The 72,089-nt window shown below is 37.3% G+C and overlaps 2 pseudogenes; one reads left to right on the top strand and one right to left on the bottom strand.

Moving 5' to 3' along the window:
• Positions 1 to 28,269: 28,269 nt before the first annotated feature.
• Positions 28,270 to 30,399, bottom strand: LOC129236245 (probable ATP-dependent RNA helicase DDX43; annotated as a pseudogene).
• A 28,641-nt stretch (positions 30,400 to 59,040) lies between these two features.
• LOC129236235 (probable ATP-dependent RNA helicase DDX43) lies at positions 59,041 to 61,227 on the top strand (annotated as a pseudogene).
• The last annotated feature ends 10,862 nt before the right edge of the window (positions 61,228 to 72,089 follow it).

Genomic DNA, 72,089 nt, shown 5'->3' with positions numbered 1-72,089 from the left:
AGATATTTAGATATGCCGAGATATATATTTTAGATCGGGCGCTCTAAGAGAATGGTAATGTCTACACTCAATTTGGTTCTGAAACCCGTTACATAGTTGGGAACCTTTCGTGAAGGAAACTTTAAACAAATTTCCTGTATTTATTTTCAAAACATAGAATTTTGCTTTTCTATTTCGATCCGAAGCATAGTATGATACTTCTTAAATACTGGGTCAAAATATCAACCAAATCAAAGAGAAACTTACGGAAATGTACGAATTAAACCAAAGTAGACTAGTTAGGAAAATTCCTCAGAGAAAATTTGAAAAGAATTTTACTTCCTAAATCCTGTCAAAATTTCAAGCAAATCAGAGGAAAATTGAGCGAGTTATAGGCATTTTACTGAAAGAATTTAGCATGGGCAAATAAGTAATATATAATAATAAGTATAAGTTAGGATCATTTTACCGATTTTTTTTAAAACCAAGGTGCGTGTTTTTTACATATTTAAAAAGGTTTACGCTTCTGCAGGTTAGGTTAGGTTAGCCTGGTTGGCATTAAGCCACGCATAGCGATACCTGATGGAGACCGACCTCTATGAATTCTGAAAGTAGACTTCATGTAGAATGTCAACGCTTTTGCCTCAAACAATAGGCAATGGAGCTCCCAGGCGTTGTAAACGCGTTTTTAATAATGCCGGACAAACGCACAGAAGGTGTTCTAAAGTTTCCTCAACATTCCCTCTGCATTTCATGCATTTGCCCGTGTTAGCAATCCCTATCTTGTACGTATGTATGTGCAGCCGATAGATTATGACCTGTTAGCATACCTATAATAGTTCTGCAGTCCTTTCGCGAGAGCGTAAGTACGTATTGAGTCAGTTTTTCGTCGTTAGTTCTACACATAACTTTTGCTGTTTTGCATGTGGTCAACCTAGCTTCCACTTGCCTTTTCATATGGTCGTCCATTTCGTTGTATATTGTGTTTAGCGGTTTTGGTATGTCGTTCTCTTGTTCAAATGGTAGTCTAACAGCACTTTTTGCTATCTTATCTACTATTTCGTTCCCCATAATGCCTTTGTGACCAAGTACCTAGTAGATATGCAGCCTACTGTTTGCGGCTAGCCTTTCTATGGCCTCCCTGCCCCGTCGAACATTTTTGGACTTAATACAATATGAGCTTATTGCTTTTATTGCTGCTTGACTATCCACGTATACAGTAGGTTCTGTTTTTATGCGGTAGATACGTTCCGCAAGAAACAGCATAAAAAAAACAGCATAAAAAAAGCTACTAGTTCTATAGTAAAACTATAGATACGTTTCAAAAGTGCTAAATTCGCATAAATCTGAAATAATGTAATAAAATCGCATAAAAAAGGGCACTAGTCCCATATTATAACTATAGATACGTTCCATAGACCGCATGAATCTGAAATAATTAAATAAAATCGCACAAACAAAATATTGTATTTTTGAAAATTATATCTTTATTTAGGAAACGTCAGAATCGAAAAATAAATTTACGTCAGAAATAGAATCAGACAATACCCGCATGTTGCGCATTCGTTTAGGATTTGGCGTAAAACCATTTCCGTCACTTGAGGAAATGTACACGTCTGATCTGGATGGTGAGGCAGGCGGTTCCATACTTGTAGGGTTAGCATTTTTGATATAATCTGTGATGAGTTTTTGCTTAGCTGGTTTAGAATCTTGTTTATATGTACAATTCCCGATAGGTCGACATGCATTTTGTAATTTAAAAAAAAAACCGCACTATTTCAAAACCGCATAAAAAAAAGCCGCATAAAAACAGAACCTACTGTATATTAATTGTTGAGTTCTTTCTTGTTCTAGTGTAGGCTAGCTCCGCGGCCTTCCCCACAGCAAAAACTTCCGCTTGGAAAATACTGCTGTGGTCTGGCAGCTTGATAGGCCTCCTTATCCCTAGTTTTGAGCAGTAAATGCCGGCTCCCACTCCGTCTAAAGTTTAGAGCTGTCTGTGTAGATGTGAAAAATCCTATGGCCAGGCTTCATGTCTTTGTGCCATCCCTCTTCTTCAATTGTAGTACGAAACCTTCTCTCCCAATTAAAGTACCGAGTCATGTAGTCTGCGTCCGAAGGTTCTGCAGCACTACTCCAGCAGCCACTAACCTCCTCGCGGATTTCGCTGCCAGATTTTCCGCCATAAGGTCAATAGGTGGTATGCTGAGTATCATTTCCAGCGCCTCCGTTGAAATGGTTTTCATCGCCCCTGTTATGCACGCTTCTGTAACTTCGTGTGAAAACCTGAAATAAGTCAGAGGAAAACTGAGAGACTATAAAACTTTCCCTAAAAGAATTTAGCCAGGGCAAATATGTTACATACTGGGGATACAACAGGCTTATTTGACCGATTTGTGAGGTTTTTACACATTTCGAAAGGCTAACGCCTCCGCAATTTTGTGTCAAAATTTGAAGCAAGTTAGACGAAAACTGAGGGAGTTGTTGAACTTTGACTGAAATAATTTAGCCATGGAAACTAAGTACTAGGGAAGCTTTAGGCTAATTTGTTTTCAACCCGATTGTTGTGTTTCTTACATATTTAAAATGGCTGACGCTTCCATAAATTTGCGTCGGAATTTGAAGCAAATCAGACGAAAACTGAAGGAGTTGTAGAACTTTGACCGAAGAATTTAGCTAGAGTAACTAGGTACAGGCTTAAGGCTCATTTGACCGATTTTTTTTTTAAATCTGAGTTTTGTGGTTTTTGTGTGTAGATTTGTGTATTTCAAGTTATTCAGAAGAAAACTGACGGAGTTATAGAACTTTGACTGAAAGCATTTAGCCAGGGCAACTAAGTTCCTCATATATATTACTGATGCTATATACTCATTTAACCAATTTTTTTTTGTTTAAACCGATTGTGGTTGTTTTACATATTTAAAAAGGTTGACGCTGACATATTACCTGTGAGTACAAGTACCTACCTCAATTTTGCCCTGATTGGCCTGAAATTTTGACAAGTAAATGCAAGAGCGTCAGTCCTTCGAACAATGCAAAAATCATAAAAATCTTTATTTTGACCTTTTCGCGCTCCGTTGCTTGTCTGTTTGTATACTGCAGCTGTCGAAACTTGACCGCATTTTAAAGCTTTATAAGAAAAAATTCTCTTAATTGAATCAAAGTCTGATGGCAGTGACTGCAATTTTATGAGTAAGAGAAGTGTCAAAGTACATAATTATTAATAAATAAACGTGTGTAAGTTACAATTCAATTTAGCAGCATTTAACGAGAGAATAAGCCGTCACAAAGGAATTGAATAAAACGATGAAGACAACGAAAATTTCGCTGCTTAAAATGTTGTTTACATGGTTAAACACATACAAATATTATATGTGGAGAACAGAAGAATAATGGTTTAAGTCTATTTGATGGAATTTTGAGAAAACTGAATTTGAAAATAAAAGTCGTGCCGTTATTACTGTTACTCATTGAGTGCTTCCAAACAAATGTTATTTTTGGCAGCTCCTTTCAGTGTGACTAGAAAGCATAGTTGGGGAGAGAGCACTAAATTGCATGTGGTCTTATTCTATGTGCTTTCTATGTGCCCATTACTCATTAAGTAATTGTGAAATTTGTACTACCACTAAAGGTGCTGGCCCGATGCAGGCTGGCTTTGTACGCTGTACTTGTTTTGCTTGGCTTTGAAAACTTGTATGGCCAAATGGGAGCTTTGAATGCTGTCATAACAGTCAAATGATTCGTTAAAGGAAACAAAACACATTTTTTAATATAGATGTTAACTAGAAGCTGTGAAAACATATTATGAATTTATCACAGTGGTTTTCAACCCTTTACCATATTTTATATACTTAGTCCTGCCATAAGTTCTGTTACAAATTAAGTCTGTTGGATATATGAAATACTTTTTTAATTAAGTTGGTTTTATTTAATTATGTAAATATTAAAAAAAAAACAATTTTTAATTTTCATTCGAAATTGCCACCATTTGCTTTTACACACATCTTCAAACGAGTATGCCATTCAGCTATTGCAGCACGCACGGTTTCCATGGATATTGACGTTGCTGCTCGAACCACAGATTGTTTGAGACTCCAAATTTCTGTGAGGTTTTCGACAGGCCACAAGCTGAAGTCCAATGGATTCAGATCTGGACTTCCAAACGGACAATCGTCTGCGACTATGAAACCGGGAATATTGTTTTTTAGTCACTGCTGGTGGTTTTTGCTTTATGGGCTGGAGCGGAATCTTGCTGGAAGATGCACCGCTCTTCATTGAAGAGAGTACTGTTCAACTTCTTCCCACGCCTTCTAAGACACCCTCCTGGTACGTTTTGGTCCCGTCCTTAACCCCATTTTCGCAGAAATTCGCAACGCCTTTACAAGGCACTCTCCCCCAAACCCTTACGTAGGCTGAATGGTGGCCACGTTAAGCCCTTGGAACAACATTTCTTATGTCTTTAGAAGTTTAAGCATAAATTTGACAGATTTCTTATTAAAAACTTCTTCGACAGTGAAAATGTTCTCATCTGTGGAAAGAATGTTTCCATGGCCGTGGACCGCATGCCACCGAAGAAGCTGGTTGAATCTGTCAAGTTTAATTTTCTTCAAGCGCGTTGTCAAAAGATGACCAGAGCGACGGAAGGATTTCTTAGGAAGATCATCTCTAATTAGTCTTAACATGGATCTGGTCGATACATTAATTTCTCTGGACACGAGTTTCCGCTTTCTAGGGGATTTCTGCGAATTCTTTCTCGTCCCCAGGACGACCACTTCTATTTCTATCTGTCACTTTCGACATCTGGAAAAAACGATTGATTGTGCGGTGAACAAACATTCTCGGAATATTAAATTTTTTTCAGCAATTCGTAAATCTCACTTGCATTTTTACCACACTTAATGCGATTTTCCTGAGCTGCCCACTCTATTGTTAACAAGCGAAATTTGCCCCGAAATTGAGCATTATTAGGTTTTTCCAATATCCAATAGAGGGCATTTACATTTTTTTTTGACTACTGATCTGAGGTACTAGTTTTTCGTGTTTGGTTTCGCCTCCACTCTGTTTGCAACATAAAATTCTCAAGTGAAGCTAAACCAAATCAAATTAAATGCAAGGTAGGGCTGTTCAATTCCTAATGTCAAAAGCGTTGCAAATATAATATTAATGCCCATTTACACAGGGAAACATCTGGAAGGGAAGCATTTTATTCGGTGGAGAAGGACGGACGCGGAAGAGAGAAGGGAATTTGTCTCCCCTACTGACGACATGCTTTGCGCTTCTTATTCGTATTTCCAAATTTAAAGCAATTTTTGACAGTTGCTTCATTTGTTTTCTTCTTTTGTGGGAGAAAGCTCTGAGTTTTGTGTTGGTTTTCAATCAAGCGGAAGAAATCACCTATGACAAACATCACAGAGCTGTTTGGGGAATGCAGGATTATTTTTGCTAGTAAAGTTGGTATAATTTGAAAAACTTATGAGGCATGTTTATGTTGAATTCTCATTTTTCCCCCCATAAGTTAATTATTTATGTATGGAGATTTTTTTTTATTCAAGTAGAAAAGTAAATAATATATATAATATAATATGTAGTAGTTTGCATTCTTCCAAGAAATATTAAAGACACTGTTGTCGAACGTTCTCCGCTTTACATGTTTGCGGTTGTAAATAGAATATATCCGAACCAGAAATGCTAAAGCAGTAAACGCCAAAATGTTGCCGAAAACAATTTTGCCCGTGTGACCGCGATCCCACTAGGGATTCTGCTAGGCTCAGCCGTGTTCTTTCCAAAGACCACTCAATGGCTTCTTGGGTCAAGAAACCTGATGGAACTTGGACTGCTACAACAGAAGAATCGCTAGAGCTTCTGCTAAACACGCATTTTCCGGGATGCAACGCTTACGAAAGTGAGAGGGGAAACATTAGGCGGAGCCAATATAATTCACAGCATCTTGCAAATGAACTGGTACGACGAGGAATGTCATGCTGCCGCGGAAAGAAAAGATGCCGCCTATAGAGCCACGCTGCGATCGGGCGCAACGCGAGTCATGTGGGATCGCTACAGAGAGCTAAAAAAGGAAGAGAGACGTATTATCCGACAGAAGAAACGAGAGGCCGAAATACGTGAGTGCGAGGAGCTTGAGATGCTGGCCAATAGGAACAACGCCCGAAAATTTTACCAGAAAGTTCGGCGGCTTACAGAAGGTTTTAAGACCGGGGCGTTGTCCTGTAAGAACAAAGACGGCGATCTGGTGACTGACGTACAGAGCAATCTTAAATTATGGAGGGAACACTTCTCGAACCTGTTAAACGGTGACAGCTGCGCATGTCATAGAGAATGTGAAGATCCCGATACCCCAATCGTTGACGACGGAATTGTCGTTCCGTTACCCGACCATGACGAGGTGAGAATAGCAATATCACGGCTAAAGAACAACAAAGCCGCGGGCGCCGACGGACTGCCGGCTGAGCTATTCAAACATGGCGGCGAGGAGCTGGTAAGGTGCATGCATCAGCTCCTATGCAGAATATGGTCGGATGAAAGCATGCCTGCCGATTGGAATTTAAGTGTGCTCTGCCCAATCCATAAGAAGGGCGATCCTGCAATTTGTGCCAATTACCGCGGGATTAGTCTTCTAAATATCGCCTATAAGGTTCTAGCGAGCGTATTGTGTGAAAGGCTGAAGCCCACCGTCAACCAACTGATTGGACCTTATCAGTGTGGCTTCAGACCTGGAAAGTCTACCATCGACCAAATATTCACAATACGCCAAATCTTGGAAAAGACCCATGAAAGGAGAATCGACACACACCATCTTTTCGTCGACTTCAAAGCTGCATTCGACAGTACGGAAAGGAGTTACCTGTATGCCGCTATGTCTGAATTTGGTATCCCCGCAAAACTAATACGGCTATGTAAGATGACGTTGCTCAACACCAGCAGCGCCGTCAGAATTGGTAAGGACCTCTCCGAGCCGTTTGATACCAAACGAGGTTTCAGACAGGGTGACTCGCTGTCGTGTGACTTCTTTAACCTGATGTTGGAGAGCATCGTACGAGCCGCAGAACTTAATCGCTCAGGCACAATTTTTTATAAGAGCGTACAAATGCTGGCGTATGCCGATGATATTGACATCATCGGCCTTAACAACCGCGCTGTTAGTTCTGCCTTCTCCAAACTGGATAAAGAGGCAAAGCGAATGGGTTTGGTGGTGAACGAGGACAAAACGAAGTACCTCCTGTCTTCAAACAAACAGTCGGCGCACTCGCGTATCGGCACCCACGTCACTGTTGACAGTTATAATTTTGAGGTTGTAAAAGACTTCGTGTATTTAGGAACCAGCATTAACACCGATAACAATGTCAGCCTTGAAATCCAACGTAGAATCTCTCTTGCCAACAAGTGCTACTTTGGACTAAGTAGGCAATTGAGCAGTAAAGTCCTCTCTCGACGAACAAAAGTAAGACTCTACAAGACTCTCATCATGCCCGTCCTAACGTATGGCGCAGAAGCTTGGACGATGACAACATCCGATGAAACGACGCTTGGAGTGTTCGAGAGAAAGATTCTGCGTAAGATTTTTGGACCTTTGCACGTTGGCAACGGCGAATATCGCAGACGATGGAACGATGAGCTGTATGAGCTTTACGACGACATAGGCATAGCGCAGCGAATAAAGATCCAGCGGCTTCGTTGGCTGGGTCATGTCGTCCGAATGGATACAAACGCTCCGGCTTTGAAAGTATTCGATGCGGACCTCGAGGTGGTGGTAGCAGAGGAAGAGGAAGGCCTCCTCTGCGTTGGAAAGATCAGGTGGATAAGGACTTGGCTTCACTTGGTGTGTCCAATTGGCGCCGGTTAGCACGAGAAAGAAACGACTGGCGCGCTTTGTTAATCTCGGCCAAAATCGCGTAAGCGGTTATCGCGCCAATTAAGAAGAAGATCTTGCAAATGAAATTATTACCAAGAAAAAGTTGCATGGGCAATCAAATCTTTCTCACCCTTTAAATCTCCGGGGCCAGATGGGATCATTCCAAAGATGTTACAGGAAACCTTGGACTGTATCCTACCATGGCTAGAGGAAATTTTTAAAGCGTGTTTAAACTTAGGCCATATTCCAGATAGCTGGAAACTAGTCAAGGTCATCTTCATACCAAAAGTAGGTAGAAGAGGACATGAATCAGCGAAAGACTTCAGGCCAATCAGTCTTTCGTCTTTCCTGTTAAAAACTTTTGAAAGACTTTTGGATACGCACCTCAGAAGCTCTTTGGAGAGCTCTGGTATATCAACTGCACAACACGCATACCTTAAAGGCAAATCTACGGAGACAGCGCTTCACGAGGTAATCGGAACAATAGAGGGCTCTCTAGAGAGCAAACATTATACCATGGTGGCATTCTTGGATATAGAAGGCGCCTTTAACAATGTTAGCACAGATGCCATCCAACGGGCGTTGATAGACCTCGAGGTGGACAGTTGCATTAGTAACTGGGACGTCTCCATGCTAGAAACCAAGATCATCAAAGCTAATATGGGTAATATCAACATAACCAAGAAGGTCCACGGGGGCTCTCCACAAGGGGGAGTATTATCTCCACTTCTTTGCCTATGTGTGATCAGCAAAATCTTAATAAAACTTGACGGAGGGGTAAAAGTGGTGGCGTACGCTGATGATGTGGTGTTAATGGTGTCAGGACTGTGTCCAAATACGATCAGTGGGATCATCCAAAGGGCGTTAGACGAGCTTAACTCTTGGGCCACAGGATGTAGGCTAAGTTTAAACCCGCGCAAAACAGAACTTATGCTTTTTACCACCAGATACAAAGTACCAATTTTTACCCTACCAAATATCAACGGAAAAACTCTGTCTTTATCAACCAGTGCAAAGTACTTAGGGGTAATTTTGGACTCCAAACTTAGCTGGAAGTTAAACGTCGAAGAACGGGTAAGGAAAGCAGAAATTGCTTTATATGCCTGCAAACGTATGCTTGAAAGAAGGTGGAGTCTTCAACCTAAGCATACATTATGGCTGTATAAGGCGGTTATACGACCCATTCTATAGTATGGTTCGGTAGTTTGGTGGAAAGCTCTAGGGAGAGAGTACAATATCAAATTACTCGGCAAAATACAAAGATCAGCCTGTGCAATAACGGTCGGTGCAATCAGATCATGTCCTAGAGAGGCTCTCAATGCACTGACACACGTTATTCCAATAGACCTACATATAAAGAAGACGGCAACCATGAGTGCACTTAGGTTAAATGAAGCGGGTCGCTGGAAAAGAAAAACTTATGGTCACGCTAGTTTATTATTGCGACAAACTCAGTTAACCTCGGTGAGGATTGACTACATCGTCCCGATGGTAACGTTCAATAGGAATTTTGCCACACTCTTTCCATCTAAAAAAGAATGGAATAAAGGATTCCCTCTAAACAACTTTGATTCCACAGTCTATACAGATGGCAGATGGGATTGTGGTGTTGGAGCTGGTATATATTCTCATAGACTTGGAATTAAAAAATCTGTGCGTCTCTCTAATACCAGCAGCGTCTTCCAAGCGGAAGTACTAGCAATTGGGGAAGCCTGTAGGTTACTAATCGCAGATTTCTCTTTAGGGGAGAATATCGCTATTCTTTCGGATAGCCAAGCCGCAATCCAGGCGCTGGACGCCACTATAACAACCTCTAAAGTGGTGGAGCCTCACCAACTTGAGTGAAAACCTTAGAGTAACCTTAATTTGGGTCCCGGGACACCGCAACATAGAAGGTAACGAAAAAGCTGATGAACAGGCAAGAGGGGGGCCTGCCATGAATAGCGCTCTTGCAGTACCAGTATTCACTCCACTAGGTGCGGTCAAGAATGCAATTTCCCTAAAATACCTTCGAATTGCAGATTGTAGATGGAGAGACCAGACAAAATGCAAAATCAGCAGAACGTTATGGCACACCTACAACCTCAAGCAATCGTTGACATTAATAAACATGAAACGACGGGACAACTGTAGACTTACGGCAGTCATAACTAGCTTCTGGTCTATCGGAGAACAAGCAGCCAAAATGGGCATCCCTCACAACACATACTGTAATAGTTGTAAACAGCCGGAGAAAAAAGAAACAATCTTCCATTTCCTCTGTGAATGCCCTGCCCTATGTAAGGACAGAATGTCAACCCTGGGCAAACCGCTGTTCGACAGTCTCGAGCAACTGTCTGGCTTAGACGTCAACAACCTAATAAGGTTCCTAAAACGCACAGACTGGATATAGTCCTGCTGCAAATAACTGTTAAACAATTTGGTAACGAGGATGTGGCAACAAAATGGTGCGGAAGCGCTAGTTGGATTCTGGATGAATCACCACTCTAACCAACCAACCAACCAACCAACCGCGAATGAAACATGAAAAGATAATTTCCAGTGTCTCCGTTCCAGATGTCTCCGTGTGTAAATTCATTACTTTATTATTTGCTTTACTTTCCTGAAATCTTTTACCTTCTTGAGCGATTCGCTAAACGATTAGTGGTAATGTAACTTGCGTATCCGGTTATAGTGAAATTTTGAGTGCATTATAACAAAAAGCTTAGCTGTAGTGAAAATTTTGATTTAAGCACTATGTCCAATCTCGCTAGAAATTAATATCATTCTTCTACCCGCTCATGTTGACAGTGTAGTTCCAAGGAAATTGCGACTTAAACCATTCTTCCCTCTGCTTCATATTCATTTAACGTGGTGACATATACGTACGTTGTTGCTTATTTCATGCCTCAGCGCAAATTTGCGGCCACCCAAATTACAGTGCTTAAATGCAATTAAATTTTTCTCTCTTGACACTCCGCCTTCGCAGCATTTTATTGCCATCTACACGCATTTAATGAATGCTGTTATTAAATTGCAACGATGGGCGTGTACACTGTACTTGTACAACAACATCATGCGTATGAAAAATGCGTCAACAATATGACATTCATTGAAAGTGGAAGGTTGCAACAAGTTTGCCCATGGAGTTGGTGACAATCCCACAGGCGGAAAAGCCTTTTAGCCGGCAAGCAACTGTGGTGGCTGTGGTGAATGGAGCTTTGCAGCCGTCGACGGCAGCTGTAAGTGGAGAAGGATCTGAGCGTGCGGTTGATACACCGCTGCTAATGCCGTTATGTCCGGCGGATGAGGTAAAATTGATTGGCAATTTGTGTGAATTTTATTTAATTGCTACTTAAAATTACTTTAGTTGAACAGTTTGGAGTTCATCTGCGTTTTCTTGTTGACCTCTTTCTGTCATTTCTATAGTTGCGCTCTTCGTTTCCGGTTGCATGGTTCCGATGCAAAATACATTTTTTTTCTTGTCAGTTCATCGATTTGTTTTCTATTAAGAGTAAACTGATTACTTATTTTTTTATCGCATTTAATGTCACTTTTATTTAATAACCTTTTGCTTTTCAGCTTCCGACGCGTGATGGAAAATGCGCCGAGGTTGGTAAATTTTGCCGCTTGGCCGAAGAATGTTGCACGAAGCGATACCTCACTTTCGATAAAAGATGTCTAACTTAAATTTAAAGGATAATATGTAAAAATGATAAATACATGATATTTTGACCAGTTTTGAATATTTATCCTTTGTTTTCATTCAGGGTTAGGCTAAGGTAAATGCTGGTGTAGTAAATAAGTGAGAGTCAAGTTGTTTGACACTTATCCCGGCGAGAGCATAATATCCGAGGAGAATGTGCTATGATGATTCTATTGCTGAAAGACTTGAAGAAATTCCAAGTTTATCCCCACGGATACTTAACGGACAATGCCCAGTAAGATTGCGCACGAAATTCGAGAGCTGCGGCTCTATTAGCCCGTGGCCGGAAGGATCTCGGGACTTTGAAAGTTTGCGCACTAACCCAACACTCGATTAGTTGGTGCAAAGCCCATATTTCCACGAGCAGACCACTGACTCACAAAGGAATCATAATCGTCTCATTTCGCGTTGAAACCTCCTCAAGGACCAGCGGTTTCCCGTTATGCCTCTGTGATCGGGAACCCTAATTAGCTTAAAAACGAAGAACTCTTTTACTAATTTCGAATACACCAGCAACGAGCTCAGGGCACTAATTGCCGCTTCACTTTCGAAGTAAATTTAATAATAATTACAGACGTAAGCAACCAACCCACTGCGGCTACTTCTGCTTGAAAAACACTACAGTGGCCCGGTGGCCTAAATTTGAACTCCTCGCAGAATAATCCTCCACCAACCCTTACATCAAACCTCGAGCCATCCGTAAACATGTTAGCCATGCCAAATGTTGCACTCCTTTTTTGAGGGAATATGAGTGGAGAAGTACCGCTCGGACCCAGCGAGCACCATGTGGATGAACTCAAAGTCTCTAGAGTGTGCGTAGCTTAAGACTTGCTTGATTTATTTTTGTTTGATTTTAATTGATTTTTTAGATAAAAGTTATGTGAATTAATAACAATCACTTTAATCTTTAACCTGGGTATATTATACGTCGCCAGGCCTACAAGCAGATTTCAAAATTATTTTCCCTAGTCAAGTTACACAGTCAAGATGTCCCCAAGGGGGTGTTCTTTCTCCGCTGCTGTGGTGCTTCGTCATAGACTCTCTACTAGCAGGTGCAGGAACTCGGTTTTCATGTCCAAGCGTATGCGGACGAAGTCTGTGCGCTAACATCGGATAAATCCTTAGGGAGGCTTTGCACGAAAGTGCAGAGGATTCTTGACAAAATCAATGACCGGTGCGAGAGACAAAGTCTCTCCGTTAATCCGAACAAAACGACCATAGTCTTGTTTACGAGAAAACGGAAATTGGATGGACTCAGTCTTCCAACACTGAAAGGTGTGACACTTGGACTTTCCGATGAAGTTAAATATCTAGGAGTAATCTTGGATAAGAAGCTGACTTGGGAGACACACGTTTCATTGAAAGTGAATCGTGCATTGAGGATTTTTCAGCAATGCTGTAGAGCCTTTGGTAAAACCTGGGGCCTGAAACCTGCTGTGGTCCTATGGATATACACGGCACTTATCAGACCAATCATCAGTTACGCTTCTGTGGTATGGTGGCGACGTAGCATGGTTAAGTCCACAATCCGGGAACTATACAGGCTACAAAGAAGTGCATGTATATGCATCACGGGTGCCATGAGTACAACCTCTGGTGATGCCCTAAATGCTATGCTTGATTTGCTCCCCCTGGATCTTAAGATACAACACGAAGCAATAAAAGCAATGTATAGCCTCCATAAATATGGTTTCTGGCACGAAGACGGAACTTCGGGACACAAATAAATCTTTAGGTTGCTATCTGAGCAGTATCCTCTGTTTTTGGCACCTAAAGACGACCTGATACCCACAGTTTCATTTGGAAGGAAATTTGATGTCAGATTTCCATTGCGCGAACAATGGAGCAATCCAGAATGCATGCAGGGAGGTTCGACGGATATTTTCTTTACCGATGGGTCCAAGAATGAAATAGGGTCTGGAGCCGGATGTTACTTAAACGATAGTAATAAGTATCACTATGCTATGGGGGAAATGGCAACTGTTTTCCAAACAGAAATTTTTGCCATCCTGAAAGTACCCGAATGGATAATCGAGAGGACATAGAGAATAGAGAAGAAGAGCGGGAAACAGATTGGAGTTTTCAGTGACAGTCAGGTTGCACTGAAGGCCCTGGAGAACGCAAAGCAAACCTCAAAGATTGTTTAAGAATGTAAGAAGAAGCTCAATTCTGTCGCAAGACGAAACAGGCTTGTACATATATGGGTTCCGGAACACTCCGGTGTTCAAGGAAACGAAATCGCCCCCACAGGGGCCAGAGCCAATAATCGGAATCAGTTCCGCAGGAATCATGAACTGGATCAGTGATTATGTAGGCAATCTGCATAAAGAGCGATGGTCCGGTCTAGAACGGTGCAGAACTGCAAAGTGTTTTGTGACAAATCCGAACAGAAAACTGTCAAACTTTCTACTAAAACTTAGAACGAAAGACATTCGGTTGATGGTCGGCATCATTACAGGACACAACCCATGGGGTCAGCATATGACCACCATTGGAATTATTGAGGACCGGGTGTGCCTGTCATGCTTGGAGAAGGCGGATATCACTGAGCACTTTCTCTGTGAGTGCCCTGCCTTTGCTAGAGCACGGCTACGAGTTTTGGGTTCCGATGTCATGAGAATGAGTAATATTCGTTCTGTAAAACTGGAGGATATTTACAGATTTGCCAAAGAATCTGGAAAATTCTCACTGGACTAACTGATACTTTTCTCCTTCCCTCCTTGACTATCAACCCCCTTTCCAGAGTTTTAAATACAATGGGCTTTTCAGCCTGAGTGTTTTAGCAGCCACCAAATCTCCTGGTGCTCCTTGGCTCGACCTTTTCAAATTTCAATGCGTTTATGTGTCACATTTATTTCCGTTCTTCAAGCGTATTTTTCAAAAACTACAAAAAATATAAACAAACTTCGACGCATTCGTACACAGAAAACACAAACATAAAAACTTAGCAAAATACATGGCAAAAAAGAACTTCGACATTTATATAAAGTAGAGTTATGCAAATAATATTTAAGAAAAAACAATATAATTAATTTTTAGTCGGCAAGCCTTTATTTTTTTCACAACATTCAGTCATCTTGGCATGGATTCGACAAGCTTCTTGCATGTTAAAGGATCTACTTTTTCTCTTTTTTCTTTAATACCATCTTCTAGATCTTTCTTGATCCAAAAAGCATGCTTTTTCAGTTGGGTTTCCAAATGAGCCCACAGATGTTCAATTGCATTGATGTCTGGAGATTGTGGAGGTGTTTCAAGTAATTTAGGGCAGTTGTACATAAGCCATAGATGAACATCAAGGGCCTTATTCTTGGCAACGTTGTCTTGATAGTACTGGAAGTTTTCCTTAATTCCAACTTTTCAGCACTTTGGACCAAATTTTCTTTCGTAATTATTAGGTATTGTTTGTGGTCCATATAGCCGTTAATGAAGCCCAAATTTACGGTACTAGCAACGGACATACAATCCGATATCATTACCAACCCATCCCCATGTTTAACTGTCGGACCTAAATTTTTCTCCAGCAACTCTTCTTTAGGTCTTCTCCATATGTATGGTTGTCCATCTGAGCTAAATGTGTTAAACCTGCTTTCATCTGCAAATAAAACGTGATTCCAGAACTCGAAATCCGTATCCCCATGACTCTTTGCGAATTTTACTCTCTTTCGTCGGTTAACCTCTTTGATGAAAGGTTTTTTTCGTGCAACTCTTCATTATATTATTAAAGTATTGGGCGGCGTCTATTGCGAGCTTAGGTGTGCTCAAATTTGGATTTTTCGTAATTTGTTGCACTATCGAAAGCAGTTTTGGTCGCCCCGATTTCTTCTTACTTTCTACGGATTTTGTTGATTTGAAACTTTTTATCACGTCGTATAGTCGAATGGCGGCCGCCGTAGCCAAATGGTTTGGTGCGTGATTACCATTCGGAATTCACAGAGAGAACGTTGGTTCGAATATCGATGAAACCAAAATTAATAAAATCATTTTTCTAATAGCGGTCGTCCCTCGGCAGGCAATGGCAAACCTCCGAGTGTATTTCTGCCATGAAAAAGTTCCTCATAAAAATATTTGCCGGTCGGAGTCGGCTTGTAACAGTAGGTCCCTCCATTTGTGGAACAACATCAAGAACACCACGAATAGAAGGAGGAGCTCGGCCAAACACCCAAAAAGGGTGTATGCGCCAATTATATGTATATATTGTATATAGTCGAATGGCGTCTATCCACTATTTCTGTGATTTCCCGAACGGTTTTACCTTTTTTTTGAACAATTGAGCTTTGAGCACGCTGACTACCTATACTTATAATTTGGAATTTTATTCAACAAAACGCGACTGAAATTTTATTTTATTTTATTACGTTTGCTTCTTTCTTTGTACTGTTCTACCGAGAGCAAATTAATTGTGTGATTCCCCGTTTTAAAGTGGCAAACAATTGCCACTGACCAAATGCCAGATGACCGACTTCTTTTTTGACATCAATTTTGCGAATGCTGCATCATACATTTTTTATAAAAAGGAGGTAATGGATTTGTAATGTATTATTACTATTTTGAGAACGCTATTTGAATACCCAATAGAAAACTATAAAAATGAAAATATTTAACTTGCATTTCTTACAAAAATTTTTATTTTGAAGTTGTATGCTATGTATGTCCGAGTTCTTTACAGAGCCACTGTACAGATAAATAAATGCTTTTTGACAGATCACGTGTGACTACTCTCAAACTAAATATATAATTTTGTTCGGTGCTCATTTCATCATGGAAAGACTTACGTCTCAACAACGTTTACAAATAGTACAGTTGTATTACGAAAATCGACGCTCTGTGAAAAGTGTTCATCGCTCGCTCAGGCCAAGCTTATGGTATACATAACCGTCCTACCTTCTTGGCTTAATGGCTACGTCAATCAGCAAAATTGCCGTATTTGGACTGAACAGCAATCTGAAGCCATTCAGGAACAGCCATTACATCCATTAAAAAACCGTTTGGTGGGGCCTATGGGCTGAAGGAATCATCGGTCCATATTTCTTCAAAGACGAGGCGGGCGCCAATGTAGCAATGAATGGCGAACGCTGTCGCGCCATGATAAATTACTTTTTGATGCCGGAAAATGAAGCCCCTAATCTCCACAACATTTGGTTCCAACAAGACGGCGCTACTTGCAATACAGCCTGTGAAACAATGGATTTACTACGTAGTCGTTCCGGTGAGCAATTTACCTCTCGTCTCGGACCAGTGAATTGGCCATCAAGATCGTGTGATTTTACAGCTTCGGACTTTTATTTGTTTGGGTATGTAAGGTCTAAGTGCTTTCTGGATAAACCAGCTTCGATTGAGGCATTGGAACCTAACATTACTAAAGTTATTCTCGAGTTACCGACCGAAGTCCTCTAGGCAGTCATTCAAAATTGGTGTTTACTCATAACCGAATTATGGCTCAGTTGCGGCCAACATGTGAAAGGAATTATCTTTAAAAAATAAATGTCATGAATGGTTCTATACAAAAATAGTTCAAATTTCCCAATAAATTTTAATTTTCGTTGTTTCAGTTCAATTTAAAATCCAATACCTCTAAATTGATCACCCTTTATGTGTAACAATGATTCATAGGCAGCTTTTATTAGGACTCAAATGACTAAATTTACTAAAAGTTCTAGTTAATACTTTCAATAATTCAAATTTTCTAATATCAAAATTCCTTACACGCTTGACATCAACAAATAAATTATGAGAAAACAGACAGCACATCGAACTCAAACTTATTTGAACAGAAACGCGGCCACACAAAACGGAAGTAATTAATTTTAGATAAATTTTGAAGTGTGACTTGCAAGAAGTAGATGGCAGATTTCATAGTAACGGAAGAGATTAACCAATAAAGGTTTCCCTACGGCCATTAAGCAACTTGACATATTACTTGCATTGAATTGGTGCTGACGTAAGCGCAAAAAGTATTACGAGTATATCCGAGTGAATAATAAAATTGAGTTCCTTTATTTGCACTGCACAATTGATTTGGCAGTTTAAGGCTCTTAGAATATAAAAGAGGATTTGCAGTGGTTTTTTCATGTTATTATTATCTTGTTTTTCGGTTACTTTTCAGGATTGCTAAATATAATATTGTTTTTTTTTTATTTTTAGATAAAAAGCGGCCGCTGTGCCATGTCGCGTGTTCAAAAATAGTTAAAGTTTTTAGGTATCACAAAATGTTTCAAACACTATTTTGTCTTTTATTAAATAAAATATACAAAAGTACTACTCCACATGCCAAATACTATACCTTACAATACAAAAAAGAAAAATAATAATAATAAACTTCCCGCATAGAGGGCAAAGTCATCGTACAACGTTTTTAACGTTTACGCCTAAGGCTTTTGGGGAATTGTCCAAGTTTACTCTTGTTAAGATGAAATTGCGTGCAAAATCACAAAATCCTTTCCTCTGACTTATAAAATAATGGGTGAGCAGATAAGAAAGATAAGAATATAAATTTAAATAAAATAAAAAAAAAACGGGGTGAAATACCTAATTGATTCTAGCTTTATTTTGAGGTCAATTGAAATGTGCCCACCGGTCGGTCCAAAATCACAAAATCCTTTCCTCTGACTTATAAAATAATGGGTGAGCAGATAAGAAATATAAGAATAGAAATTTAAATAAAATAAAAAAAACTGAGTGAAATACCTAATTGATTCTAGTTTTATTTTGAGGCCAATTGAAATGTGCCCACCGGTCGGTCCAATATATATATACAGATAATTGACGCATACACCCTTTCTATGTGTTTGGCCGAGCTCCTCCTCCTAATTGTGGTGTGCGTCTTGATATTGCTCCGCAAATGAAGGGATCTACAGTTTCTAGCCGACTCCGAGCTCCAGATATTTTTTATGAGGAGCTTTTTCATGGCAGAAATACACTCGGAGGTTTTTCATTACCTGCCGAGGGGCGACCGCTATTAGTAAACAATTTTTCTTAATTTTGGTGTTTCGCCGAGATTCAAGCCTACGTTCTCTCTCTCACGCAGAAACCCATTCAGCTTTGGCGCCTGCCCGCCTTGAATTCGTCCAAAACGGTTGACTTCATACCATAGACTAAAGATTTGGTGTAGGTCCAGAAAAAGTATTTGACAAAATAGTTAAATTGTTGTGTTATATTTATAGTTGAATAATGTGAAGAGAGATATAATTCCTCATTATTATTCCAGATTACAGTCGCTTTGAACCACCACCTCTAGTTCCGTTTTATAATTTATTAGCTGCGCAACTAAGTTCTCGCTGTTTTTTGATGAAAATACAACTTTATTCTGAAAAAATGGTTACAAGTTACTACTACTTTTTCCCATCTTTCTGGTGGGTCTCGTATACCGTTGCGGTAAAACTGTTCATCTTTTGAGGCTATCCACGGATCAGGCTATTTTTCATGTCTTCATATGAATGGAACTGCTGGTCAGCTAGACCATGTGCCATCGATCGGAACAGGTGATAATCGGACGGCGCAATATCTGGGGAATATGGTGGGTGAGGTAGAATATCCCATTTCAGTGTTTCAAGGTAGGTTTTAACGGGTTTGGCAACGTGAGGCCGAGCGTTGTCATGCGGTAGAATCATTTTTTCATGCCTCTCTCGCGCAGTGCTCGGCTCAATCGCATCAACCGATCCCCAGTGATGGTTTCGCTTGGTTTTAACAGTTCATAATTAATAACACCAACTTGGTAGCACCAAATACGTAGCATAACTAGACCGGGCAGTCCCCATGACGTTTTTTCTTTGGATTACTGTAATGAATCCATTTTTCATCACCCGTCAGGATGCGATGAAGAAAACCTTTCCTTTTTGCCACTGGAGGAGTTGTTCACAGCCGAAAAAAACGGCGTTCAACATCCCTTGGCTTTAACTTATAAGGAACCCAAGTTTTCTGTTTCTGAATCATTTGCAAAGCATGCAATCGCTGGGAAATGGATTGGCGGGTAACTCCTAATACTGAAGAAAGCTCTTCTTGCATTTGACAGGGATCCTCATTGAGCAATGCCTCCAATTCAGCATCTCCGAAGGTTTTGGCCTCCACTTTGGCCACGCGGACGCTCTTCAACGATGAAATCACCGTCCTTGAAGCGACGGAACCAATCTTGGCACGTTGTTTCACTTAAAACAGCATCTCCATAAACGTTTTGTAGCTCTCGATGCGCTTCAGCCGCCATTTTTTTTTCAAATGAAAGAGGAAAATCAACACTTCCCACAAATGACGATCATTCGGCACAAAATCAGACATTTTCACAAAACCAAAAGTATATGATACAAATACAAAATCACTAATGTGTCGAGGCAGTTTGTTTACCATATTTCTAAGCTTGGTTTATGTCGTTTAGGTTATGTTAGAATCGACTAGTACACACTGCTGGCGGTATCTATTGAACTTAGTAGCGCACCTAATATCTTAAGCTTTGATTTTATTAACTATTAAGTTATTAGCGTGTTTCTAGCGATTAAAGCGAGAATTTGGACACTTTTCCAAATAAGGGCCACCCTAATGCACACGTATTTAACTCTCGTTTGGATACCTTTTTTAAAACCTTCGGTTGATCTCCCTGGTCTGGTCAGACCCCTATATATGTACATGAATGGTTTTGGCATGCATCCTTTTTTCGTCTTGTTCGAGCATCCGGTTTAAGAGGTTATATCCATAAATCGATAGAAAATTAAATTTCAGGAATCTTCTTGAAAGCTCAAGCCGTTAGCTATGATATAATAGAAATCTGTTAAATTCACGTCCAAAGGTTTGGTCAGAAATGGGTGCCTAACGAAGGGTTCACAAAAATTACATAAGAAAGAAATATTAAAAAAAAAAATATTTTATTCAATCAACCACACTGATTTATGTGGAGTGCTGGAATGTTTTTTTTTTCACTTCCTATTATAAGTTTTTATTCTGGCTATAATATGTACGTATTTTTAGGTATGTCAACTCAAAAAGCAATCATTGCCAAAGTTTCTGGTGTGAAATTGCATAATAATATGTGCATGCATTTGTGTATAGCAATAACTTTAGAAACTTTCGTAATTGAATTCCATTCATTTCACAGTTCACAAAAAAAATGAATTTGTTTTTGCTCTACAATTGATTGCTTTCTATCGTAGCGTACAATGGTGCTGTCCGTCATTTATCCCTTACAAATCCTTGAAGGCTTTTCCCCAACTTGTTTGCTTTTCGAACAGCTGTTGCTGCGGCCAATTTATTGATTGTTTTGTTGCGTTTGTAATCTGCAATCGGTGGTGTTTGTATTGTTAGTATTGATGGAGGACCTGCAATGGTGTTGTAGTTTTTCTTGTAATTGCTGCTGGTGCTAATTGCCGCTTGAGAATATTAATTGCTTTGCAAATTGCTAATCCCTGTGCCTTATTTTACAAACACATTAACACTTATTTGTTTATGCATGCATTTGAATTCGTATATACGAGGGAAGGCAATGTATGTAAATATATCTGACGCATCAGCATCAATTTTTCGATAGCAAGTGCACTCTTCTACACCCTAAGAACTTGCGTGCGATTAGCTTAGGAAGCTTAACTTTCAAATATAGAAAGACGGAATTCACAGCAGCTCATGGACTGCTTAGCTAAAGGCAGAATATGATCGAAGACATTCATGCCTGCCAACAAGAATTTAATAATGTAGGCTGGTCTTATAACCTGCGATTACTAGATTTGAATCGATTATGAAATCGTAAGGTTTTATGGTGTCTGTTAAATGAAAAAGTTCATCGTTGACGTCACAGTTTAGGTTTAGTTATTTATTATCTAAACGTCGAAACTATATTTTTAAGATAAAGCCGTTTTCCAATTGCCTATATGTACTCATACATGTATATATCTGGCTATAACTTCCCAAAACCATTATATTTCGGATGAGACATGGAGGACTACACTTAAGTCAAGGACCGAAGAGACATGCGGTTAACGTCGCTATATGTGCAAACACATCGATTTAGAAATCTCTAATTTTCTTAAGTGCAACCGTTCATTTGTTCATAAGGTTCGTCGTGAACTCAAAGCTTCAGGCGGTGATGCAGAATCCAGCCAGCGATTATTGACGAGGACCCTTCAAAATCCATAAGGGCACTTGGGAGGGAGCTTAACATGCTTGAGGCTCTTATCTGTTAGTTGTCAATGAGATCTACGATATAAATCCTACGTTATGCGCAGAAGACAGTTTATGTCGGAGCAAACATGAGAACAGCGAGTTATACGATCAAAACGTCTTCTAAAAAAAATTAAACACCTTGAAGCGCACGCGATGTTATGGTTTTTTTTTGACGACAAAAAATGTTGACCAAAACCAAAAGACCAATTGCAGAATTGACAAATGACTATGTTTCAATCCTAATCCACTATGTTGGTTTTAGGTGTTGTGAGCAACAAAGGAAATGCCATGCCACGACACTTCTTTACTCAAGGATTCTGGGTTAACTCTGCTCCATATATCAATGTTATAAAGATAGTTCCTAGTGCAACCATGGATTGATGGTGTATGGGGTGCTGGCCCATACATCTTTCAGCAAAGCGATGGCGTGTATTCTTCAAGCGTGTATACGATTTAAGTGACTCGCATACTAAAAATACAATTTCGTTTGCTGAAACTTGCGCCGGAATAGCGGTACTTTTAACTTTCACATTCCCTTCACAAAAATATCCCATTCGCTTTATAATTTTCAGTTGATTCCGAATGTTTCTTTGACAAAATCGTGCGCTGCTTAATTCTCTTGCGTTCAACCCACATCCACAGATTCTGAAAGGTTATTCAACAGAGCTGGCTTAAAGACCAAAACTGATTAGTCTTGAATAGAGATAGTGAATTTTCCAGTAATATCGCATACGAGGTGTATTCAAAAAGTATCGCGAATTTTGTTTTTTTTTTAAATTATTTATTCATTCATTAATATCTATTATGTCCCCTTCAAAGTTATCCCCATGAGATACAGGGTGGCTGATGAAAGCCGCTACCAAAAAAAAATTGAATAACTTTTTTTCTTTTTAAGTTATCTGTTCCATTTTTATTTTAATTTGCAGACTGATCTTTAAAATTTATTAAAATGGATAACTGGGACACGCAAACAAGAATTTGGATAGTCCGCCGCTATCACGCACTGGAGTCCGTAGTTTTGGTACAGAGAGAGTACAGGCGGATGTTTGGCGGCGATCCCCCGAGCAGATGGACTATAATGAGACTGGTGAATAATTTTGCTGAGCAAGGAACAGTCGCAAGAAGGCCTTATCATCGAAACCCACCAGTTCGGACGGAGGAAACGATCGCTGCTGTAGCTGCAGCTATACAAAGCAATCCAAGGGTTTCAACAAGAAGCTCTGCTCAACTTGCTGTCAGCCGACAGTCTTTGCAAACAATAATGCACAAAGATTTAGACTTATTTCCCTACAAAATTCAAATGGTTAACAAACTGAATGCAGCAGACTTGCCGATTCACTTGGAATTTTGCCAGAAGATCCTGCAAATGGTGGAAGAAGACCAAAACATGTTAAACTGCCTTTTCATGTCTGAGGAGGCCCATTTCGATTTAAACGGCAATGTGAACAAACAAAATTGTCGAATATGGAGTACTTCTAACCCACAGATACTCCACGAGACGGAATTGCATCCTCTTCGCGTGACAGTGTGGTGTGCGGTTTCTTCACGCTGTATTGTCGGGCCTTATTTTTTTGAAGAAAATGGTCACACCGTTACGGTTACTGGAGACCGTTATTTGAAAATGCTGAAAGAATTTTTCTATCCAGAACTACGCCGAAAGAGAATTCCTTTCAACTCTGTGTGGTTTCAACAAGATGGGGCAACGTCTCACATAGCCCAGACTGTTATGACAGAGTTGCGACGAAAATTTCCCAATAAACTGATTTCAAGAAACTCCGAATTTCGTTGGCCCCCCAGGTCGCCTGACCTTACTGCACCTGACTTTTTCTTGTGGGGTTTATGTAAACAAGAAGTTTATAAAATAAAGCCAACAAATTTGGATGAACTAAAACAATCCATTCGGGCAACAATTGCGGCTATTCCTGTCGCAACTCTCAAAGCAGCAATGAACAACTTTTTACTAAGATGCCGCACTTGTGTCAACGAGCATTGGGGGCATTTAAATTCAATTATTTTTAAAACTAGTTAAGCTACATTTAATAAAATTTAATGACCTTCAACTTAAAAAAAAAATAAATGAATTCCATGCACTAAAAAAAAAGTTATTTGAGTTTCTTAATATAGCAAAATTCATCAGCCCCCTGTATTATGCACTTTTGTCAACGTTTTTTCCGTTTCTTCGAAGCACTTCAAAAAATCTTTTTTTATCTTGTTCACCTCCTCCTTCGATGCCGTCTTTATCTCGTCAATCGAAGCTTAGCGTCGTCCTTTCTTGGGCCTCTTCAGTTTCGGGAACAAGAAATAGTCACAGGGGCAGATCTGGGGAATACGGTGGCTGTGGCATCATTAGTGTGCTGTTTTTGGCCAAAAAGTCGCGCAAAAGCAACGATGTGTGAGCAGGGGGATTGCTTCGCGCAAATCGCGCATAACTTGCAGGTAATATTCCTTATTGACCGTTTTACCCTTTGGCAAGAACTCATGATGCACAACGCCCCTGCAATCGAAGAAAACGGTAAGCAAAACTTTTACATTCGACCGAACTTGGCGCGCTTTTTTCGGTCTTGGTTCGTGCGGCAGCTTCCATGGAAATGATTGAGCTTTGGTTTCCACGTCATAACCATAAACCCACGATTCGTCACCAGTTATGACCCTCTGGAGCAAATTTGGGTCGTCGCGGACAGAGTTCAACATTTCGCTAGCAATGTTCATGCGATGCTGCTTTTGGTCGAAATTGAGCAGTTTTTGTACGAATTTTGCGACGGCCCGTCTCATGCCCAAATCATTGAAAAAAATCTAATGACACGAGCCAATCGATATGTCTAGGTCCTCAGCAACTTCTCTAATGGTGATTCGACGATTGGCCAATACCATTTTCTTCTCGGCCTTCTGAGAACATTTTGTATCACCGATAAATGTTGATTTGGTCCAAAGTAGTTTCTCCGTATGACACACTCAACATTCGGAATGCTCCACAAAATTTGAGGCAGGCTCCATCTTTTTGAATAGGTAAAAATCGAAGAAAAGTCGAAACACGTGCAAGCAAAGCAGCTGTCAATAATTGACTGAACATTCAAAATGGCCGAACTAGTCGGCATGAGTGAAAGACATGAGTACCAACATATCGCCCCAAAAAAGTCGAAATTCGAATATACGTTATCTGTGGAAGTTGAAAATTCGCGATACTGTTTGAACACACCTCGTATGTGTATATTTATGGGGTGCTTTTTAAAGAGCTTGAAAACTTAAAATGATAATACAGAACAGAAATATTATTGGAATGCATTGTTTTTTTTAATATAATCTGGTAGATAATTGCATGGCATTTATTTCTTATATACGATATCCGGCATATGTTCACCGTGGTTACGAGTTAGACGATCCATTCGATCAGTCCAATAAATCGATTGTTAAGCGCGCTGTACGGTAAGTTGGGCTATCTTGTTGGAACCAAATGCCGTTGATGGTTAGCTTATTAATTTATTAATACAAACATTCAGTCAGTATAGCACGATAGCTCTTGCCATTTACCGTAAGGGCAGCTCCTTTGATTTTCTTGATTTTGAAAGAAATAAAGACCGATGATTCCCCCACGGTGTAAGCCGCACGTAAAATAGAGGCGGTACTCTATGAACTTCGGGGGCAGATTAAATTTTTTCAAAGTAAATTTCCATAATTTGGAAGTGTTGTTCTTGCGTTAAATGGTTCATGACGACTTACCAAATCTTAAGGAACAAAACTGTCAGGACAGTTTGCCATTCTCAGCTGTCAAGCCGTGGTTATCGATATCGATAGTTCTCATGTAGCTAAAAAACCCCCGATATATTCTACCAGTTAAATCAAAGTGGATTTACATACGCTATTTTTTACATAATTTTTGTTCCCTGTTCGTTTTTAAATGAAATAAGTTGATACAATTGTTTGTTATGACCCCAAGGATTCGTACTTTTCTTCACATACTCTCTATGGGGTTTTAATAGTCCTCGTCCGCCTCGAACTACCGTTTTCACCGCTGGGTTCAGCAGCGTGGTCACAGAAATGCACTTCTCGCTTCTGCTCTTGCATAATACAATTTTGTTCATCGCCCGCTGCATTGCCAGGGGTGTATCCGCGCTATGTCCGAAGTGCTTCTAGGAGGCAGAGAGTACGATTTACACCTCTATGTCCCTCGAGTGATTGAGAACCGGAAAAGAGAGACTATCGATGGTTTTGCAGTTCCTCATTACTGGTGACGTTAAATATCGAGGTGTGAAAACCAATAAACTATAATAAATAACTACAATATTTCTGCCGCTATTATTCCACCTGCATGACAAACTCAGTGTTTGCACTTAAGGGGGTTGAAATATATCAACCCGATTTTGATTTTCCTTCCTCCTAAAATGAATAAAATTCCTAGGGAATTTTTACTATTTTCCCTTTCCTTTTATCACAAGCGAACTTTGAGTAAAAGGGATGTATCACGAATGTAAAAAAGAGGAGAATGTGACGGCTTTTTCAAACGAATTTTTCTCCAGTGAAGTGGCGTGTGTGTGTGAGCAGGCAAAAAAAGGTTACACCTTTCAAGGAATAAAATGCTAAACCTTTATTCCTAGGTCAAAAACTTATAACAAGGATCAACTAGAGTTACTTATGAACATAATGCAGAGTAATTCTGGAATCTTGATAAAATTTTATAAATACAGCAATGAGGAGGTTGGCGGGAGACTAAGAATTGAAAATGCATTTAATCTACTTAGTAGTGCCATAAATTCTGTGACAACTTTTGCAGTGCATATGACGAGATCAAATTCGCAGAAAATAGTTCCGTTATTTTTGCTTTTGTTCGTTTACATTGTCTACTCATAAATTATGCTCAGTTTCGTGGCAAATTTTGCTTGTTAACAATGGAGTGGGAGCTAAGGAAAATCGCATTGCAGTGATCGCATTACAAAAGTGTTGTAAAAGTGCAAGTAAGATTAACGAATTGCTGAAAAAGGTTATTATTTCAAGAATGTTTGTTTACCGCACGATCAATTGTTTTCCCCAAATGTCGAAAGTGACAGAGAGAAATAGTAGTGGTCGTCCTCGAGTGGTTCGAACCAGTGCAGCCATAAAAGTCGTTCGAGAAAGAGTTCGCAGAAATCCCCTTAGAAAGCGAAAAATCATGTCCAGAAAATTGAAGTATCGACCAGATCCATGACAAGACTAATTACAGATTATCTTCAGATGAAAGCCTTCCGGCGCTCAACTGGTCATCTTTTGACAACGCGCTTGAAGAAAATTATACTCGACAGATGCAAGCAACTTCTTTGGTGGCATACGGTTAACGGTTTGGTTTGATGCGGAGTGTCTTGTAAAGGTGTTACTCTCTTCATTTCGGTGAAAATGGGCTTAGGACCGGGGCTAAAACGTACCAGGAAGATGTATTAGAAGACGTAGTGAAGCATTTGAGCAGTACTCTCTTCAATGGAGAGCGTTGGTTCTACCAGCAAGATTCCGCTCCAACCCATAAGGCAAAAACCACCAGGCACTGGAAAAAAAAACAATATTCCTGGTTTCATAGCCGCAGAAAATTGCCCGTTTCGACATCCAGATTTGAATCCATTGGACTACAGTTTGTCGTCAGAATTGGAGAACATGGCCTGTCGAAGACCTCACAGAACTTTGGCGAGTCTAAAACAATTTTTGGTTCAAGTAGCGGTTTTTTATCAAAAACTATTATTTAATTTATTTATTTTTGTTTTTGTTGATACCTTTCTTTTCCAAAACACATTTTCACTTTGAAGGTCGTTTCTGATAAGAAAATGAGGAAAAATACCTCAATACCTGTTTTCGATGACACCACTTCTATCGTTTCATGCTCACAGCGAGTTTCGAGCACGAGCCCTGCCGAATGATAATCACACACAAGTCCATTCGGTTGCGGGAGCGCAGTATTCTTTTTTTTTCTAATTTATTGTTTTTACTTAATTTATTATTTCTATAAGATAGGATCGGGAAAATTTTAGAATTACTCTGATTTCCGCAGATCTGAGGTCCTCCAGTTCATTAAAAATTGTCTAAAATAGTACACCTTTGTGTGGATAGAGCAGAACAGAGGCAGAGAGGGGACGCTACAGTGCTTTGAGTCATCTGTGTATACATGGATGGACTCGCCCTGCCTTACATCGTCCCGTTCCCACTCTTTCCTTGAGGGTACGAGGGTCATGAATGTTGTAATGGCTATTTTAGGTGGGAGTGCATAGTTCACAAGTCCGGTAAGCTCCGAAATGCCACCTAGGATTTAGCCCGTGCTTGACAACTTACTTAAAGTATTCAGCCTTATTGACTGCAGAGATACCGGAAGGAAGTTTAATGTCGCATAAAATGCTTTCGATGGTGTGGTTGACATTGCGCCGGTTATCAGAACAGATGTGAGCCTTTGAACCTTGTCAACTCTTTTAACCCATTTGTTTAAGTAAAGCCATATTTTGAGCGAATCGCAAGCGCAAATTTTGACAACTACGAGTATTATAAATGCCAGTAGCATAATAGAACCTGCCTCTATAACTGGTTTGCATTTTGCAATGTTTTGCTGCGCTTTATTCCATGCCATTGCTTCCACTATAACCAACGTTTTACATTAGCCAAGAAAAATCAGTGTGTTGAGGATCTTAATCTTACTGCTGTCGGACCTAGGAAATAAAAAATAAGGATTGCCTAAAGATACTTATTAAATAAACCAAGTATTATACCTCATACGAATTGTAAATTTAATTCATATCCAATATTTTCGGCATTCCGATCAGAAAGTCTCAAAATGCAAGAAATGTTATATTGGGATGATCATACAAAAGTTAGGAAAGTATTAAGTGGCCATAAAAATCTACTTCAAAATGGCTTTTTCATATATTCCCTCGTTGAGCATTCTGACGTTTCTGAAGGGTTTTTAAATCACAATAAGCTTCTACTGCAACCGAGTATAGTGAGATATTTTATATGAGGGATTCCAATAAGGAAGGAGGCTCTACCCATCTTCCCACAGATGCAGAGCGCAACGCATGTATGTATCTATGGAATCATGGTAAACATTTGGTATCTAAGTGAGTGACGCCATTTCTAGTTTGGTAAGAGATACATAACATTTCAATGGAACTTATGTTAAACCGTTTTTCAATTCATCTCCACCTAAACAGATACTCTAACAAGCACTGGGGTACTGGAAATCCGCACAAGCCCATCAAGAAAAACTATGCATTCTTATGTGTGGCTGCTATCTTGCTCTAGTCCTATTAGTTGTTTGCTGTTTTCTCTCAGAGAAATACTATAAACTTTGTTGCTATTATGATTTTTTCTTAATAGCTTAAGATTTGTTATGCAAATATAAATGGAATTTTTTGACATTTTTTTGTACGCAATTCAAGTAACTTTTATATTATTTAAATAAATAATTTGTAAATTAATTCACATTTACATATCTCTATGAATACACAAAAATTTTATTTTCGATTTTTATTTTCTAATTCGATAGTGGAAATTTAATAATAATTACGATGTCCTCGGCCTCCATTTCCTCCGCGATTGCTTCCACCTCGTTTTGGAGCAACATGCCATGTACCGAAGCTCACTTGGTACTTCCCCACCAGCTTCTTCCAAGATGCTTATGAGCTCCTTAGCAACTCTGGACTAGTTGGGAGTTATAAAATTAACCGATGTTCCGGTACGGCCAGCGCGACCAGTACGTCCAACCCGATGTACATATTCCTCAATATTGCGAGGAAAATCATAATTCACAACATGCCTAAACATATAATTTAAAGAAACACATAAATACTCGTAGTAGTACTACAAACGTAAAGCACAATCATACTAACGTGATATCATCTATATCCAGACCTCTGGAAGCGACATCGGTTGCTATTACCAACTTGATGTATCCCGTCGTTATGTCGTCCATAGCTTATTCTCGATCGGCCTAAAAAGGTAATTTACAAAATTAGAAAAAATCACTGCAGTTATAACATCAAACATAAATACCTGATCCCTAGAGCCATGTATAGCAATGCATAACACACCCTCCAACAACAAATCACTAGATATATATGTCGTCGGCGCATACTCTGGTTCCACAAAACACGATCGCTTTGTCCTTCGGACCCATGTTATTGAGGAATTCTTTAATCTGTAGTCGATTTGATTAATTTAATTCTTATTACATAACAAATAGTAAAACTTACCGCGGCATATTTCTCCGATTCGTCCATTACCAACACTATTTGCTTCACGGTATGCGTCGCGGCCAAATCTAGGGACCCTAGACATACTTGTATAGGATTACTCATATAACTTAACAAGGTGTCTCACTCCCGGAGGCCATGTAGCACTCGTCATGACAGTTTGCCTATCAGGGCGAATATCCAATAAAATTTTTCGTGTTTGCGGTTCAAATCCCATATCTAATGTGCGATCAGCTTCGTCTAAAACCAAATAGGTTACACTAGACACATTGATGACTTTGGCTTCAATCAAATCATTCAGGCGCCCTGGAGTACAAATTATAATTTCCACACCTTCTTGAACTCTCCTTATTTGTTCGCTTCGGTCCCCTCCGCCGTATATACAGACTCTGAAATTATTAACATCAGATTAAATTGGACTCCATTAGTCTGAACCTTAGTGCTTACGCCTTCATGCCTCGAAACGAGTATTTGGTGACCTCCTTTTCAATTTGTAGAGCGAGTTCTCGTGTCGGAGCAAGCACCAATACGTGACATAAATAGGGTAGATAGGCAGGTCACATGCATCGCGGATATTGCTTTGATATCGAATTTTACAAAAGATAAGAAAACAAAAACATTTTGGGTTTCGAACATCAGCCAAAGGAACGGGTAGCAACGATCACATTTCTGTTAATGGTGGTTAACCGTGCCAATCGATTATTCGACGAGGAGAGACATTTCGGTGAGGAATTTCTTAAAATTGCGGATGAGTGTGAGCGATTGCCGAATACAAAGAATAGAAAAAACGTTTCGTTCAAAATGGTTGCTTCAATAATATTTCCGGTAAGAACTTGACCAAACGTGAGTGGTGGCATTATCTAGGTGATTTTAGATTAGGAATCGAAGATTATGTGGTGGCATTTCTGGGATATCAACTGAATTGATTAGAAAGAAATCAGTATGACTGGTCTATACGACTGTTGTCAACATCAGCATTTTTCGTTCACGTTCACTGAGGCAATTTAATATCAAGTTATTTTTCAGTATATCCGAGGAAACACCCTCAATCAAATAATCCTAGACAGAGCGGAAATTCTTTGACAATGTGATGCATTATGTGCTTAGATGAGACCCGATTTTTTCATTGCCAACATGCAACAATTGATCAGGAAATATTTTTGCTGATGAATCATCTTGTTGCTCGGATGTTGATGGCCAGTCGAACTATTTCGATGCTTCGCCATAGAAATAACTGTAATTAGCGCACACGAACATAGTGATATGGGATTTTAATATATATATTGTATAATCAACATTTTCATAAATAAAAAATTTTGTTACGTTCTTGAAGGATGCTTTTATAACCGCCAAAAATTTTCAAATTAAAATATTCTGAAGTTTCTTCAGGATAAATCCTTGACAACCCGTCTTTTATTTGCTTCATAACTGCGTATAACCCTTTAAGAAAGGTAAACCTGCTGCCAGCAAGAAAACAACATCAAAATGAATTATTGGCTGCCAATTTGCTAATGCCATTGCATGAGGCAGATTTGAAAGCTTTGTTCCTATAATAAAAATTTGTTTTATCTAAAATATCGACTTTACGACTACTATATATAATAAAAAACATAATAATTACAATATTGAGAGGATAGCGGGCGAAATACCGTATCATCTGGGGTGCAAAAGTATCCCATCTCTTAAGCGGATGCCAACACCACACACCCACGAAATTACAATGAAATTGGTTTGGAAATTTCACATTAAGGGGAAAAAATTTTGCTTAAAAATAAATTAGATATCAACAGTGTCGCCACCTTTCGGGCACATCATGCTTGTAGTTTTAGGTATTGAATCAAACGAGGCTGGATAAAATTTTTGGGGAAAAACACAAATCTCGGCAGCAACACCAAACTTTCATTTAAATCGGTGCAGGGGTTTCGGAAAATAGTGGAAACGAACATAGTGACGCGGGACTTTTATATATTAACCCTTAAATGCCCCAGATATTCGTTTACATCGAATTATATATATCTGATGTCTTTTTCCATTCTAAAGCACTTTTGTTCCACGACTTTTCTGGTAATTGAATTTTATATACTTAACAGAGTTTTGTTTATTGGTATCCTACAGAATCAAAGTCGTTTAAAGAACTCAGAAATGTTTGCTGAAGCCTTAGAAATGTCCATATTTACATAAAACATTCATTTCTCGTTTTGTTCTTTAATAAATAATATTTCTTTATATCACAAGCTAAATTGCACAAAACCATGGTGACGACACAATCTGACTGTCAGGAAATATGAATATTTGTCCTCGTCGAGATTAATGCTAAAGACTGTGAAACAATATTCTTGAATCCATTGAATCTATACTGAGCAGAGGTGATTGAGAGCGATATTGTACTATATAATCATTTTCCGTCGTGGTAGTGAGCGCAATTGAGACGACACCTGATTTTCTTACTTATAAGAGCTTACTTATAGTCTGTCGCGTTATTGTAAACTTAATTTCATTGAATTTTATTTCATATAATTTACAATATTTACAATATTTATAATAAGTTTTCGTATAAAGCAGACGCACTTTTGAAAGATTCTTTCGTTTTGCTTTTTAATAAATAAGTTCAATCAGCAGGTATGTGTGTGTATGTATGTATGTATGTATATCCTCATTCTGAAGGAAACAACAGAAGACGTTTGCAACGTTGTCCAGAAAACCCTCTCGAATGAGCTACTGGAACTTCTCGATTAGAATGGAGGGTGGGAAGAGTGGGCCATGAACAAACTCCACTTATTCAATAGACTTCTGCGAGGTAAATATTAATTGATTAGTACTACGAGTTTAAATAAATTTGTTTTAAGTGTCTTAAAATACAACACACAAAATACAGCTCAGATTTTGAGAGTGCCATGCGAAGAATGCTGAACCATCGCACAGTGGTTCCGCTATAGGACATTGGATGAAAATAGTCATGTTACAATTATGCAACAATATTTAGCTAAATGTTAGTTCATTAATCATAGTAACTTAGAGTACAAAAGAAATTTCAACTGCACAAACAATTCACTTATAATTGTGCCTCCAAAGTAAGAGAATTTGAAAAGTGATAGTTAGCGTGGCCTCCGCTCCGTACTTACGCAGTTCCGGGAAGTGTTATTTTTCTAAGCATTACTGTGTTTATGACCTGTTGTACAATGGAAATTCAAGTTGAAGGTATGTACGACATGTTAAACGTTTTGTTATCTTTTTTAATTATTATTTAATAGGTTTTCAGACCGTACGAAATACGTACTTTAAAATTTGCCGTTTATTTTTTTTATAAGAAGTTTGTAAAGTTTTAACTAAGTTCGCACGAATCTGCACAAATGAAACATACGTTAAAATATTCTTACGTATGTCCTCTTTAAGGAAAAATAATTTCCAGCTGCGATGACCTGCCATTGCGCTTGATATAGGGTCTAATCTATACCTATGTGTAGGATTTTGAAAAATGTGATTCTACCAAGATTGCTAATAAAGATTTTTTTTTTGGTTTTAGGTGTAAATTTGATCTACGCGCATGCATATTCTGGACACGTGGTTATGTTATTGTACAATAGCATTAAAAATGATGTTGATAGATGTCGCCACGTACTGAAGAACATAATTCAAGCTTTACCAAACTCTGAGAATTTAACCTTAGAAGACGTTGAAAATCGTGTTTCTTGGATCTGTTCACGGATTTCTCGATACTGGAAAAAAGTGCACAGATCAAAAACAAGGCTGATTGCCAAGTACAGTAATTGGTTAACTGAAACCGAATTATGTGTGTTGAAAAAGCGGGAGTCGGGCGAGGTGACAAACTCTACGATTCCTTCTCCGAACGAACACAGGCAGATACACAGAAAAGATTTTGAGGATCTAGCTAATGTTGATAGTTCCGCTATTCATGCAATACTAAGTAATGCAAAGCAATCAAATTCAAATTCTTTAGAATTCAATACGGACGAAGTTTTGTCTCTATTTAATGAGGCAAAACTCACCAAACATCAGTATTTGTGATTAAGAGACTTTATTCATTCAAAATTGCCTAACGCTTTACCATCTTATAAAAAAGTTCTTGACGCAAAAAAACGGTGTTACCCAACAGGAATTAGCGTTACATAATCATCTGCCGAAATTAATTTACAATGTTTGTTGGACCACACTTGCTCTCGAACTCTCGAATCTCAAAAACCAGTATTGGTAAATATATCTCAATCAAGTTGCACTGAGTATGAATTAGTAGGTAAATGGGGTGTCGATGGCAGCACTGGACAGAGCGAATACAAGCAAAGTTTTTCTGATCCGAGAACGGAAGATGGAAGTTTAATTGTCACATCTTATGCACCCTTGAAATTAATTTGTAATTTGTATATTATTATTATTATATCTTATATATATTCTTATTACATATATATTACTTCTTATTTGTTTTAATGTTTTTTTAACAAATAAAAACATTTATCAACTTAAAAACGTACTAAAAAGGCATTTATCACGCCAAAAGTTCTTATGACCGCTCTTCCCACGCGGCGGGACCACTGTGCATCGTAGGATGACTCGAAAAAAAAAATAAAATTGAATGAAAAGCAAAATTAAATTTAGTTGATTCCCTTTATATTTAAATATTCTTTACATGTAAATTAGTTTTCAATTTGAATTTGAATTTATGTATATTTACACTTTATTATTTGTATCCAACAGCAATTTATAGAAAAAATTTCTGCGGAAAAATAACAATATATAACAAATATCGTATTTTTAAATGTATTTCCCCAAAGGTGGCAATTTTGTGCTGAAGTAATGCTACAATGTGGCCATAAACTTCAGGGGGAGCAAAACACAGACGTCGTAAAAGGAGAATATTTCACCACATGCGTCGAATGGGTTTTTTTGTTTTTTAATTTACAGCTATCTATATATTACTATATATTTATTTTCATATGATATAGAAAATGTTCGGGCTGTATATAGAGAAAATTAAGAAAAAATCATTTATTTGGCGAAAGGTTATTAATTTTGAAAAAAAAAACAAAATTAAACACGATTCCCAAATTATCTAGATAGATATACATTCTGTCAAAAAGGTACCGGGAATTGTTCAATAAAACGCAAAATAATTGTTTAATCATCAAAATCTATTTTGTCGCCTTCAAAAAAGGCTCCATTCGAAGCAGTACACATATGCCAACGATTAGCCCAGTCATCATAGCACCTTTTAAACATGTTTGAAGAGATCTTCTTCAACTCCTTCAGCGAATTCTCCTTAGTGGCCTCTATCGACCAAAGTGGCGTCCGTGGAGTGGCAATTTAAGTTTTGGGAAAAGAAAAAGTCACAGGGGGCTAAATCCGGTGAATACGGTGGTTGTGCGACGATATTTATCGAGTTTTTAGTCAAAAAAGTGTTCCCAATATGAGCCTTGTGAGACGGTGCTTTATTATGGGGCAAGATCCATGAGTTTTCTTTCCTCAAAATGGGCCGTTTCCTACGCACATTCTCTCTCAAACGTCGCATAACGTCCAAATAGTATTCTTTTTTTACCGTAGAACCATTTGGAATGAATTCTGAGATTCCAAGTGCACAACACCAAGATAATCAAAGAAAACGAGTGGAATGACTTTCACTTTTGACCGACTTTGACGTGGTTTTTTGGGTTTCGGCTCATGTGGATAGCGCCATTCAGCCGCCTGTTGACTGGTTTGCATGTCAAACTCATATACCCACGTCGCATCGCCTGTTATGATGCGCTGGATAAACGTTGGGTTCGAATTCACTCAAGCATGTCTTCAACCACTTTCTTTCTATGAATTTTTTGAAGGAAATTCAACTCTCTTGGAACGGGTCGAGCAGCCACTCGCCATAGGCTTCCTGCAACATTTTCAACTATTCGGCACACAAAATTCCGTTCAAACACAAAATTTAAGACAAATTCTTTGTTCGATATTCTTAACCATAGTGAAAATCGTAGAGCACACCTGCGGTTGACTGATATAATTATATGCCGAAAACCAGCTCATTGACAGGCCAACATTCCAGGAAAAAAAACTTTAGATATATGTGTAACGCACGCTTTTTAAATGAACAATTCCCGATAGTATTTGACAGAATGTATATGTATAAGTATGAAGATACTGAAGAGATACTAGCCAAATTAGATCTATGTTAATAAAACGCGATTACAATTTTTCCCATATATATTTTTACTAAGCCGAAGTCTAATGCATTTTGTTGCTATGGCCTATACCCATGTGGCTGCTGGGAGAATTTAATTTACGCAATTGCGAGTGGTCATCGGTGCAATTATGCTGACCTGGTATTCTTCTAGTTGCGTGATTTAAAGTATCGTTCACTAAACAACTTAAAATGCAAAGCACTCACTTTTTCGACAACAATATGACAAATGTTTATTATTAGGCTATTAACTACTATTTATATATTTTCCATGATTGTTAATAAGTATTACAGTATTCAATTTGCTTAGTACGTAATTTATTTTATAAAACTTAAATTCTATGGAAATGTTATTGCAATAATTATTGAATTTGATTTAAGTAAGCATATATTTCATATAACGTAAATTTAACCAATTATTGAGGCGTCTGCATTTCCGGTGTTCATGACTGGGTAGCTTCTTGCCCTTGGTGGCTTTTCCGGTCGTTGTTCTGTTGGTGTTGTTGTAGCCGTTGAGGTGGCGGTAGCATCTTGCTGCGAGTTTGTTTAGTGCGGTCGAGTTATGACTGCTAATCACTTTTCGGGCGACATATGCGCTGTTGCAATCGTATTTCTAGCAACGTGTGCGGTATTGGCTGCTCTTGCGTTGAGTCTTTTGTTTTGATATGGGTCAAGTTGGTGGAGCAAATTTATTATAGATTTATTATAGATATAGAAAAAAACGCCAAGTTATTTGTATCTCTCTTAAATCAGCTAGAGCGATTGCAAACTCTGCCTGATATTTACAGGCTCATTACAAATTACTTAAAAAATCGCAGCGTTTCACGAAATTACCACAGCGCTACTGCAACAAAAGCTACAACTAGAGGCTGTATCCAAGTGTCTGTATGTGTCCCAATTTTTCCGAACATTATCATAGATGAGCTTCTCTCCATGCCCCTGCCTGATGAGTGTGAAATCCATGCCTTTGCAAATGACATCCTTTTAATAGTCGGTGCCACAACTATAAAATAATTTCATCAATTTCACTCCAACGACGCATCGCGCTTAGTATAAAATTGGGGAGAGAATGTGAAGTTAACTTTTAGCGACACCAAGACATATGCTATGGCATTTGCAAGTAATGCTAAACCGAGCTTAACTATTTTTTAATGGCAATCGACTAACCTTCGCTAAAGAAATGAATATTGACATCATCGGTCTCAACAGCCGCGCTGTTAGTTCTGCCTTTTCCAAACTGGATAAAGAAACAAAGCGAACGGATCTGGTGGTGAACGAGAACAAATGATGTACCTCCTGTCATCAAACAAACAGTCAGATTAGATTGCATTAGAAACGATGTAATCCGAACCGAAATTGGAACAAACGACAAAGTTCAGTTTACCAGAACAAGACGTGGAACTTGGAACTACCATGTGACAAGGGTTGGAAGCGACAGGATTATTACCATCTGGAAGACGCAGGCCGAGCTGTCCACCAAATAAATGGTGCGAAAGCTGGGTTTCAACACCAACGGGAGTGCAGTAATACATTTTTTTGTAATGTACATAATATTATTTGTATAGGTAAATTTCTCATTTTTATCTGTAAATTGTGATAAAAGATTAAGAAGGAGAAGATATTTATACTACGCCTAAACCTGCGCTGCAACTGCATTTTGCTGAAATTTCCATTTGTGGAACAACATTAAGTCGCACGCCACAAATAGGAGGAGGAGCTCGTCCAAATACCCAAAAAGGGTGTACACGCCAATTATATGCACGAGTATATGTATTGTGATATTTGATCGAACTTGGCGGGTTTTTATTGATCTAGGCTCCCCTGAACTTTTCCATTGGGACGAGTGGGCTTTGGCTTCAATGTCATAACCGTATACTCATGATTCGTCACCAGTTGTGACCCTTTTAAGTAAATCTGGATCATCGTTGACGTCATTCAACAATTGCTGAGCTACACTCATGCGACGTTGTTTATTGTCGAAATTCAGCAATTTTGTAACAAACTTCGCTGCCACACGCTTCATGCCCAATATTTCCGAACATATTGCACGGCATTAGCCAACCGATATCCCGCAATCCTCAGCAACTTCTCTATATGTGATTCGACGATTCTCCATAACAATTTTGTTAATTTCCTCAACGTTTTCATCAGTTTTTGATATACTGGGGAGTCCAGAGCAAGCATCTTCATTCAGAGTACTCTCACCGTATCCCACTGCAACATTCCAAGTGTTTTTGAGCAATTAATCCCATTTTTTATACAAAAAAAAAAAATCATTGATCCATTTTTTTCTATAGCAGAAAATTGACGAACACGTAAAACCTTTGTCTTTTTTATGCCTCTCACAAACAAACTTAACAGGCGATATTGCTAAAACTGTGGACAAATCTTAGCGACGAGTGTTCCAAAATAAAATAAAAAATAGTTTAAAAAAACTAAAAAACACGCTTTTATTGCCAATCGAACTAAAAAGTATAAAATAAATTTTAATAACAAAGAGACCTATAATGAAGTAATAGCAAATCGAACGATCAGTCATAGTCAACTACCTCAGAACAGAATTATAACAAAAATTAAGATACAAATAGAGTAATTCAAATTAGAGTTAAAAGCGTGGGATGCATTTTGCTTCACTTTCATAACCCTCTGTACATAGGTAGTTGCCAATAGAATGATTGTAATATTTACTATATCAAGCATCCCACGCTTTTAACTCTAATTTGAATTACTCTATTTGTATCTTAATTTTTGTTATAATTCTGTTCTGAGGTAGTTGACTATGACTGATCGTTCGATTTGCTATTACTTCATTATAGGTCTCTTTGTTATTAAAATTTATTTTCTACTTTTTAGTTCGATTAGCAATAAAAGCGTGTTTTTTAGTTTTTTTTTTTCAACTATTTTTTATTATGAATGAAAATTATTGTTATCATTGCAGTCAGTGAATTAATGATTCGATATATTCGTGTTATATTTAATTCCTTTCTTATCGACTGCGAGTCTAAAGCTATGCAGTTATCGGCCGTGATAAAGAAGTAATCGGGATGAAGAACTTATTTCGTGGAGGGAGCCTGAGAAACGGCTACCCCACTCCATTGGCCAGTTTTTTTCGATTTTCGTGGTGTGGTGCACTATGAATTTCTTCCACCTGGCCAAACTGTTAATAAGGAATATTATTTGAGGGTTATGCGTCATTTACGTGAAGCAATTCATCTAAAAAGACCAGAATTATGGGCCAACAACTCTTGGTTTTTGCATCACGATAATGCACCGTCTCCCGTTCTTCGTGACCATTTCGCCAAAAATTCCACGCATATCGTTCCGCAACCACCGCATTCGCCTGATTTGGCTCCGTGTGACTTCTGGCTATTCCCAAAACTCAAGAGACCACTCCGGGGAACGCGTTTCGAGTCGATTGAGGAGATAAAAGCTGAATCGAAGAAGGTGCTGATGGCTATACCGGAAATGGACTATTTGGCATGTTTCGGGGATTGGAAAAATCGTTGGCATAAGTGTATTTCATCGAGAGGGGATTATTTTGAAGGGGATGAAATTGATTTACAAGAATAAATAAAGATTTTTCATTTTACAACCAAATTCACCTTACTTTTTGCCCACAGGTAAAAAAAGAAAATATTAATCCTGGCAATCCTAATAAGGATAATGGAAAACTTTTATAAAATTATTGCATTGTCATCGGTCCTTGATAGGTGTGCAAAATTCCAAGTCGATCAGATTTTTAGAACCCAGTGAAAATTAAGTTCAAAGATTCCGTTACATACATACATACATACATACATACATACATACATACATACAACCCGACCTAATAAAAGTGTGTTAAAAAGAAGAATAGAAATTCGAATGTACGTAGCCCGAGAAATTTGAAAATTCACCTTATTTTTTCCTCCACCTCCTATATGTAAGAAGAAGATATCTATAGGTCATTCCATCATAGGTTTAAACAATTTCAAATACTCTCCCACATATTCATTTTCCTCAAACTGCTCCATTTCAAGTTCGGCCCATCAAACATTGAATGGAGTCTAATGAGTTCCAACTCGTAAAAGGCTATAAATGAGTAAAATTTTGGCAGTTATAGTCAATAAATCTACAACTCCTTCCCTAAACCATCCTTCGTAGAAGAGAGTGGCAAACTCAAAGACCATAGAGAAGAGGGGAATCAATTTTTACACGGATAACATTACATAGCCAATTTTTTAGGCTATGGAATTTTTTAGAATTAGGACTACAATTATATGTCCGACTTCCGGACTACTGTAGGGTGTACCACATTCCGTAACAAAAACTACGATAAATACCTTCTCTGACAGCTCCTACTAAGATCAAAAGTTGACTGGTAGCTCTAAATTAGGTAGGTAGGTAGGTAGGTATAGTGGTTGTCATTTGACATACCTAGGCCTGCTGTAGGCTCATTGTGATACCACCGGGGCTGTCCCCTCTCTTCACTCTACATTGTCCTCATTGAACACCTGTGGCTTTAAAATATCTAACAAGGCTTGTTATTTTTATATTGGCTACTTCTGCCAAGTTATTCAGGGAACTTTTTCCTAAAATATTGAACCTTCTTCTATCCAGAGCCATGCACCCGCATAGAAAGTGTTCTACAGTCTCTTCTTCTTTAATGTCGCTACAGCTTCTGCAATAGTCGTTATAGGATGATTCCAGTCTACTGGCATGCCTGCCAATCAGACAATGCCTTGTTAGGACCCCGAGAAGATTTCTCATGTTTTTCCTGTATAGTGCGGCCCATGTTCCATTCCGGCCACGTCATTCTACTAGTTGCACAGGTCAGGGACTGAGACCATAGCTCTAAATTATATTAGCAATGTCTTCAAGGTCAGTTTTATGTGAGTTCCGGGAGATAGAGATATTGCAGGGTCGATAAGCTAGCAGGAAAGGGTACTAATCTTCCAGTGCTTGAAAATAGTCATTGGCTGTCAGGTGGGCACTCTGCCAGGCTAGGAATATTTTCGCAAGAATACTGCTGAAGTTGTTGAGACGAGGAAGAGGAAGCAACTGCAGAACACTTTCTTTGTAATTGTCCAGCCTTAGCTAGAAGTAGAGCAAGGTTGTTAGGTAAGTACTCTTTTGACTCTCATATTCTATGCTTCATAAGAGCGTCGAAATGGTTCCATGATGAATAAACACTGAGGTTCCCGTGCTACACAGTGATACTACAACTAACCTACATGGTCTACATACATACATACGTGAGTTGCCTATTCCAAACCGACTTCCACAAAAAAATAACCTAACATTTCGAAATTGCAATTAATTTTATGAGATCTAAGTATGTAAGTTAAAACATATAGTATTAAGCGTCCAACAATGTAATTTTTAAAATTCACATAGACGACAATTGCACAATTTTACTTCTTTATGCTTATGCAGACTTTGTAATACAATAGAAAAAAGTGCTTAATAATAGCTGTAGATCGTCCGCGTACGAGTATTAGGCTTTGGTGCAAGATGGCGAAAACTGCAAGTAAAAGGGTCGTGGCCAGGGTCGTATGCATAACGGCAAAGATAGTTACTTAAGTTGCTATACCGCCCCAAAATCATGCGATTAAACACTATTTTTCAAAATTGTAGCATCATTTCTGTACCAGAAATTAAAATTCGTCATTGCAATAATTAAATTGAGTCGATATTCCGTTGAAAGGCCCACGGCACGCCAATTTATTGGCTATTATCTTGTAATTTTTTTAAAACATTTGTAGATAAACAGACTTAAACGAACACAATTAAATATCGAATACTTTTCATGCTATCCACTAAATGTATTCTATCGTCAAAAAAATTACACGAGATTTTTTTTAAATTTTGCGTTTAATATTTGCCGCTTGGAAACGTTTCCATACATTTGGTATAGTAATTTTACGGATCGATATTATTCAATCTCCTCTTTTAATTCCCCTTTAAAAATAATCCCTAATAATTATAAAACATTTTTAACTAAATTTTATATGGAAAACCCTTAGAATTGAATTTAAAAAACCCCAAAATAAAAAAAACGTTTTTAGTTAAATTTTCAGGGTCAAAATAAAAAATAGTTGGTAGTAGATAAAAGAATTAGTTTAAACAGTGGTAGCATAGTTGGGAGTAGCATCTAGTATCGCATTTTTTTAGCCAACTTAATGGGGCTTCCTTACAACATAGAAACACGTAAACATAAATATGTACAGGGTCTTCGAAAAGACGCGTCTTCAAATGGTTTTAAAATAAAATATGTACAAATGTAGATTTTTTCGGGTTGCAGCAATATTCTCAATAGAATAGTTTCTGGTCTGGCTGTCCTTTTTCTATCAACGACAGAACCAGTTTCTTGAAATGTTTCCACCAACCTTTAATTTGTCGACTCATTCGAACAATTATTTCCAGCAAAAAAATCACGAATTTTGCAATGTGTTGTTCTTCAAGATCGACCATTTTCATAAAAATTTTCAAAAATTTTAACGCATTGTTCTATCTTGTAAAATTGTGCATCTGTCTACTTGACAAATGACAAAGATGACTTAAAAGGTATCATCTAGGAATTATTCACTACTGGCATCTACATGGGCGACACTTTTGAATGACCCTTTGCATATACATATCTGTTTCTGGAAGAAAAATTAGAGCAATCAATGTACATACAATACGCAAATATTTACATGGAAGTTATGTAAACAATGAATACAAAACGAATATTGTAGTGCCATCGGTTTGCTCTTCCTATTGTCTGCACTTCCTCTTGTCAGTTTTGCCCGCAGTAGTTGTTTTCACTGCCATTTTATATGCATGACTTTACTGCCGCTAGGCAAACCCACTGCAGCCCTTTATCTGTGGCTGCAAATAAAAGCAATGCGTCTACGACAATCTAGCCAACTGAATGTTGGCACTCCGCTGCCTGCGGAGGTGCTACGACATCCATTGTGCCACCATTGTCATCGGTCTGTAGCGAGGCCGTCATCGCCTGTGGCACACTACACAGTCGCTGCTTGCCACTTGAGCAATATCTCATTTTTATGCGCTTGTACTAGGAAATATTGCAACAAAAATAAAAGTATTAAATCCTCTTTGCCACTGAGGCAGTTGAAAGGCATTAAACGTTTTAACTGCGCCACCATCACTTTGGTAGTCACCGTTCTCTCTTCACCCAAAAATAATTCTTCAGTTTTCTTTTTGATTCGCGCCACCAGTAAATTTATGTTGTACCATAAGTGTTGCGATGCTTGCATTTGTGTACATATGTATATATTTTTATATGAGTATGAGTATGTGTGTATCAGTGAATTACGAGCCCACGCCCGCGTGTGGACACCTATAAAAATCGGCTTATACCAGTAGACATACTTTGCTCAAATGCGCTCACATAGGATCGCATAAAATTGAAAGTTTATTATGTATGCATGCGTGTGCATGTATAGGGGTTTTCAGTAAGAGCGCTTCAACTTTTGAACTTTTTTGAATAAAACACAAACGGTTTGACTTTTTTAACTAATTTTTTTTTATTATCGAGTTTGAACATATATATTTAAGTATGAAATTCGATTTCTTTTGCATGACCACCGCGTGCACGTTTTACGACGTCCAATCGTTGAACCCAATTTTCGACCACTCTTTTGCATAAATCGGCCGAAATTCCAGCAATTTCGCGTTCAATATTGGCTCTGAGCTCACAAATCGTCGCCGGCTTGTTACTGTAGACCAATGACTTCACATAACCCCAAAACGGGACGGCTTGTTAAATGGACCGTAAAATGGCCGTAATGCTCTTAAAGTAGCAGCAACAGAACGATTATTTTCATAAAAAATTTGCACGATTTGCAATCGTTGCTCAAGTGTATAGCGTTCCATGATTTTCCCTATCGGAAAAAAGTAGAAGCGCACCTATTGAACAACCCTATATATGTTTGTGCATACATATAAAAGTGTACTCGTCATTTTCCTCTTACATAAGTCTATAAAAATTTAAGCACTTAGCAAATGGACAACTGACAATACATTTATGTACAATTCCACACTTTGTCTGTTGAATGATTCCCGCTTTTCCTGCAGATTGCTTTTGATGTAGTAGTGCTAATGCTATTTTTTTATTATTATTTTGTATAGGTGTGTTTATTTAATTCACAGTGTGTCTTTTCAACGCGTGGCCGCCGGATCCAAGTGGGTTTGTGAGTAACTATCATATGATGGGTCCCGTGCTCATACCGATTTGCGACGACGTGAAACATTAAATGGTAAAATATTATTTTTCTAATAACGCTCGCCCCTTGAGAGGCAATAGTACCTTTGAGTTATTTCTGCCATAAAAACACTGCTCATAAAAATAGTCTGCCTTTCGGCGTCGATACCAGACTGCTTCCCTAAGTAGAACAATATAAGCATATAAGCAAATACTAACTGTTGGAGAAGAAACTCGGCCAACCACCTAATTCTATAAACAGAACCAATTGCTTGAGTGACCTTCATCGAGGGAAATTTCATTGAAAAAATGAAATAAAACGAAAAAATCTACTGTCAGTAAAAAATGCATACAAATGTGCTTCAAAAACGTTGCATCACTTGCAGGAAATATTCCTTACTTCATATAAAGAGCGATCAATTTAGAGATCTCGGATTTTAAATTGAAATAAAACAAAGAAAATTCAAATTTAATGGGAAATATTTATTATTTTTGTGTAGAAACATTAATGGTATTTATTTTTTAAAGATAATTTCTTTGAAATGTTGGCCCCAACTGGAGGACTTCGGTCGGTATCTCGTGAATAACTTTAGTAATGTTGGCTTCCAATGCCTCAATCGAAGCTAGTTTACCCAGAAAGCATTTCGACTTTACATAACCCCGCAAATAAAAGTCCAAAGGTGTGATATCACACGATGTGGGTGGCCAGTCAACTGGTCCGAGTGAGAGGAAAATTGCTGATCGAAACGACGGTTTTACGCGCTGTATGGCAAGTAGCACGGTCTTGTTGGATTGAAATGAAGATCACGGGCTTCGCTATTTACTCTCCCATTGGCGCCAGCCACGTCTTTGAAGATATATGGGCCGACGATTCCTCCAGCCTGTAGTTCTTGAATGGTTTCGGGTTGCTCTACATCCCAAATACGGCAATTCTGCTTAGCCAAAAATAGGCCTCATTGTTGAACATCATAAGTTGGCCTGAGCGCGCGATGATCACTTTTCACAGAGCGTCGATTTTCGATATACAATTGTACGATTTGTAAACGTTGTTGAGGCGTCAGCTCTCCATGATGAAATGTCAATGAATACTGAAAAAAAGTATGTCAAAAAACGCGATTGAAACCCGAATATATCCCGACGGCAACGCTCCGCCCGACGAAGTTTGCTCAGCGTTTTGATCCTGCTTATATACACCTGTTTTTAGCTGTATGAGAACTATCGAATCAATACTCGTAACTATGGTTTCACAGCTGGGAATGGGAAACTGTGTTGCCATTTCTGTTCAGTTAATTAGGTTTGGCAAGTCAGAACAACGCTTCCAAATTGTCGAAATTTACTCTGAAAAAAAATCTGTTCGGAAAGTTCACAGAGCGAAGTGTTAAAGATGACACCGAAATGTCGAATCGTCGTAGTTCCCAAATTGTTCGCCTTTGTTCTTCGACTACGTGCAAAATTTAACGTAAGGATTTTGGTTTACGTGCCAACAAATTTAGCGCATGCAAGAATTTAAGCCAAAATACCATCGTTTGTGTCGTATTTTTGCTGATTGGCTCATTCAGATTTATTGGAAAAAGTTTTTAAAAATTGAACTGATCGAATGGACCATGCAACTCATAGTCGTGGCGGACATATGCCGGATACCATATTCCGAAAATGAATCCCATGAAATTAGCTACATATCTTAATGAAAAAAAAAATCATTCGTACAATATTTCTATTTTGTGTTATCATTTTGAATTCTTAACCTCTTAAAAAATATTATATTAAAATTTTCTGCACTTAAAGCCCCGACTTGCGATTTTGTTATTTTGTGTATAAACTAATATTCAAACTCTGCGCATGATAAATAAAACGCTGATAAAATTAAAAGCTTGTATACTCTGTGCTTTTCACCACTCTGTGGTGAGCAATGCAATCTACACAGAAATCAGCTGTCCAGTGCAAGAAAGCGCTGAATGAAGTCCCCAAAAAACACAAGGAATTTAGTTTTTTATACTTTTATTTAATTTTAACTACAGTTAGTAACAGAAGTAAGTATACACCGGATACGTTTTCAATTTTCCCCCAATCGATTCCTTCAAACAACCTAAGTTATAACAAAATTGTGTTTTATTTACATGAATGAAATACAAAAATCATATTTAATCCAAATAATGACAAAATTTTGAAAAGCAACAAAATTATAGCTTTTTATATTATACTAAACTTTATAAAAATTCATGCCTCAAAAGTAAGTATACAGTTCATCATATTATTAAGGGGGTAGTACGGTTAATTCGGTGTAAAACAAGCATATTTTTCGAAATTTTTTTTGTCGACACAGTTGATTTATTCAAAATTTTAAAATTACTTCATTATAAAGTCATATTTAAAGAATATTGTGTGAAATTTTCATTGATTTTTATGAAGAAAAAGTTTTATTGCGGTGTCCCTCAGAACTCATTACTGGATCAACTAAAATCAAAAAACCAAATTGATTTCATCAGCTAATAAAGTTTCGCAGGTAACAACGTCGAATTTTTTTTTTTTTTTTTTTTTTTAATTTTTTAAAGCGCTTTGAATTCAAAATACCGATTTTTCATAAAAAAACTTGAAAACTTTGCTGTTTTAAAATATGACAAAATTTAAAAAACTCGACGTCATTACCTCGTGAATAAAGTAAAGAAACAAAAAAACCAAATTTGAAAAGAATCGGTGCAGTAGATATGAATCTACAGTGGACACCGACCGTAAAAAAGGCAAGTGTGAGAAAAACGCGTTTAAAGATTTCGGCAGCGTGAAATCCGGTTGGAGAGGTAGATACTTAATCCTTTGTGTCTTTGTCAATTTTACTCTAATGCACTTCAAACTTTCACACAATAATCTTAAGATGTTATAGAATAATTTAAAAAAAAAAAAAAAAAAAAAAATGAAAAAAAAAATACCATACTACCCCCTTAATTTGTGAAATCAAAAACATAATTAAAATCAAATCGTAGTATTTGGTAGGATAACCATTAGACTTTACAATCGCTTTAAGTCGTGATGGCATTGATTTCACCAAGTTTTCAGTTACAGCTGGTGGTATTTTATTCCATTCCTCTTGAAGGAAGTTTTTCAGTTGTTCCTTATTTCTAATCGGATGTTTACGTATTTGCCGCTTTAAATATTCATATAAATGTTGGATTGGGTTGGTATCCGGGGACTGTGGCGGTGTTTTCAGCTGTTTTCGCACATTGTATAACAACCCCTCTCGTACAATGTTGGATGTGTGCTTGAGGTCATTATCCTGCTGGAAGATAAACGTTCCTCCAAAGCCCAATTTCGTAGCGTTTTCTTTTAAAATATTTTTCTAAATATTTAAATAACCATATCGGCTCATAATATTTTCCACAAATACCAAGTTTCCAACCCCGTTCGCAGCCATACATCCCAAAACTATCACAGAGCCCCCTCCATACTTCACAGTGCCGGTCATATTGTTTTGATTCAATTCCGCGTTAACTTTTCTCCAAACTTTTTCACGGCCATCAGACCCATAGATACTGTACTTACACTCATCAGAAAATATGACTTGGTTCCAAAACGTTTGGTCATATTTTTCATGAACTTTTACGTATGAAATCCGTTTACTCCGATTGACACTACTCACGAAGGCCTTTTTCCTAACATTGCGGCCATGATAATCAGCACTATGCAAAACCCGGCCAATAGTTTGGGTGCTAAATTGTTTTCCAGTCTCATTTTCAACTTCAGATTTCAAGTTGAGGGCACTTATTTTGGGGTTTGTCCTGACTTTTCGTACGACTAAGCTATTTCTCTGGGACTTAAGAGCGGCGGACGCCCACAACGCTCTTTATTAGAGGTGCTTCCCGCACTTTTATATTTATTCACAATCTTTTGAACTGTAGTAAAACTATCTATCAAACGACCGATTTCTCGCAATGATTTATATTCCTTGTGATATATTATAATCAGTTTTTTTAAATCATCAGAAAGGTCTTTTCCTCTTGGTGCCATTACTAAAAATGTCACAAAAATTAATACAAAACGTACTTCCCTAAATTTTTATACTCACTTTAATTATTTCCTTTTAATAGTTTTAACTTTTTTAATCAATACGTAAAAATAAATCTTATGCTAACTGAACAATCGTTTGCTGTATACCACGGTACCGGTATATAACGGTACCTATTTACAGCAAAATTAAGGCGCATATGAAAGCTTATCTCAGTACACAATTACCATGTGTAAAATATTTTGATTACATATTAAGGAAAGCGGTAGCGTCAAACCGTTCCATAAATCAGTCTCCTGTATACTTATTTGTGTTACGAACTGTATTTATTTACATAAAATCCAAGCGCTATCGGTTTATGCATGAATAGGTGCAGGGTTTTGTCTCCTACGTACTTTTCATTCCAAACTTTAGAAAAAATCTAGGAAAATTATTTTGTAGTTTTTAGTCCATTTTCATTTTATTTTATTTTACTACTCAGTTTACACAATTTAACAGATTACTTAAATATTTCAAGCCAAACAATTGATAAGTACTCAATATTGATAAATGAGCAAGATCGTGACTTTATCAAGTGGCAATGAATTTGGCTCAAGTTACAAGCCGGCCATCCCAAAGAAAATTTTACTCAAATGTGTGCGGATATACGTACATATGTATGTATGTACATATAAAACTTGGTTCGGACCTTCCTTACTTATTTTATTTATATTTAAAAAGTTAAGTTTTTTCGAATTGTATTATTGTTTTTCTTATTTAGGGTCAGAAGAGAAATTATTAAGCTCGATTTTAAATTGAAACTCCCAGGAAACCCCCCTATTCCCTTTCCTCGTATTATAAACAAACTTCAAAAAAGGAGCATAATGTATGTTTTGGTAAAAAGGAGGTTTTACGAGAGCAAAAACAGAATAATGTGATGGTATTTTCAAATAAATTTTCAGCCAACAAGAAAACAGCGCATATAATTGTAAGAACTTAAACTTTTCATTATAAAAAAAAACTAAAAATTTGTTTTTTGGTCAAAAACTCACAATGAATGGTCAGCTAGAGTCGCTTGTGAACATGGTGCAAGGAAATCCTAGAACCGCTAACAAGTTTTGAAGTTGCTTCTGACCTATCTCTAAATTATGTGATAACTTTTTCTGACACTAGTTTTTCGCTTAGTATTGGGAGCACTTTAAAATTGATGAATGTATTTTGTAGCACGCAACACATATTTCTCCTTTCCTCTGGTTTATATAGATTCATTCACTTTGTACTTAAATGTGTCTAAAAATCTCGACCACCTGGTTTAAAACTTTACTGATCCTCGTTTGGTATCCAGCTTCAGCGAAAAACGTCAAATCGCGTCAATTATTATACTTTATATGCAGTCCAAGCACCTCTCAGGCCGCTTGGCTTTAAAGATGGAAAATTAGAATTCAATAGAAAATATGTTAAGTTGCACAAGGATTGCGACAATTCAAGTGGATTGATTTTATCGGGATAAACCTTTTTCCTTTTCAAAGCTTTTTGGGCCTGTGTCTGACACTCCAACTCAGTAGTTACTTCCTCTACTACTATTTGGAAAGCTATACTCGTATAATATATTCCTGAATAATTTTATTTACTATTTCTCACTTTTTCCAACTTTACTTGAAACCACTCAAATTATCTCACTTTTAACACCGGTTAAATCTGTCGAAAATGCAAAATTCAACTGATTTTTACTCAGAATATTTTGCAAAAAAAAAATTCTCTCCGCGAATATAAAAGAGGAAGATTTTTTTTTTTGTTAAAATAAGAAAGTTAAAGGCACACCCTGCAAGGTTTGATTGATATTGATAATTGATATGTATACCCTAAGTCCAATTAGATTTCACTTGTTCGTATGGATTGAAACTCCCAACTTAATATTATTGTTATGAGCTTAGTAAATTTTACACATTTTGCTCTAATAATCATGGCAAAAAAATTCCACACCCTCGTGATTTAGTTCGAAATTGGAAAGATTAGCATTACTTGCGTTATTTGTAAATTATAAATTATTTTTATTTAAAATTGAATTGCGCCAGTTGCGGTTAGGCGGAATTTCGTTAGAATAATAAAATACTGAAACACAAACATGTGTATGCACACATACTTGGACAAGTGTTGGCAAATATTTTTGTGCAAATCAGGGAAGAGAAAATTAGAATTTATTATATTACATTACATTTGCATGCATTCATTTGAAAATGTAATTAGAGGCCTATTTGAGGAATATTTAGCAAATTTCGTTTAACATTTATGATTTTTATTATTGCGGGTTTTTTGAAAACAGTGAACTTGCCGTCATTCAACATTATTAAACCGCTTTTCCGGCAGCCATTTCTCACATCTGGTGGCAATTGGATTGCGAACACCAAAACAAAAAAAAAAAGGCAATGCAAGTCATCTCGCATCCTTTAACGACAGATTAAAGAATAACGCTTCAATTTGTGAACATTTTTTTTGAAAATATAAATCTATTCGCGAAGCTCATAGAGCAGTGGCGACAGCATCGGTATTTATTTCGATGAATGGCGAACCTATCGAACCATGCCGACTAAAATTTTGTTTCCAAAAATTAATCAGCTAAACATCGCGACTTTTGGATCGCTTTATTGTATTATTCAAGGCATAATTGATGCCATACGGCCAGATTTACTGTAAAAAGCAGCTAAAAACACCCGATATAGACGCTTCTTACTTAGAGGGACCAGCATTCGAAGTGTAACCAACTTTAGACTGCTCGTGCAGCTGATACACGGGCATTCTGGAGGTTGCTTGGCAGACCATGGACCTTTCAATAGGACTCGGCACTGTTTCAGAAAGCTCGAGAGAACCAAGAATGGGGGAAAAACAACGTTCCGAACTTCATAACGTTCACACAATGGCTCTCAAATTCACCAGACGCGAATCCGATGGATTATTATGGAGATCAAGGTCCGAACTAAAAGGGTCGCCAGTCTTGAGGCGCTGAAAAAAGCCATTGTCCGCGAGTGGGCTAAAATACCTGCAAGTCACATTCGGGCAGCTTGCGATTCGTTTTTGGACCGTGTCAAGGCCATAATCAAGGCAAAAGATGGTAATATCGAACAAAAAATGTATTATTAGTTTTGTATTATTTTCACATATTTTTTTCTTTGAATAGAATAAAAGTGATTTTCCAAACTAAATTTATGGCCTTTTTAATTGGCTATACTTTGAGTGCCGGACCCTGCTTCACTAATAAATTAGTCAATTGCATATTGCTTTGAAACTATTAAATGTGGTTTAGAAGACTTGTTTTTATGGTGAAAAAACATTATTGAATTATAGAAGGTTAGGTAAGTAAGCAGCTTTCTCGCTTCCTCTTGACAAATCGGCTCCCTTATTTGAAAACATGATGCTTCTTTACAAGTATACCTACATGTTTTGTAAAAAAACTTTTAAAGTGTAGTAAAATTAAAAACTTTTGGCGAAAATTATTATGTCGGCAACACCGTTTCCATTTTGACGCTTCGCCTCCTTATTCGTTGAAAATCGTAAACATTCAAACTGTAAACATTTGTGTAAGTATTATGATAAAATCGAACTAATTTTCAAATTAAAAACGTTTTAATTATTTAGGCCAATGGTGGTCGTGCTTCTGAAATAGTCGGATAGACAAGCAGTTATTCAGGTCACCTCGGATATATGGGAAAACTCGAAGATAACGGGCGAGGACTGAACGAGCTGGCGGGTACAACCACTACAATATTCCACATATGTGGGTGCCACGAAAGAACCGAAAAAATAAAGATATATGTAAAAGAACTACTTTGGTGAAGAAATTCATTGGTTCATTGAAAATCTTCGGCAGTCTAAAATGTTCCTTGCCGCTCCACATAGATCAAACTTCAATTTGTTTTTACTATTGACGAATTGTTTTAATAGTTGCTGTCTAGATCCTACACGCTGTAGTGGAACTTAAACTAGGGTGTATATGGGGCTATTGTTGATATCATCGCACGATCCATTCCTTTGAACAATTATGCTTCGGTAAGACAATCTTCATGAAGGTGGTCTCATCGAGTTCAGCCCTAAGAACATTATTCGCTGTATTAATGCGACGGTCCACCTGCTTGAGCTTCAAAGACTTTAGGAATCATGGGCCAATATGGAGTGTTTGGAACACTGCTGCGAAACAATAAAAAAACTATTCGCTATGATAAATGTAGCATTCACATGCAACGAGTGTATCCTAGCATTGGAGTGCCAGGTGGTACTCCCTAATAGATACATTTCAGAACAATAGTGTATCATTAATTATAAATGGGTATTTTATCCTTTAGCAGCACTCACAATATATGTATCTATACTAGCAAATCGTGCACTGAAATATGTAGATCCATAAATTGAGGCGGCAATTGTAAATGCTTTTTTCATAAGATAGTAAAATAATAAAATAAGTTCCTAGTTACTGTATAAGATAATCCTTGTGTAACTTAGTAGTGATTACATTCTATTAATCTGTGTTGTGCTCATATTATATCAATAGTAAATAAAGCTAATAGATTTAATTCCTGCTGTAGATTAATGCTAAAGTTAATGTTAAATGGCCTTTTCTTGAATATCAAAAGATACGATATTGTGTAAGTAAAGGGTGCTTTTTTAAGAGCTATAGGAAAGTTTTTCAAAAAAACACACGAAAAATTAAGAAAAATGCATGAACTTTTTTATTTAAATCGATAGTACAGTCCATATAATTTAATGTTTGAAGATTATTTCATGCAAATGTTGACCGCGACTGCGCTTCAAATGGTCCATCCGCTTAGTTCAATTTTGGCATACTCTTTCCAATGTTTCACATATAAATGCTTTAATGTTGTCTTCCAATCCGTTAATTGAAGCAGGCTTGTCTGAATAGACATAAGCTTTAACGTAGCCCCACAAAAATAATCTAAATGCGTTAAAGGCGTTATGTCGCACGATCTGGGTGGACAATTGACAGGTCCCGAACGTGAAATAAAATGTTCACCGAACTCTGTTGAGAGGCGAGTCCATTGTTACGCGTGCTGTGTGGCATGTGGCACCGTCTTGCTGAAACCACATGTCATGCAAGTCAAACTCTTGCATTTTGGGCAAAAGAAAGTTGGATATAATTTCACGGTAGCGCGAGCGATTCACAGTTACGTTACGATTCGCAGCATCTTTGAAGAAGTACGGTCCAATGATACCTCCAGCCCATAAACCGCATCAAACTGTGACCTTTTCTGGATACATTGGTAGCTCTAGCAATTTTTCTGGCTGATCTTCACTCCAAAATCGACAATTTTGCTTATTTACGTACCCATTGATCCAAAAATGAGCTTCGTCGCTGAACACAATTTTTCGACTTTAAACTTTCTCAACAAAACACGCATTTTTATAATAAAATTCAATGATTTGCAAGCGTTGTTCGTTTGTAAGACGATTCATGGTTAAATTATAGACCAAACTGGAGATGTTTGACAGTGAAACAAAACACGAAACGTGCGTCAGCTGTTTAAACCAACTGTTTAAAAAGATAATAGCAAAAAAATCACCGGTTATTAGTCAATATGACAAATTAAAAATACTTGAAGTTGGGTCGAAAACTAAGGACAAAATACTAATATAATCAAATTAAGGAGATTGAGAAATTACAGAGTAATAATTTATTATTCCAAATAATAATAAATAAACGTAATCAAGAGGAGCTATATTAGACATTTAATAATTTTAGTTTGGTAAACTTTAGTCATAAGTTTACCTATCTTTGCATTAATAAAATTTTAGAAATAAGTGCTAAATTACTATGAGAGAGCGATACTTCCAGTCTTCTAATGATGAATTTAATCTATTAGTAATTCATTTAATAAAGTAATTGACAGGGATACATACCTTCAATAACAATAGGCGTAAAGAAATGAATAGCATTTTTAGTTTCAGTACATTAATCATAAAATAATCCTGATAGATTTATTAAAAAGTTAATTTGATTTAGTCATCCTGAGAAAAAAATTAAGTAAGTATTACATTTTTATTAAAAGAAATCAATAATTTTGTTGTTGTTTTGTTCTAATATGGATTTGCCAGTGTTTTTTTAATTTTTTATTACATTACAAATTGCTACCTTACGTACTTTTTACTACCTGCAGGCAAGAAGGGAAAACTTTTTTCCCTCTTTCTCAATCCTTCGTAAATGCAACCCAACAATCGACAAGGGAGTGTCGAAATTCCCTTGTCATTACTTACCTAACCTTCTATAATTGAATCATGGTGAAAAGTGTTTCCACACTTATATTCCATTTTCTTATATGATATATTGCATGAAAAACAAATCAGTGCATGCTTGTTAATACTCTGATAGCGGCAAGTTGTCTTGGTAGCTCTTAATTTTCGTGAAAAGCTGCTATACCAAATTTCCCGCACTTACTCTATACGGCAGCAGGCAGGCGATTCCTAAAGTGGAGATTAGTTTAAATTACGACTTTATTTAGCAGCCTAACGGCTTAAAAACTATTTAACTTAGAAGTGAACTGCCTACCGACCGCCATAATTAAATTGAAGCCCAACCACTTAGGGTCATTTTCATTACGTAAATGTACCAATGTATGTGCGATTATATGTATGCCAATTAAAAAAAAACAGAAAAAGTCTACTTCAGTCGCGGGTATTTGCAATTAAGCTAATGGTAGAATATTGTTTGAATTATCTTACTATGCTAGCATATGGTATAGCTAATAAGGAGCACTTGAAACAAATACAATGGGACGTAGGAGTACACACGCGCAAATGCAAGTCGAAGGAACTTGTTTTCATAAAAAAAACATAAGTAGGAATAGGAATTTGAATTGCATAGATATTGCTGAGGCTTTTACAAATGAAAAATATTGCAATTAGATTTTAAATGACTCCTTATTTATTTCTGTATCTTCACAATCTATTTTAAATACCAGTTTGAATCAAACGTCTATAACTTGAATCATCATTATCCAATGTAAATGTTCGACTTGTGGAAACTCGGAGTTGTAGAATATTCTTTTTTATTTTGACTACAATTATATGAGAAACATCTTAAATAATGAAGATATCTATAAATTCGAAGTATAAGTTTCGGTTACAATGAATTCAAATAATTAGAAATTAATGAGTGAAAGCCTAATTTTCTTTTGAAATTTTCAGCGAAAAGATATTCTAACTTATTAGAAACCTTATAGTATTAATCAATGGTAGCTTCATCTTCGGAAATATAAACTCAAAGCTCTGAAGCAATCTGATTTCATATGATTTCTTCAATGGGTTTCAGATTTTTATGGCTCATGTAATGCCTAAAATAATGCTAAGTATCCACTTTAAATAAATAATTCATCAGTTACACTTCTTGCTTAGTACCTTTGCTTCCAATTATCAAGCCAACCTGCGCTTGCCTTGAAGTTTTCATTGCCAAATCGTCTTACAAACTCCATTACTTTGCCCTTTTGACTCTTTGCCACGGATATTGGCATGTTTTGATTTCTAGCTTAAGGCGTTCGCTTTAAAAACATATACAATAATTACATAATTTGGGATTTTCCCAAAATAGTTCAATTTCGAGAAGCATGGACCAAGATGCTTATTCCAGAATTTCGAGTTAGAGAAGTTCGAGTTATGGAACTAAAATTGAGTAAATATTGGTTTCGAAACGCTATTGCCACTCAATTTAGTTCGAGTTATGGAAGTTCAACTGTAGTTAATATTTGTTTAAAGACTCATCCGATGTTCGATGGAGGGGCAGAGCAGTCGAGTTTTCGGATTTCTTGCATTTCCAAATTTTTTGGACTTAATTCAGTAGGAATATTTTTCGAAAATCATTAAATTGCGAACACCTCGGATGGAATTATTATTCTATAAAAAGATCTTACTTGTATATAGTAATCGAACAATACGTACAAGCCGCGCACAGTGATCGAAATGAGCGATCTAGCGGGATTTTACTAAAAATTAAAGTTGTGAAATGCCACCAAAATTGTTTTGCTTTCCTAACCAATGAGGCACTGCAGGGACTAGCACTATCTATTTGGTTGATACTTTGCATATTCGGACAGATTTCAAACGTAATAAGTGTTGTTTCTGAAGAGGTAGTCAACGCAGGTAGGCAAATCTAGCTAAAATTATGGATGTTCAAGCAATTCGTATATTATTTCGTTCACCTTAGTTAACGTCAAAACGCTTGTTCATTGTCTTAATAAAAAAATTATGGTTTTCTTCTGTAAATCAGATCCTTTTTCACAAGTTTTATTAAGATCCAGGCTCGGTTTCGTTGTTGCTAATAGCTCAGAGTAGCCGTCAAAAAGAAAAATGTTCTCTCTGTAGTTGAAGTAGTATCAGAAAACTTGGAATCGGCCTTGGAATCCTGCTACCGCTACTACTCACACTTTTGTTGCGGTACTACTACTCCCATAACTGCCACTTGAGCAGTACTCTTTTTTGTTTTGTTAGATGCATTTTGTATACGGTTTTGCAGTATTACACTGAAAATATCACCCACAAATTAGGTATGTCCGTATACTCTGAAGAACCGTCCTGAATCGTTATGTTAAAAAAATTCAAAAATTTATTATATCTATTGATATCTTGGCTATTTACATATGCCTATTTTATAGGACTTATTATTTATAAGTATATACTGGGTTGCCCATATTCGACGGACCCATGTGTTTTTTTTTTTTAAATCAAAGAAAAACACAATTTTTTTGATGTTGACGATAATAATCATTTTATTTGGTTCAAGTAGATTTGTTGACATCACTTTTTGAACATGATATCTCTCAAATGGCCGCCTTGAACCTGTACGGCATATTGTGCCCATTTTGCAGCATTTTCCATAGTTTTAGCTAACATTTCGGCTGGAATAGCGGCTATTTCTTCACGGATGTTGTTCTTGAGCTCTTCTATGGTCTTTGGCCCCCCACAAGAAGAAGTCAGATGGCGTGACTTTTTCGTCGTAAAGAGGTACCTCTTGAATTTCGTGAGGATTTTCAGTGGCGTAAATACGGTAATTTTGCTTGTTTACAGTCCCATTCAATAAGAAATGGGCCTCATCGGACATGATGATTTTGTTCTTCTTCTTCTTTTGACTTCTTTTGTTGAATGTAAATTTCAACAATTTGGGAGCGCTCGCGTGGCGTGTACTGTTCCATGGTAAAAATCTCCTTGGACTGACGCTTCCAACGCGGTATGTCATTAAGCGATCTGACGTCTCTGTCAAATGATACAGGGTTGCCAGATGAGTTCTTCGAATATAATTGACGCTTACAACATATTTGAGTATTTGGCAAGGCTTCTCCTCCTATTTGTGACGTGAGTCTTTATGTTGTTTCAGATACCTGTAAACGGCCATATTTTCCCTGATTTTCATTAAAATTATTTAAAATGAAGAAGTCAATATATTTTTTCAAAATTGGTGTACAGTTCATTTATACATTAAGATAATATAATTTTTTTGGTTTTTCTTCTAATCATTTAAAATGGCGCATGTGCACTCAATTCTTTCAGGAAGGTTGCAGCGGGGCTTCTCAATCGGCAGGCATTATAGCATTGGCGTCAGAGACCTGAATACAAAAAACAAAAATTGTTCTGTTTATTTATGTCATAATTCCTACATGAATTAAAAGGAAAATATGTTGCGGAATAAAATGCGTAAAAAAATGAATTTTGGGGCTAATTTTCCTACTATTTTTGCTTCGAAAAAATTATTTTTTTGAAAAATTTTCGAAAACTTGTAAATTCACATAGTAATGTCATAAGAAAGATGTGTGCACAATTTCAGGGAGATCGGTCGAGTTATCGTCTACGCCAAATTTAGTTTTGAGAAAAACGCGTCTAAAGTTTGAATACATAACTATACCTCTCCCAGCGCTCGAACACAAATAATAGAGTCGTCACGGTTGACGATCTATAATATAAGAAATTCTTAAATTTACGTTCCTAAAATTTTTTGACATATTCTTAAAGGATTATATTAACATTTTATGAAAAAAAAAATAAAAAGTTTCTTTCGAAATTTTACAGGTATCTGCCCCCTTTAGCCGACTCCAGATGGTTTTTTGTGAGGAGCTGTTTCAGAAAATTTCATTAATTATTATTATTGACTAAATTTCAATTAATTCGTGCTTTCTGCGGAATGTTAAGCACCACGAATATAGAAATAAAAAGTTAGCCAACGTGTTGTATTCCATGTTGGAACGTGTATACTAAATCGTCATCCAACTCATTGTACTCCGGGTTGATACAACGGTTGGAGCGTGTATACTCCACATAAGAAATAATTTCGTTATTGATAAATTCCTTAAATAAATATTCTAGCATACTGATTAAACAACACTCGTGCAGATCTCTGATATACATATACATTTGTATGTACATATGCAGTTATATAATATGTACTTATATATATTTATATGATAAAGGGGATAGTTAAGAAAAACTTTAAAATACGTTTTAATGATTCTAATTTGTTCATATATATATCCTTGGGCACACTCCCAGTATTTGCTGAAAACAATGAAAGAATGCAAATTCCTTCAGGCCATTACCGAAATAATGCAACGATATTGTGTGATTTTCGGTCAGATTCCCTAATTCACTTCCGAGTGAATTTCAATGCAGTTCCAAGAAAGTCAATTAATCACCTTTTGCGTTCTCTCAACCATGGCTTACGAATTTTCTTACCTGAAGAAAGTGTATTTAAGACTGCTTCCTAGACGTTCATACTCAGTATATCTGCGTCCTTCGATTAATATACGCGCGATTCATTTGTAACTTCAATAAGTAAATATCTTAGAATGTCCGCTAGAACAAATAAGTGGAACTCAGTTCCAAAAGGACGGCAACAAAACTCTGTTCGTAATCACGCTGGTGGGGAACGTGGTAACCCCCAAAAACTAAAACACAGTCACAAAATAATTATCCCATTGGATTGTGTTGGCCTGATCATAGGGCGAAGTGGCGCCAACATACAAAGTGTGGAAAATAGGTACCACGTAAGGGTAAATGTGGATAGAACAAGTGGTGTAGCCACCATAAGTGGAAACAGCGATAAAGACGTGAAAGAGGCGTGCAACCATATCAAAAACCAGTTGGATTCAAGAGGATGCGATAACATTCGAGTTGCGCGTAGTGACGATGGAGAAGGTGATAAGTATCAATGTAATGGTGGGGACAATGAAAAACTGAGAAGGGATAGCTCTAATAATTTGCCTACCGAGAAGTCAAGCGATACTACTAGCCTTGCCGGAATAATTGATTGGAATGCCGTGAATCGGAGAGCGGTAATATAAATTGAAAAAAAAAAAAAAAAATGAATTGTAAATACAAACATTTAAATCATAAATTTTACAGGAAGAATACAATGCTAAACGATGGGCTAAATGTCCAGCCCTCACAAAAAATTTTTACGTCGAAAATCAGGAGGTGTCAAATATAAATCCGAAGGAAGTTTCTCGTTTGCGAAAAGGGAACAATGAAATAACGATGTCTCGTGCCTTTGAACAAGTCGATGATCCAGACATCCCGAATCCCGTATGGAAATTTGAGCAGTGTTTTGGGGATTACCCCGACTTATTGCAAGAAATTCAAAAACAAACATTCAAGAAACCAACTCCAATTCAATCACAAGCTTGGCCAATCCTTTTAAAGGGCGAGGACATGATAGGGATCGCACAAACAGGCACAGGTAAAACATTACCGTTTTTGTTGCCCGCAATGATCCACACTGAGTACCAGATCATACCACGATCACTGCGCGGGGGCCCCAACGTATTGGTGCTTGCTCCGACACGAGAACTCGCTCTACAAATTGAAAAGGAGGTCACCAAATACTCGTTTCGAGGCATGAAGGCGCAAGCACTAAGGTTCAGTTCTAATGGAGTCCAATTTAATCACATGTTAATAATTTCAGAGTATGTATATACAGCGGAGGGGACCGAAGCGAACAAATAAGGAGAGTTCAAGAAGGTGTGAAAATTATAATTTGTACTCCGGGGCGCCTGAATGATTTGATTGAAGCCAAAGTCATCAATGTGTCTAGTGTAACCTATTTGGTTTAAGACGAAACTGATGGTATGTTAGATATGGGATTTGAACAGCAAATACGAAACATTTTATTGGATATTCGCCCTGACAGGCAAACTGTCATAACGAGTGCTACATGGCCTCCAGGAGTGAGATGCCTAACACAAAGTTATATGAGTAATCCTATACAAGTATGTGTAGGGTCCCTAGATTTGGCCGCGACGCATACCGTGAAGAAAATAGTGTTGGTAATGGACGAATCGGAGAAATATGCCGCTGTAAGTTTTACTGTTTGTTATGTAATAAGAATTAAATTAATCAAATCGACTACAGATTAAAGAATTCATCAATAACATGGGTCCGAAGGACAAAGCGATCATGTTTTGTGGAACCAGAGTATGCGCCGACGACATATCTAGTGATTTGTTGTTGGAGGGTGTGTCATGCACTGCTATACATGGCTCTAGGGATCAGGTATTTATGTTTGATGTTATAACTGCAGTGTTTTTTCCTAATTTTGAAAATTACCTTTTTAGGCCGATCGAGAAAAAGCTATTGACGAGATAACGACGGGATACATCAAGTTGGATTAGCAACCGATGTCGCTTCCAGAGGTCTGGATATAGATGATATCACGTAAGTGTGATTGTGCTTTACGTTTGTAGTACTACTATTTATGCGTTTCTTTAAATTATATGTTTAGGCATGTTGTGAATTATGATTTTCCTCGCAATATTGAGGAATATGTACATCGGGTTGGACATACTGGTCGCGCTGGCCGTACCGGAACATCGGTTAATTTTATAACTCCCAACGAGTCCGGAGTTGCTAAGGAGCTCATAAGCATCTTGGAAGAAGCTGGTGAGGAAGTACCAAGTGCGCTTCGGTACATGGCATGTTGCTCCAAAACGACGAAGAGTCGAGGCGGAAACAATGGAGGCCGAGGATATTGTAGTTAATACATTATTAAATTTCCACTATCGAATTGGAAAATAAAAATCGAAAATAAAATTTGTGTGTATTCATAGAGATATGTATGTAAATGTGAATTAATTTACAAATTATTTATTTAAATAAAAATTACTTGAATTGCGTACAAAAAAATGTTGCATAACAAATCTTAAACTATTAAGAAAAAAATCATAAAAGCAACACAGATTGCTAGTATTTCTCTGAGAGAAAACAGCAAACAACTAATAGGACCAGAGCAAAAGAGCAGCAACCACATAAAAAATTACACCATACCGTGACTCGTTTAGAATTCATAGTTTTTCTTGATGGTATTGTGTGCAGCCCAACTGCTGCAGTTTTGCTTGTCAGCGTATTAGTTTAAAATCAAAAAATCACGCTATGAGGAAGACGAACTTATTATGGAACGACCATTGTCATAAAATATTTAGATTACTTTCACACGACTTTTGCCTCAGTAGCCCTGCATGTCCAAGTTTTATTGTAGCACCAAAAAAAGGTTTAACATAATTGTATAAGTTCCACTGAAATGTAATGTATCTCTTACCAAACTAGCCCCTGCACTCTTTCACTTGGATACCAAATTTTTACCATGATTCCATAGATAGTTGAGTGTTATACTTTATTATTACATCTGTACTTATTACTATCTCTCCGTTATCTTCCATGCAGATGGTTTTTCCAAGCAGTGCTCAAAACTAGCGCTCATCTTATACCGCTATTCCGCTCTCACTGAATTTTCCAGAATCGCTGTGTGAGTCACGCCACAATTCTGCAATTTATTCGTCTATTGTTTATGTACTTTCTTCTTTTTCTTGCATTCTTGTTCAGATTTTCACATTTCTCTCTCTCAATTGCAGCATTGTGACATCACGCCTCTCTCATGGTCCAAAGTTTGTATTCTATATTTTTTCCAGCACTCAGCGAAGTCTTGCATTGCATGTGTAGCGATGTTGTTAACTTTTCTATTCATCGTATGATATTACAAGTGAAGAGAGGTGGACATCAACCATTTCGGCTTAACGTATAGGACAAATGGCTTACAAACATAGTCGAGATAGAAAAATTGCAATACTCTCATTCACTATATTTTCCAGATTTTTCCACCTGAGGCTAAAAGAATGGGTCGAAGGAAAAGAGGAATTATGAAACAAATTTCGATTTTGAGAGCCTTGCGAAATGTATAGGCGTCAAAAAATATAGAGGTAAAAAAAGGTTTTGTTTCAAATGTTTTCTTCAGTGTAAATGATCTATCTTATTTCAAGTTGTATTAATTCACCCTCGCATGCTGGATTTGTGGGAAAGTGAAAGGTGGTGTGTCGACATAGATAATGACACCATTCAGACAATCTTTTCATGAATTCTGATCAAAATAAAATTGTACCAAAAGGCAGTAACAAAAAGTCTATGCAGAAATTTAAACAAACCCCAAAAATAGTAAGTGGGAAATAGGTAGCAGGTGACTGAAATTAAGCTAAGATTTCATGTTATATTTTCTGAACAGAAAATATTTAAAAAGTTCGATTGTTTTTATATGTTTAAATATGTATGCATGCATGGGTAATCGGAGAAATTTCTTTTTTGTAGCTTGATTTAGCACAAAAAATATTGTATATGAATTTAAAATCAGCATGATATGATACAAGCGAAAAGGGGGGCTTATGAATAGATTTTATGCAGAGGTCTGATGGAAAAGGCTGTGCTTCAACGCATATTTATGGCAATCTGTGTTCCCGTACTTACCGACAGTTGGAAGTTTCCCAATGAAAATAAATAGGCACATGTATACATACATATCTGCCCACACATGTACATATATATATGAAGCTTTTTGTGGCCAACTTTGCACGAGTTATTAGAAAAGGTCCAAGGAAATTTATGATGCTCCAAGTAATAAGTATGTATGTGTGCATATAATTGTATCCAGTGTTGTTGCGAGCGACTACGCCGTTTATTATTTCATCATATTCGTTTTTCATTGAGGTAGAAGATAAAATTTTAATGAAGCAAAAATCCGCATGCGTGTACAGAATACCCAGATATGATCAAAGTTCAAATGTAAGCGCGTTGCTTTTATATGCATAGGTATCATTATCATTGTTTCTGTTTTTGTGTTTACAAAACAGAGATTACCACCACTTTAAGGCTTTATATTTATTATCCTCATTACATATATCCTAAAGTTTGCTGTCGGCTTTTATTCAGTCAATGGGCAACACTTCTACCTCTAAAGCGAACGTAATTTTCTAACAACAATGTATAGCAGGGCGTATGAGTGCTGTTACGTTATCGGCTAGGTGAACCGTAAATTAAGATTTGGAACCGATAAAGACATTGAGGAGTACAACGCAACAACAGGGGTCCCCAAGGAACAGTTCTAGGCCCACTACTATTTTTTTGTTTTTTTTTTGCCTAAAAAAATTCCATTAATACAAACACACCTCCTTTTTTGAGGACACACCTTTCCCCGGTACTACTGCTACCGTACTTTCTCGCTGCCGTACAAGAATATTGAGTTTGCGGTAGCTATGATCAGCTTTTTTTGGACTGTGTTTATCCACTGATATTTGTCATTAGTCTACTTAGCATTCCCGTGACCTTCGTTATTTTCGCGTGCCGTATCTGGGCCCAGAAGTAAGTTTTTAATCATGTTGAATGCCTAGCAGTGAATTTGAGTCACTATGGGCGTGTCGCCTTGTTGCATGCTGACATTGAATGGTATGTGAGCTGGTATTATCAGCATGACTTCGGTCTTATGTTTGGCGTCTTATGTTTGTCCTCAAGCCATATTTGGGTCCTTAAATGACTTGGTTTAGCTTCCTCGTCATTGGACTCGCGTATGAAATCGCCGTGGTAATAGTGGCAAAACACATCCAAGATATAGAGAGGATTGCCACCAAATCAGTAAGTAGGATCAAAGCTTGGTTAACCTCCATGAAGGCAGTATAATTTATGAAGGTAAATACTGGCACTGTAACTATCAATTCGAACCCCGCTATGAAATGCCTAGGGGTGATGCTTGATAGTTGTTTAAACTTTGAAACGCACCTGGAATATGCTATGAAGAAGGTATCGAGTTTACAGCCCTGTCTGGCTGCCATAACAAATAATACTATATAGTAGGGTTGTCAGCTCGGTCCTTTGTACGTGGCACCGATCTGTGCTGATGAACTGAACATAAATACTGCTTTGCGTCTCTGCGGTTTACGTACGATTTCGGATGACGGTTCCTTCTCTTCTAATTGAAGATAATGTATAAAAGGCTATCTAAACTCGGCGGTAGAGTCAGGCGTAAAGAAATTGAAGCAGAGGAAAGGGGTTATTCTACCGCCCCTGAAGATAGATGGACGCGTGAGTTAATACCCATTCTAGGGACATAATCAGAAAGGAAACATGGGGAAGCAAACTACCACCTAACTCAGTTCCTTTCAGGGCGCGGAACTGATTTAGCCATGACAAATTTGCACGGAGAAAAAATCAGATGCTCATCATAGCTTGCTCCCGAAATCTTTGAAATCTTAAGCGGAGAAAATATTGGGAAAATATCGTACGGGTCAACAAAAACTAGGAGCCTTTGAGCTAACCAACACAGTGAGGTAATACCTTTTTGACCGTTCGTTGGAAAGAGTAATTCATTGTGGAGAGGTGCTTAGTACGTAGGTGTTGCTGTGAGGGTATAAGTCGTGCGGAGTTTTCTCTTCACGGGTGTCATCCCAGAAAAAAACATGAACATTCGTCACAAGTATATTCAATTTATTTTTTTTTAATCCATTTCTTTAGGGAGATCTGAACCTTAAACAACATTTTCACTTAAAGCTATTTAATTCGTTTAAGAGAAAAAACATTCATACACCTACAGGTGGAACCATTTACTAATTTTATGATAAATAATAATTTAGACTAATTTATTATCATATGAGGTCTTTTGTAGATTTTCTCTTGTGTCTGGTGAAGGTTATGGGGTATGCAATTATTTCAGTGACAGGAGGGCTTGGGGCGTGTGTTGTGGGATGTGGCATATTTACATATTTCTTCAATTATTGTGGGTTCATTGAGATCACGATGAATTTGTGCATCTTTGATATAATAAGGGGCATTTGGGATCATTCCTAAGGTTTTCAACTGGAAGCTTTGAAGTATTTCGATGTTGGAGTTAGCTGTTGCACCCCAAAGTTGCCATATCTATAACTGAGTAAAGTGAGAGCATACTTTCGAGAGAAACATGAGAATTGAGCTTAAGAAGTGGACAAGTTTTTCGATTTAGGGTAAGTGACTTGAAAACATTCTGTCTCGTTTGGCTCAATGCGCTATTCTTTCACCCAATGAGTTATCTTATTAAGTCCTTTCTGGAGTTTTTAGGCGTGGAGGTCGGTTCTGAGTACGGCAGTGTCATCCGCGAGTGTTCCAACTATGGTTTCTGCTGATAGATCGTAAGTATATAGCAAGTATTGTATGGCGCCCATATAACTGCTTTGGGGTACAACAGCTGAACTTACACATATCTCAGACTACTTTCACATGTCTCAGATTGTTCTTCGCCTTGTTTGACAAAGAAGTATAGAATATCGAGGGCTTAATAGATATGTACAATAACAATTTATTGGAAGAGTGTCTTTTATTTCATAGCGGAAGTCATCATCCCAAACGCGGTCAAAGGCTTCAGAAGTATCGAGGAAAGCCGTTGTGCAATATTGTTTTTGTTCAAATGCATAACAGCATACACTGTTTATGAGTCTATGCACTCGGTGGTCCTGTGTTTTTTCCTCAAATCTAATTGGTGATTTGGAATTATTTTTCGGCTTTAAGAGAAAGCGATTACATTACCTTAGAGGCAATAGGCAATAGGCTGATGGGTCAATATGATTCGACTTGTTCAGCGCTTTTTCCTGATTTGGGAATCAGTTATCCTTGAGCTAATTTCTGTTGACGGGGAATAAAACTAGATAATGTAATAGAATTTTATATGTATAGCACGTAAGGGAAGTGAGTCCTTCTTTTGGGAGTTGTTTCAGTATTTCTCTTGTTATGAGGTCATATCCAGGGACTTTCTTGTTAAAGGGGTTAGGGGTAGTCAGAATTTTCAAAAAATAATATCTTAAAAATATTGTGTGAAAATTTGAAGGGAATCTGACAAATACTTTTCGTGTCATTCAACAATTAACAAAGGGCGCTCGGGCAAAAACAAAAACTTTAAATGCGTTTTTGTCTAAACTTTATTTTTTAAACTGGTGATCACTGTATTTTAAAAACCGCTTGATAGATTTCAATAAAATTTATACTGCTTTTGAAAAGTATAAAAACTCGTGCCTGATCGAAGGATTTTTTTTTTTAAATTTCGATTTTTTTTAACAATTAATTGTCAGTTTTTTTCTCGAAAATTAGTATTTCCTGAGGGCACCGTATTGCTAATTTTGAAAACAAGCTTCGATCAGGGTCAAGATTATCTATTAATAAAACTAATTTCTCTTGTCCGATTGATTTTAGCTGAATCTCCAAACACTTGTGATGATCACCGCGAGGGACTTCTGGAGAAACGGGCTCCACACAAACAGCGTTAACTTTTAAAATTATTAATTTTTTTTTTTTAATTTTGTTAAAGTTAAGTCGAAACATGATGTATTAATGCTATGTTTTTATTTTTATAAAATAAAGCAATTGACTAGCAAAAAAAAAATATTGAAAACCATCATTTTTTCGGGCCTCTGACTACCCCTAGCCCTTTAAGCTTTTTTATCATTTCTTTATCTGTAGTGTGCGTGTTTTAGGGTGAGACAGGGTATAAAGTTCTATTTGAAATCGATTTGATTGTAATTTCCTCTGGCATTAATTATCTCTACACAAACACACACATACCCACATTAAAGTATGTGCTTACATATACATCACTCTTTAATTACTATTTCTATATTTTTATTCTATCTTAATCCGTTTAAATTTTTACTTTCATACACAGACACAACAATAACTATTTTTCAATTGCTTTGGTAAGTTGCACACTAGTACATACCGTACAAACACATGCACGAATGTAACTACAAGAATAATGAAACAAGAGGCATAAATAAAAAGAATATCAATAACAATTCTTGCGAACGCCATAAAAGTTCTTGGCGGTTGGAAAGTTTATAGCAGCAGCAGCTATGCATATACCTATATAAGTTCATATAGATCTATACAAATATACAAGCGCTATGTAGCAACAATTGTTTTACTCGTAAATAAGACAAAAGCGGCAGTTGAGGCCTCAAACTGTTGCATGTGGCATGCAACGGCAAAGTTACTTTGTCTCAGCTGTTGCCTTTATTGTTGTCGTGTTCCATAAAAATTGAACCTGACAGTATGAATGCGAGTAAGGAGATGAAATAAATGTCTAGCCGTAAATATGTGAGTTGCACTCACACTCATACATACATATCCTTGCATAACGTTACTTGCATTATATAAAGCAACAATTGGCCAACAACTCAGATGAATATGTGCAGTGCAGTTAGGCATTCAATTTTCACATGAATTTGAAGCAGAGTGACAGGACCGAAAGCGGAAGGATTGGTGTTCCTGTTTATCTAAGTTCTTATAGTTCCACATGTGCAACTTGCACATGGAGCAAAATAATGTCTTATTTTACATCTATATATGTATGTACATGTACAGTATGTCAAGAATGAGTTTTGACATTGAAAATGAGAATTTTTGAAGAGAAGAGTCCCCAAAAGGCATCCAAAGAATGCAGCAACAGTACAAACTGCAATAATAGAAGAATGACCTTAAAAAGCGCCTGAAAGTGTTATTTAATTTTGTTGCTTTAATTGTTGTTTTTCCAAAGAATTTTAAGTTTTTTATTCATTCCCTTTAAATGCTGTGAATAAATGCGAATCAGTTCAAAAATAATCCAAAGATAAATAAAGAGAGCTATTTGTTGCTAATGAAGTCGGAAAATTGAATTTATTTTCAATGTCAAAACTCGTTCTTGACATACTGTATAAATAATTAGCGCCTATACCCTGTTTGGGTGTTTGGCGAGCTCCTCCTCCTATTTGTGGTATGCGCCTTGGTATTGTTCCACAAATGAAGGGACCTACAGTTTTAAGTTGATTCCGAACGGCAGATAGTTTTTATGAATACTTTTTTTGTCGCAGTAATACACTCGGGGGCTTCCCATTGCCTGCCGAGGGGCGACCACTATTAGGAAAAAAAACTGTCTATCATTTTCAAATTCGAACCTACGTCCTCCCGAATGGTTGTCCCGCACCAACTCACTATTACTATATTGTAATAAAAATTAAAAAAATAGTTTGATTTAAAATACGGAGTATAAAATTGGGCCCGCCTGGGCTTAGTGTGTTTGTGGGTTCAATCGTCCATGCGGGTTTTATTTGATCCGTAGAATGTTCCTATGGCTATGCATGTAGTAACAATTCAAGTTTTCTTTCACTAATTTCATTGCTTATGAAAACCCCGCCTTTTTTGGAATGGCCGACATCTATACCTTGCGGGCAAGTGAGTTTCTTCGTCTACTAAGTGGCATATTAAGTCAAAAAAGAACTGCATCTTAGACTTACCTATGCAATTTCTCAAAACTTTAATTGTTATTAAACAGCTAAGCATTGACACCGTTTTTTTCCAACTTTTTTAAATATGCCCACAAATTTTCTGTTAAGATCCAGGTTTTGGGCTGGTGAATTCAATACTTTACTGCAATTAAAATGAATCCACAATCTGGTCAAAGTAGAGATGCCATACCATAACGCCATATCCTTAACCATAATATTAACCATAACGATATTTATTTGATTAATTGAAAGTGGTATAAGCCACAAAATTTTCACAAAATTTCAAATTTCAGCTATTTCATATCAAATCCTAATATATTAAAATAACATAATCTAAAGAGATTAGCAGTATGCAATGAAAATTAACTCGATAAAATGTGTTCATTTTTTGGTTAGTAAACAAAATACGGTTACTGTATTGTTTTTGATAGTGGTATACGTCAGTCTGTTCACAAAGTTTGGCAAAATAATTAGTAGTTTTTTCATGTCTTCAGTTAACGGTTCAGGTATGATCAAGTAATCCTTTTAATGTAAAAACGTAATATTTATAGTTAATTGTAGACATTATGCGGCGAAAAAGTATAAGTAATGCTCCTAAGAAATGGAAATGAATAAGACTAATATCGTCTTCAGATGAATCAGTTCATACTTTAAAAATAATTTCAGAACCCTTACAAACGGAAGAAAGCAACATGAAATCAAGAAAGAGGACACGAAATCAACATAATTATGCACTAAATATAAGAAAAATTAAGAGAAATAGTAGAGAGGAATATGAAACAAAAGAGTCTAAGCATGTGGGTGGTAAACTTTTCGAAAATAAAGATTGCCTATGTTCCAAAAAATTTATAAATGGAATCGAATATGAAGACCAGAAAGCTAATTTTGATTCTTTTTTGAAATTAGAAAGTTTCGAAAAACAGAATTTGGTTCTGTATGGTTTGGTTCGAAAACAATCAATAAAATAAAGACGTCCAGAAATTACTAAGGAAATATGAGAAAATGTAGTTTTAAGTTCATCTAAATGTAAGGTATTCAGAAGTTTCTGTTTGCAAAACGTTTTTTTTTTTTTGATACTTTTAAAACATCTAACTGAAGATTAAGCCGTATCTTAAATGCTACAACACCTGGAATGGATGGTCGTGACAAAAGGGCTGGTTCATCTAGAAAAAAAGATGAAGAAAAATTTAAGTGACACGAGAACATTTCTGAGCTTTCTATGAAAATATGAACGAGACTGATTTAATAAAACACAAACGGTTAATTATTTTCAATTTTTATTTTATCTCCTTCAAAGTAATCACCATTGAAGGCGATACACATATGCCAACGTTTTTTCCAATCATCATAGCATTTCTGGAAGACCGATTTCGGTATGGATTTCAGTTCCTTCTTCGAATTCTCTTTTACAACTTCAATTGTCTCAAAATGTTTTCCACGGAGCGGCAACTAGAGCATGGGAAACAGGAAAAAGTCACATGGAGCCATATCAGGCGAATACGGTGCTTGCGGAACGATATTAACATTATTTTTGTTCAAATAATCGCGAACAAGACGTGATGTGCGAGCTGATGCATTATCGTGATGCAAGAACCATGACTTGTTGTCCCATAATATTCAGCGTTAACCGATCGGCCTTGCGGAAGGAACTCCGAGTGCACCACACCTTCGTAATCGAAAAAAAAAGTCAGCATAACCTTAATTTTTGAGCGGCGTTATTTTTTGGGTTGATGTACGGCCCTCTTTGAACGATTTGTACCACTGGAAAACATGTGCACGCGATAGAGCAGAGTCTCCACAGGTTGTCTGCAACATTTTTAAGGCGTCTGAAGCCGAAATTTTGTTGGAATAACAAAATTTCAAACAAATTCTTTGTTCAACTTTAATTTCCATCGTTAAATTCGAAAAACACACTCGAGCTTGACTTGTTTACAGTAGCACAGAAAACAAACTATGTGACATATCACGCTGAAATTTGCCATGTAAGCTTATAACAGTCCTACCAAAAAACAAAAAATTTATTTTTGCCATATGTCATCCGCGGACCGTTTTATTGATAACGTCTCGTTCATATTTGAGCAGAAGCTATATATATATATAATTGGCGCGTACACCATTTTTGGGTGTTTAGCCGAGCTTCTCCTCCTATTTGAGGTGTGCGTCTGAATGTTGTTCCATAAATGGAGGGACCTAAAGTTTCAAGCCGACTCCGAACGGCAGATATTTTTTATGAGGAGCTTTTTTTATGGCAGAAATATACTCGGAGGTTTGCCATTGCCTGCCGAGGGGCGACCGCTAAGAGAAAAATGATTTTCTTAATTTTGGTGTTTCACCGAGATTCGAACCTACGTTCTCTCTGTGAATTCCGAATGTTAGTCACGCACCAACCCATTCGGCTATGGCGGCCGCCTGGCTTAGATATTCGAAAAATATATGAGGTGTATGTGATAAAATGTGATGAAAATAATACATCACGTGTGAAGGAGTGGACTTACAGGAAAATATTCAATACGGAGTTCAACTTAAATTTTCATACTCCTCGTAAAGACACGTGCCAACAGCGTGATTCGATAAAACTAAAAATTGAAACATCCAGTAATGAAGACGAGAAGTTGCATCTTATTGAAATTCATGATTCACATCTTAACAGTGCCGAACAGGCTAGAAAAAGTTTAACAGATGACATACAAAAAGCAGAACATAATCAGAGTGAATATAACGGATTCACATTTGATCTACAGAAAGCGCTTTCTTATCGAAAACTTTCCGTTTCGGTAGCTTATTATAAACGTAACATATACAGGGTGGGCCAAATAAGACCTATTAATGTTAAGCACAAATAACTTTGTTATTTTTTGACATATTTATTTTTCCCTTTTTGTAGGTTATAATTGAATTGTTGGAAATTTATTATGGAACCCTACAGTACAACATAACGCGTTAAAATTATCGAGTTTTTCTATTCTTGTTAACGATCAATTGTTTTAACGCAGCGTAAATATCGGCATATGTCGGATGAAACGCATTTCCATTTAAATGGTTATGTCAACAAACAAAACTGTAGATTGTGGAGCTCTGCACATCCAAGGGCAACACACCAACATCAGTTGCACCCATCTAAATGTACTGTTTGGTGCGGTGTTATGGCCACTAGAGTTATCGGTCCACATTTCTTCGAAAATGAGGATAAAATGCCGGAATCGATTTCAGGAGCTTCTTACAGAACATTGATTGAAAACTTTTTGCGGCCAATGGCGGAGCAGTATCCTAATTTGTGGTTTCAACAAGATGGAGCAACTGCG

This window comes from Anastrepha obliqua, chromosome 1, assembly GCF_027943255.1.
Source record: "Anastrepha obliqua isolate idAnaObli1 chromosome 1, idAnaObli1_1.0, whole genome shotgun sequence".
NCBI lineage: Eukaryota > Metazoa > Arthropoda > Insecta > Diptera > Tephritidae > Anastrepha > Anastrepha obliqua.
The sequence above is the reverse complement of the archived record's forward strand: the minus strand, read 5'-3'. Positions and strand labels throughout refer to the sequence as shown.